At 35.4% G+C, this 72089-nt stretch overlaps 1 non-coding gene across 1 annotated transcript; it reads right to left on the reverse strand.

Annotated features, from left to right (window-relative positions):
• Positions 1-39173: 39173 nt before the first annotated feature.
• On the reverse strand, positions 39174-39247 carry Trnay-aua. Its single transcript has one exon. It is a non-coding gene; the product is annotated as a tRNA-Tyr (tRNA).
• Positions 39248-72089: the final 32842 nt, after the last annotated feature.

Genomic DNA, 72089 nt, shown 5'->3' on the forward strand with positions numbered 1-72089 from the left:
AATTTTCTGGTTGAAGAAGCGGCAAACATACCGGAGACCATGGGGCAATTTGGATCGCCATATGTTTCATCAACTGTTGTCTCGCCGGTAGGAGGCTGCAACAACATCAGATGGTAGATCACAGGCACATGATGATATTTTGCTCTTGTACAAATAGGCTGCCATCATGCCGTGTCCGGTTGGGATTGGTGTTGTCAGCGCTTCAGGTTTGAAGTGGTCCAAACTAAGGTGGTCTTCAATAGGGAAGAATTCTTTTATTCGCCTCCCTTTTAGGGACATGTGTATTAAGGAAATAGATAGATAGACAGATTTAGAGAGAGAGAGAGAGAGAGAGAGAGATAGAGGGAGGGAGGGAGTGAGAGGGGAGAGAGAAAGAGAGAGAGAGAGACAGAGAGAGAGAGAGAGAGAGAGAGAGAGAGAGAGAGAGAGATAGAGGTCTTTACTTTGATTATCCTAACATGAAATGTATCATTCAGTATGAAAGTAGAGGGAGCATTTTTTTGAAGACATCCGAATGAAATGAACGGCACAAGTGCTTAAAAAGTCATAAAGATAAATAGATAGATAGATAGATAAATATAAGAGTAAAATATAATAAAAAAAATAAATTTAAAATTATATTATTAGCAATTAAGAAAAACAGATAGCCAGATGGATGGAGATAGAATGAAAGCTAGAGGTAGAACGAGAGAGCAAAAGAAAGAGCGAGGGAGAGACAGACATCCAGAGAGGATGAGAGAGAATAAGAAAGTGAGAGAAAGAGAGATAGTACGATGGAGAAAGAGAGAGAGACAGACAGTCAGAGAATGATAGGAAATGAGAGAGAGAGAGAGAGAGAGAGAGAGAAAGAAATTGAAGGGAAATGAGAGAGAATGAGAAAGAGAAAGATAGTGAGAGACAGACAGTCAGAGAATGATAGGAAATGAGAGAGAGAGAGAGAGAAATTGAAGGGAAATGAGAGAGAATGAGAAAGAGAAAGATAGTGAGAGAAAAGGAGATAAGGAAAGAAAGAGAAAGAAATAGAGGGAGATAAGGAGCGAATGCAAGAAAGAAAATAGAAAGAAAGAGAAAGTGAGTGAGTGAGAAAGAGATGGATAGATACATAGATAGATAGATAGATAGATAGATAGATAGATAGATAGATAGAGAGAGAGAGAGAGAGAGAGAGAGAGAGAGAGAGTGAGTGAGTGAGAAAGAGATGGATGGATAGATAGATAGATAGTGAGAGAGAGGGGGGAGAGGGAGATAGATAGATAAATAGATAAATAAATAGATTGATAGATAGATAGATAGATAGATAGATAGATAGATAGAGAGAGAGAGAGAGAGAGAGAGAGAGAGAGAGAGAGAGAGAGAGAGAGAGAGTGAGCGAGGGAGAAAATAAACGGGCTATAGATCTTTTTTCATAATCAACTCGGAAACTAAATATGAAACAATAAGTTTCCAAACTTCGATTGATGTTTATTTATTAGCCTTGTGAGTATTAACAATAGTTTCAAAGTCCTGATGAAGGAAATGCATTCATGAAAAATTTGATGAAAGAACGGAGTGTTTTCTTCCCTTTCAAATTAGCGTTATCCAAGATCTTTTTAATACAGAATTGTAACATTGAAAGCCGATATCAATCATATCGAGACAATTTTTTCCGTGTTATTACATTTGACTCGTTCTCCAAGTAGTGGTTATGCCGGAGGTTTTAATAGCAATAACCTCATTCCTACAATCATTTATGCTTTAACATACGAATTGGTAAAACGTATGAAATTTGACCAAACACCAGATAATGCGCAGTAAATTTCATTATATTTATATTTTACCAAGGGTTAACTAAATTTAAAAAAAACTAAAACTTTATTTATTTCCAAACAGGAAAAACCGAGGGTGTAAAGGGTTTGAAAGGTCTTAGGACAAAAAAAAACCCCTTGAGGTGAAACTTATTCGATGACGGACGCTGACTAGATAGTACAGCCCGGAAACGAGCCACGGGGAGAAGCTGTTAGGGTTGATTGTTGATGATGATGAACACGATAAGAAGTAAAATACGTCTGATGCCGTTTCACCAAATAGCAAATGGAACCTTGACGACCAGAATACTAAAACGAACCACACTTCAATACCCTTTCAAAACGGACGGAAATATTTTAAAAATGTGTGTGATTTTGTAAAATTGGACGTACGTTGAATGGCAGTTCAATTCAGTATAGAAGATTGTAACAATGTTGTGTGAGATGGCCTGTAAATAAAACTTAAAATGTTTAGATTATTTAAACTGCGCGTTTTTATATTTCTTTAAATTATTTTTGTAATGCGCCTGTATATGATAATGTGAATCAAGAAAAGTGGAAAGCGACTTGAAGAACTTTTTCTTCGTACTTTTCAATAAAAATTTATTGACCGTCAACTTTTGTGGTAAAGACGCCAGAAATCAACTTTGAACGGCCATCCAGCGTGGGTTGAACTATAATTTTTTTATATGCCTGTATATGTTAAAGTAAATAGAAAAAAATTTTACGAAAACCAAGGGTTTAGACGGGGGACCGCGGTAGCCGAGTGGTCAGGATGAGAGACTCTCACGCCGCGGTCGTGGGTTCGATTCCCACCGTCGCCTCTGGCCCTTTTTTCCCGATAACCCCCAATTTGAACAACATATATACGAGATTCGTCATGGCTAATATGCAAAGATCATAAGGCCAATTTAAAAAAAAAAAAAAAAAAAAAAAAAAAAAAAAAAAAAAAAAGATTTAAAAATTATTATTTTTTCAATAAATAAGTGATATTAATTTTGATAATCTTGCGTTTTATGTGACAATATTAATAACTTTTCAGAAGCTGGATTGTATATTAAACTTCAACCACTGAAGATGGCGTAGTGTCGAAATGCGACTAACCTAAATAGTGAGGAAAGGCGGACGAAGAATGGTTTTCGTTGACGATGACACACAATTTAGCAAAGTTCATTTCCCCTTGGAATTCAGTCAGTTTTGCTTAATTGAACTCGGACGTAATGACGAAAATAAATTTTATTACAAGAAGGGGCATTCGCTCGCTTTCATAAATTAATTAGCTAGAAAGGAAATCCTCTGATAGCTTATACAAAACCCAGATGTAATCCAGGACGGGGGAATAAAATATGGTAACTAAGTGGCCGTCCCAAATTGTACCTGTTGAATCTCCCCCGCTCTTTGTCACGACTCGGCAGAAAAGAGAGAAAAGAGGGCAATGAACAAATAACTTCTAACAAAGAAATAAAAATATGAAAACATGGAAAAGGCTTTTTACACCTTTTTATTTTTTCCTTGAAAATGATGAACGCCTGTTGGAAAAATTTAGTAACAAAGCTATCGGCAGACTGGATAATCTTTTAATGGTAAGAATTAAATTTTTTTTCTCGAGAGAAATACACTGTTACATAATAGAGCGAGGATTTTATCAGAATTCAACGTTCATGAAGCTTTTATTTTAATTTTTTAAAGCCAAAATAGGACTGACCTTGAAAGATTGTGTTAAGTAGCAGATCGCTTTACGGCATAAGCGTTCAAAACGTGCGTAACAGGTTGATAATTATTGTCTTCAAGCAATCATCGCTCTGAGAGAGTCACTTCAACATCGAATGGGTTGATTGTCAGTCTGGGGGGTTCTGATTTGTGCATGCGCCCTGCACACACCCACTCTCTATTCCTGCTACCCCACCATGCATAAAAGAGAATTTATTCCAATCGGGCAAAATTGAACCTCCCCCTGACCTAAAAAGTAGTTCTGTTTTTTATTGAATCGGCCCTTTTAATTAATCCTGGAAAAAAAGCCTGTCTATTATGGCAGGACCTCTTAGCCGAATAAGAACGGACGGGGTGGGAAACAATCAAGAATTGCAAACATCTCGCTTCTGTGTTGTCGCCATCGTTCAACCTAAATTTTTGAGATGATGACGTGTCCACGGGGAGAAAAACCCAATAGCATGCAGTTTAAGTGGGAACGTACTTTGCACGTAGCGGTCGCCGTTCACGGAAGAACGGCTATATGGACGATTAGAAAAATTAGAAGAACATATTAAATCAGTGAAACCAAATATTTAGTTAATTAATCTTTATGTAAGGTATTGGTGAAGATAAAAAAATCAGTGCCAAGAGCGGGATTCGAACCCACGACCTTCGGCTAAATATGCCGCTGCTCTAACCAGTTGAGCTATTGTGGCTTCGATCCTCTCGGACACCAACTCTCCATCTCAACCCAACCTTTTGAATGTTTATTGCTTTTTGCCATTTTTCAAATGTCGTGTAATCAGGATTGGATTCTCAGCGACAAATGAAATGGCCACGGAGAGCTTTAGTGAAGATATACTTCATTTAACTTATTAAATCCATTAGATTTGGTGGTCCGATTGGCCAAATAACATCTTTCAATTAATTAATCTTTATGTAAGGTACTGGTTGAGATAAAGATGTTAGGCCACGAAATCTAGTGGATTTAATAAGTTAATGAAGTATATCTTCACTAAAGCTCTCCGTGGCCATTTCATTTGTCGCTGGGAATCAAATAGATTACACGACATTTGAAAAATGACAAAAAGGAGGGAAAATTCGAAAGGTTGTAGGTTGGGATGGACGTTGTGTCCGAGTGGATCGAAGTCACATAGCTCAAGTGGTTCGAGCAGCTGTGTAAGGTCGTGGGTTCGAATCCCGCTCGTGACACTAGCTTTTTCATTTCAACCAAGACCTTACCCAAAGATTAATTAATTGAAAGATTATTTGGTCAATCGGACCAAGAAATCTAATGCAATTATTTAGTTTTTACTCATCCGAAAAAGTCTTACTTTTGCAAATGATCCTATTGGACAACAACTAAACTGCCTATACTAAAATAGTTCAATTGGTCGGTTCATAGCATTGTGTTGCATTTTAAGCATTTATGAGTACCCAATTAAATTAATGTAAAAAAATAACCACTGAGAAAGTCAAAAACGTACAAATACAGACCAAACAAAGGAGGATTGGCAGACCGAAAATAAATAACACCAATCGTAACTTTTTTTTCCTATTGACTTATTTAGGGACCATCACACCAGCTTGGCATAAACTCTCTATAGTTTCTATAAAAAGATGGGCTTTAACTCAGTTCAGTCCTGAAACAAATTGAACTCAAAGTTGGCGTTGTTTTATTTATCTTAAACCGAGTTCAATCGATGATCCCAGTTCAACTTGAAACGGCCATCGAGCGTTGGTTAAACCGAGTTCAGATTTGAACTATGTTCATTTCATAATATAATATGTATGTTTTTAAAAACGCGTTATACGATTTAACTTTTGATCAACAAAAGTGGTACGCGACTTGAATCAGTTTATGTTTGTCGCATGTTCAGTAAAAATTGAGTGATAGAACTATGATCTATGAAAACATAAAAACTCACTTCATCAACTAAAAAAAATATATGTTTTGTTGTAATTAGTTTTTTTCAATAAAAAAGTGGTATTTATTTTGATTTAATTTTGATAATCTTGTATTTTACGTGACTATTGCACGATATTAATATTTTTTCAGCAGCTGGATTGTATAATAAATCTCAACCAGTGAAGATGGCGTAGTGTCGAAATGCGACTAACCTAAATAGTGATGACGTTCATTTCATAATATAATATGTACGTTTTTAAAAACGCGTTCTCGTTCTCACGATTCAACTTTTGATCAACAAAAGTGGAACGCGACTTGAATCACATTATGTTTGTCACACTTTCAATAAAAATTGAATGATAATTCAAGCAACTTTGAACGGCCGTCTTGCTTAAACTAAGTTCATTTCATAAACTAACCTGTATATTGTTAAAAGCGCATTCTCACGATTCAACTTTTGATGTTTACCTAAACGATGCGAAATCTGAACGTGCCTGATAAAACTGCCGTTAAAATAATAGTTCGTAAGAGGTGATACACGTGGGTACACTTTTCGTCTCTGGCCATCCAGGTCTCCCAATTTTTACTTGTTTTCTCCACCCGACGGTTTGCAACAGTTCAGCTTCGTTATAAACGGACATACATAGACATTAGATACAGGCCGGGGTCTCAGAAGGAAGGGTTGTATACAATTTACACTGCTGACTTCCTATACATCCCGATACTATAATCACCTGGATGATACTTCAATTTCATCTTTGAACCCGATTCCTATCCGAACGAACTCAAACATCCTGGAAAACTGTGAGCTTACTCGTAGAAGAAAGTGAAGGACAAGACTACTATGACAAAAATGTACGCAGTGAATCACAGTCAGACACTAAGGACTACTTAGACAGCAGTCTTCCTCAACAAAACTTAAGAGACGATTTAACGGACTTGGGCAAATAAGTAAACTTTTAGAACCGAAATCTGTTTTGACCGTCCAACCTCAAATAAATTTGTGCAACATATTACTCAGACCATTTTGGACATTCGGATGGAACTGTTGAGTTTCGCCGTCATACAGTATCCAGCGGATCCAATTTTTCAATTCGAAGGCCTTCAGAAAGAATGTCAAAGCTCCTTACTCTCACTATCAACAATATTAGTTTTCTCTACAGACTGGTCTTTTTCAGCTTATAAAAACTATAAAAATTTATTGATCAACAACTTTTGTGCCAAACACGCCACAGAACGGCAGCCGAGCGTTGGTTAAACTGAGTTCAGATTTGAACGACGTTCATTTCATATTATGGCCTGTATGTTGCTAAAACTGCGTTATCACGATTCAGTTTTGGATCACGAAAACTTACAAGCTGCTTGAATGGTTTTTATTGACGCTTTTCAATGAAAATCGATAGATCAACAACTTTTGTGCCAAAGACGCCACAGGGTAACTTTGAACGGCCGTCGGGCGTTGGTAACAATATTAGTTTTCTCTACAGACTGGTCTTTTTCAGCTTATAAAAAACTATATTATCTCTTGGCCAACTCTATTCCACAGACGGAGACAACCAAAAAGCTTTTTCAGCTTAAGTACATATATTACGAGGTTTGTGCGAAACAAGCAAGAATGGGCAAACCAAGATCTTGTGATGGACCTGTAGTTAAAATCAAGTGTGTGGCAGACTTTGATGATTGGGAAAGCGAATAATATTAACAAAATTATATAAAAAAACATTATCACCAAAGTTATTTTAATATTCTGCGAAGGGGCGTCAGTGGCCGCAACGGTTTAAGCCGGGAACACACTTACTCAATGCAACGCTATGCGACACTACCCGACGCCTTACCACGTTTTGGTTGGGTGTGCATATCTATGCGACGTCAAGCGCACGCCATCACAATCACACAGCGTGTATCACAAATCAGTATCGCAATCGCAACGCCTCTTTTTTTCTTAATGCATTATTTTAAGCAACACCTTATAATCAATTGTTAGTTACATTTTATAAACACAACCATGTAATAAATGTCAGTTAAATTTAATTGTTTTAAACAATGTTATTCCGGTGTTTTGATAAATTTTCTGCCTAACCATAATAATTAAATATTTTTTATAAAGACTCATGACTTTTTGATCTCGTTTAATTTGGTTAATATTAAAAGAAGTATGTTGTAATTAATATAACGACAACAGTACACGTAGTTTGAGTAAAAACATAAGTGTCCGGTTCTTTTGTCTTCGACTGTACTCGAAGCTACCCGACGAAAATCTGGAAGTGGGGATCGCAGAGAGTAGAGTAGGGTAGTGTTGGATAGCTTCGGGCAGATGTGCACGGGGTAATACAACCTTATGGAAAATTGGTCTTTGGTTTTGCGTTGAGTAGCATCGGGTAGCGTTGCATCGAGTAAATGTGTTCCCGGCTTTAAGCCAGAAAGACACTTACCCGATGCTACGCCATGCGACGCTACCCGATGCTACCCGACGCCTTGCCACGTTTTGGTGGGGTGTGCACATCTATCCGACGCAAGTACACGTCGCGTACAGTCCACAGCGTTTGTCACAATAATCACGACCACAATCGCAACGCATCTTTTGTTCTTAATGCACTATTTTGAGCAAAACCTTGTAATAAATTGTTAGTTAAATTTTATGAGCACAACCATCTAATAAATTGTTTGTTAAACTTAATTGTTTTAAATAAAGTTACTCCTAACCATCATAATTAAACAATGTTTATAAAAACTTATGCATTTTTGATCTCGTTTAATTTGGTTTACATTAAAATAACATGTTGTAATTAATATAACGACAAAATTACATGTACTTAGTTTGAAATAAACTACAAAAAATATGAGTGTCCTGTTCTGATGCTACCCGACATTACAAAATGGTGTAATTTTACGAGCAAAACTATGAAATAAATTGTTAATTAAATTTTATGAGCAAAACCGTGTAATAAATTGTTCCAATTTTAGTATATGTACCGCCGAAGCGAGTACAATAAATTGTTAGTTAAATTCATTATATCAAAAAATCGTATTCCGGTGTTTTGATTAATTTTCTACCAAACCATTAAAATTAATTTTTTAAATAAAAACTAATTAATTTTTAATCACAGTTAATTTGGTTTATATTAAAATAAGTATGTTGTAATTAATATAACGACAATAATACATGTAGTTTGAATAAAAATATGAGCGTCCGGTTCTTTTGTTTTCGACTGTACTCGATGCGACCCGACGAAAATCTGGACAGTGGGGATCGCAGGGCGTCGGGTAGGTTAGCGTGGCATAGCATCGGGTAAGTGTGTTTCTGGCTTTAGGCGGTGACGCAGCACTCATCACTGTAAGGTGAAGGTCCCCGGTTCAAATCTGGCGGCCCTGCATCCGAACCCGACATACTTACAAATGGGCTTCTTATTTAAAAACACCGGCACCTCGAGGGTCTACAAAACCTCGTAGTTGAAGTACTCTCGTTAATATAAAAAAAAAATCTGCGTAAAATTGTAGTTCTAACTTTCTGTTTTCAATGAAAAAATGCTCTTTTTTAACCCTAATTTGAGATCTAATTTAATGCAATTTTTAGTTCGTAAAACATTTTTTTCTTAGTGGATTATTACTTTAATGAATAAATTCAATATTATTTTTTTAATAATGACATTATCACTATTGCCAAGGGGGCGTAAAAGAATCAAAGAATACTTATAAAATTAGTTTTTCAACAAAATTTGGTATAAATCAAATAAAGTACTTAATGTATTAAACATTTCTTTATATTTCATCGTTGTTATAAAAGATAATAATAATTTTTATTATAGTGAATACTTCAATAGAGGTTTTTCTCAAAAGCATTCGTGTAGACTTCCAGGCAGATATTTGACTTTTGTCACAACTTTGTTTATCTTTGCATAGCAATGATTCTGGTTGTGTTGATCTCGTCCACACTGTTATTCTTTTTTTCATAAACAAAACTCAACCTTTACCGATTGAAGTTGTATATGATGTGAAGTTGAAGATATTTTTTCTCCTGTCAAATTTCTTGGTAATCAAGTGAAATGAGTTGTTTCAGCTTGTTATTTTTCCCTGCTTGTCTTGTTATTTGCCCAAATATCATTCTGTTAATACGGTGGAATAAAAAATACAAAAATATCTGATAACCCTCTATCGCGTTTGAAAGTTCCAAAACCAGAATTTCGCACTCAAAAAATTAACAAATAAATTAAAATGAAATTTTACAGGTAATTGAAAAACTTTATACAGTTATACAGTTCAAAACTTTACATTTTTCTAGTTAATTATAAAATTACTTGTAATTTTTCTAACGTTTATAATTTAAAAAAAATGTCATTCGCTGTGATCTTTTTGTGTACTTATTTATAAAGCAGATGTGTAAAAAAATTATTTAAAAATTTTGGTCCATTTTAGGCTTACAAGCTTTATTTGTTAGTTAGTTGTTTATTCCAATGCTTTATTTGTTTAATTATTTTATTATAAAATAGAAGTTTTCCCTATAAATTTAATCAAGAAACACCTTTATCTTAAAACAAAATTTTAAATTTTGTAATTTTGACATGTTCCAACGGATATTGGCTAACATTTTATGTCATTCAGATTATTGCAAATAGAAGTATCTTACAGCAAATTTAGCGTTCTTTCAAATCGTGTAATTGGATTGGTTGTAGTCTCCACATTTTGGAAGTTGTAAGCGTTTTTATGTGGTAAGGTAGTGAAAAGTTGAAAAAACCTAAATTGACGAATATTTTCAAAATAGAGAACTTTCCGAAAATTTTCTCCTGGGAATTTTTTGCTCGAAGCGAAGAGTAGAATTTGAAAATCAGACATTGGACAATAGAAATTTTTTTTACCTAATTTGAAATGTAGAATGTCCTGAAATACGGAAATTTGTTCACAAGATACGCTGTATAAACGTAGTTCTGCGATTCTTCAGGAAATCTTGTCCTGATTTTTATTTATAAAGATATAAAAATAAACGGTCGAATGGGATTCAACTACTGAAGAGGTACGTGATACATCATGATTTTCTTTCATAACTGAATTTTTTCCTTTGAACTAATGCCATGGGAATGAATAAAAGATAAACCTTGACACCTGCGTAAAGGTCGTCGTTTAGATTTATTGAAAATTAATGCAAGGGCAGGTCTGCTTGTGAAAATATCTTAGACTCAGCCATGGATGCATATTGCAAAAGGATACTTTAAAGCATTTTAATTATTAAATTTTCATTGCACTCTGCAAAACCGACGCAAGACGGAAGGAATGAAACTTCCCCTTCATCGGAAGGTTTCACAAGAGACCTCGAATATTTTATTCAAAAAATAATTGCACTAATAATTTAAGTCTTTTTATTGACAGTAATTAAAATTTTATATTCGTGTAATTACTGATTTGCATAAGGTCAAATCTGCAAAGCACATACACCCATGCGCCCGGGTACAGAGTTGAGCCTATCACATCTTGCAGTCCAACGTCAATTCTAGCTTTTGTAATTTACAATAAATTAACCCGCTGGCATAGAGAATCATCCACTTATGTGGCAGTTCGGGGTCAGGCCTCGGTCATGTCAGTCCTGCCACCGAGGTTGAGTTCCATGGACTATCAACAGCTAGGTCCTTTCAGCCTCACCCGCAAACAGTTTCAGTCCAAACACTTTACTATTTACAGGGTGGTGGAGTACTTGTTATGCCTTCATCACCACACATATTGCATAAGAAATCTAATGAAAAATCGATGAAGTATACCATATTCCGCCTCTCACGCTAATAAATACATTCCGTCTCAATATACACAAAGAAACACAAGAGTTATCTATAAAGTAGGGAACCCAGATACTCGCTGCCGTGCTCAAGCCGATTCTCATATTGGGTCATTCTTACACGCTCTCTATATGGAGCCAAGGAATTGCACTTTTCGGTTACGCGGGAGACATCAAGCAACCTTTCTCTGCCGGAAACAAACGTGGGCTTTGGCCCAAAAGTCTGTGTGTCAACCACGCATGGCCTATCCTTAATCGGGTGAGAGTCAGATCCTCTGTGGGCCATCTATGTTTTACATTTGGTTGATCTATTACTTAATACGATTTATTCTAGCCGATGCTGAAATTTAATTCCAATAAACTTTTGAAAATAATTAATTTCAATATTTGTTAATTTTTTCAAAGTGAACTTTACAAGTAAAACATTCAAATGAATAACTGATTAATATATTTGAACTGCTCATAATTCCTCTATCGCATTATTTGACTTTATTAATATATCATATTTCGTGGTCCGATTGACCAAATAACCTATTTAAATTAATTAATCTTTATGTAAGGTATTGGTTGAAATGAAAAAGTCATTGTCACGAGCGGGATTCGAACCCACGACTTTACGGTAAATACGCCACTGCTCTACCACTTGAGCTATCATGACTTCGATCCACTCGGACACCGACTCCCCATCCCCATCTCAACCTACCTTTCGAATTTTCCCTCCTTTTTTATTTTTATTAATTTATTTTCACTGTTCAACTAGAACAAAATATTAGAACAATGTGAAAACAGTAAACATCTTCAATGAGCTATCCTGAGGATCACCCTAGTGTCGTCAGGAAAAAGCAGGAGAAAAACTCTGTGAATAATTTCACATACGAAGTAAATAATTTTAATTAACTAAAAATTAATCTTGATTTACTCAATTTTTGATATATCCCTGCTGATTAAAAGTTACAGTTAGCAAGAACGAAGTTTATATTTGGACTTAATCCAGCCAGAGTACTTAAGGTCGATTCTCTTTAGGAAATAAGTAGGCCTTATTTCATTCCTTAATTTTCGCTCAAAGACCGTCTATTTACTAACAGATTAAACGGAAATATGAATCAAAGTATAATATTCTTAATTTAATCCACACAAAGGATATAACCGTTTCTTCTTTATAGCCTTTACTGTAACAAATCACACCTCACTCCATCTATAGCTTTAACACCGTTCTTTTTACTGTTATTGCTGTTTGCACTTGGCGTTTTGTTTCAGTCGTTTGTAAAGTAGTCATAAACGAACTCTAAATTGAAGTTCACAAAATTATGTCTTATGTCAAACACCAATATGTTGTAAATTGCAAATTAAAACTTACCTCAACGATTTAAATAAAAAATTTAATTCTAATCTAAAGTTATTTTGCTTTTAATGATTAGATGAAGTTAAACAGAATATCCCCAATGTCACGCTATTTCGTCTGTCATAGATAACGTGTATTTCAATGTAGATTGTCCCGGCCAGTTAGAATTCCTGCCCAACTACCAGCGGTATACTGAACATTTGGTTTGCCCATTCACAATTTTCAGTGATCAAATGCGCATTGTCATGACGAATTAAGCCAAGAACACACTTACCCGATGCTACGCCGTGCGACGCTACCCGATGCTACCCGACGCCTTGTCACGTTTTGGTGGGGTGTGCACATCTATCCGACGCAAGCACACGTCGCGTACAGTCCACAGCGTTTATCACAATAATCACTATCACAATCGCAATGCATCTTTTGTTCTTAATGCACTATTTTGAGCAAAACCTTGTAATAAATTGTTAGTTAAATTTTATGAGCACAACCATCTAATAAATTGTTTGTTAAACTTAATTGTTTTAAATAAAGTTACTCCTAACCATCATAATTAAACAACGTTTATAAAAACTCATGAATTTTTGATCTCGTTTGATTTGGTTTATATTAAAATAAAAATGTTATAATTAATATAACGACAAAATTACATGTACTTAGTTTGAAATAAACTACAAAAAATATGAGTGTCCTGTTCTGATGCTACCCGACATTACAAAATGGTGTAATTTTACGAGCAAAACTATGAAATAAATTGTTAATTAAATTTTATGAGCAAAACCATGTAATAAATTGTTCCAATTTTAGTATATTACGCCAATAAATTGTTAGTTAAATTCATTATATCAAAAAATAGTATTCCGGTGTTTTGATTAATTTTCTACCAAACCATTAAAATTAATTTTTTAAATAAAAACTAATTAATTTTTAATCACAGTTAATTTGGTTTATATTAAAATAAGTATGTTGTAATTAATATAACGACAATAATACATGTAGTTTGCGGTTCTTTTGTTTTCGACTGTACTCGATGCGACCCGACGAAAATCTAGACAGTGGGGATCGCAGGGCGTCGGGTAGGTTAGCGTGGCATAGCATCGGGTAGATGTGCACGGGGGTAATGCAACCTTATGGAAAATAGAAGTTTTGATTTGCGTCAGGTAGCATCGGGTAGCGTCGCATGGCGTAGCATCGGGTAAGTGTGTTTCTGGCTTAAAGCTTGTTTTGGCTTTCAAACAGTTCAGATTCCAAATGCCTTCCATTACCTTTGATGAGGTTTATGAGGTTCGTGAGGTACGGTAGATGGCCTCAAATCCACAGCCTAACCGACACATTGTGAACTTAACCAGCGCCGAGCGTAAAGGGATACTTAAAAGGTGGACGAAATGCATCGGCCAAGTCTCCCACGCACTCCCAGATAGAGTCGACAACTCTATCTACCTGGGTATAGGGGCTCCGCTAGCGTCGAAACCTCCGGATGCGCTCCGGCCGCGGTTTCGATTTTAGTGGAATCTCTAGCAACCCCCTAGAGGAGACTTTGCCTACGGTAAAGGCAGCCCAGACCACCGATAAACATCCGCCCCCGTCCACCATTCCTCACGCATTCGAGGGACACCGTCAGCGTAGTCATAGGTCCTCGACGGCTATACGCTATTGGCAGTCCGTAGTTGCTACCCTTAGTTCTGTCGGTTATGCTCCATCCCAAGTTTTTCAGACACTATCTGGTTCACTGACCAACCAGTGAGACTGATCGCGTACCCGCCGTCCTTTCGGGATATATGTATATGATAGAATATGATTTCTTCGGGATAGAATATAATTTCTCTCACCATTACACAAAGACGTCATGAGCTTTAGCGGCTTTGCCGCGCCCTCTGGACTGTATTATTTTTCTCCTTATAACAAAAGGTTAGGCAAGTGGGGTACTGTAAGTATTGCGGACTAACCATAGGCTGCAAAAGATTGAGAAGGGATTGTATGAATATGAAGCTCACCTTTATCAGGTTGCGCCCCATACCACGAATTCCTGTTTATTCTCCAGTGGTCTACATTATTCTTTGTGTAAGGCTTGGGTTGAGATAAAAAGTGAGCGTCACGAGCGGGATTCGAACCCACGACCTTCGGCTAAATGCGCCGCTGCTCTAACCACTTGAGTTATTGTTTTAAGTTGTTCGATCCTCTCGGACACCAACTTCCCACCTCAACCCAACCATTCGGATTGTCCTTCCTTTTTGCCATTTTTCAATTGAGGTAGAAGTTGGTGTCCGAGTGCATCGAAGTCACGGTAGCTCAGTGGTATAGCAGCGGCGTATGTAGCCGGAGGTGGTGGGTTCGAATCCCGCTCGTGTCGCTGACTTTTTTATCTCAACCCATACCTTACATAAAGATTAATTAATTGAAAGATGTTATTTAGTCAATCGGACCACGAAATCTAATGGATTATTCTTTAAGGGACGAGGCTTTCGACCATGTCTGGCTTCAAGCCTCCCTCTTCCTTAGAGACGAATGGTTCGAAGGATGACTCTTTCGGGCTGGGCCCACTCACCAGCAGATGTTCCAGACGTTGCAGACTGTATTTGCTACTCTTCATGGGATAAATATCTGCGTTGTCCCTTTTGGTTTGGTCCCCCGAGGGAAACCTTATCGGCGGCTGCCACGGGAGGTCAATTAAGAACGGGAGAGGTTATGCAAGTGACCCTCACCACTGGCCAATGTGCAACTTAATGAGACGCAGTTGGCATGATCTTTCCATCCTCGCATGCTGTACACTTTCTGATCTTATTCACACCATACGCTTGCGACGGGCTTACAATGATCTCTCGGTGACGATTGGTAAGTCACTGTAAAGGAGAAACTAGCACGTGAAGACTCATTTGGATGTAAGAGTTTTAAATACGAAAAAAAAGCGAGACCTTAAGGTAAGACATGAGGAGGAAGTTACATTAATTAATTACTCCAATTGTCCTGAAAACAAAATTTTAGTAAATTGGCGCGGTCTGCCGGTATAGGGTCTTTCTAAGGTATGGCGGGACGGTGGATGGGCAAAAAAACGGATTTTCGTTTTGTATACTATCGACAACACGCATTTAATTCGTTTTTCATTTTCCATTCATTTAAGACCCTAGACTTAAATATTAATTAAATATGGCGTCATGTTTTCGGAAGGAAACAAACAGCATAATTTTATAATTGCCCTTTTATTAATTAGTTGGTTGGAATAACCTTTTAACTGTTATTATTTGTTCAAGAAGAATTAATTATAATTTTAAGAGAAATTGATTATTGAAAGGATCATAAAAATATAACTAATAATTGAAACGAGTTTAAAAAGGTCACTGTAATTGTTATTATCTACCCGTCCAAGATTTTGTTATCTGTAGAATAACTGATATCGATAATTCTTTACAACCAAACACATATCGGATTCAAACTTATTCTGGAATCTAGTGCAAGAGTACGTAGTAATAATTCGTTCCTGGTAGAAAGGCGATGGCATTCGATAAAGTCATAGCTCTGTTGATATTAGCCCGTTATGCAGCCTATGGCGCCGGGGATGTGGATGTGACAGCTTTTGCGGAGTTGGCGTTGTCTTCTTCAAATATGAAATTGTTAAGAAGTGAAAATTCTGAGTTCTACATCGGCAGTCTTAACACGACAATTCAGGACGGGAAAGTCTTGGACGGCATCTCATTGGAATTGATGACAGTGAGGAACTACGGCCCCGCCAAACATTCGATGGATGGACATACGGCCAATTTCACTGCCGTCCTCACGTTCGACAATTGCACTTTCCACTTTTCCAAAGGTGACCCAAAGCAGGACAAACAGACTTCTCAACACAACGTCCTGCGGTTTTTCTCGTCTGCCTACGTTCAGGGTGACACCTGTTTGCGTTTTAAAACACCACAAGGAGCCGTTTGGCTCGAACTCGGTTCAAAGGAGAACACATTGCCTCAGGATATCATCAGTGTTGTGAACAACAGACCGGAAATGCATCTTTTGGCCGAACTCTTGAACGACAATTTTAAAATCTGCGGAAAAAGATTTTTCCCCGGTGAGGTACATGTTGATGTAATATATTAGTACATATAAATTATTCAAACATATAATTTCACTAATCAACCAACTAATGAAATAATTATTTTTCTGTAAAATAATTTATTAAATTAATGGCATTTATTTGGTGTAAATATATTTTTGGCAAGTGTGCACACCAAACATATTTATCACAGACTGATATCCTTTGAGTGTTCATTTTATTTGATTTAAAAAATTGAATGTCTCACTTATTGCCACATTTGTAATAAGCTTACTAAGTCCGACCCACAAAATGTTCTCTTTTAGCATTAAAAAAAGTCAAATTCTCCCATTCTTTTGTGTGATATGACGGAATACGGAATAAGGGTAATACAGCATTACACATTTCTTTTAAATAATCTAAAACTAAGATCACAGTTCAATAAGATAAGTTTTCACAGCTATATCGTATATTTTATCTTCATTTTAAGACGAAAATTATAATCTATGTTTATAGAAATTTTTTTTCAAATGTTTGTTACAATTCTCGTTTCAATTCAGGCAATAAACCTCTCTGATTTTATGCCTTAATCCTTAATGCATTAATGAATTCATAACTTCTTAAATAAAATTAATAAATAAGCCAAAAATACAGTTATACAATTTTTTTCTTATTATAATAGAAAATCAAAAAGAGTTTGTAACAATTATTTATAATAAATACAAAATTTAACAATTTGATACATTACCAGTCTAACTTCTTTAATTATTCATTTTTCATCATTTTAATAGTTATACCCCATAAAATATCTATGACATCAGAACTACTCTAAAACTTTAATATAAACAAGAATAATCTGCATCTCGGAATAGATTTGAAGAAGAAAAGAAATTTAATTGTTACTACCAAGCTTTTGGTGAGCTTAAGGTCATCATCAGATTGTAATAGGCTACAGTCGTAGGAAATGTTAGGACTTAATCGGTCTTTGAAGCACTTTGAAAACCAACTATTAAATCTTAATTATGTCAATTTGTAGACATCTTGAACATTGCTTTGCCCTGACGATGACCTTAAAATAGGTTGAATTTCTTGTCGTTTCAGTCGTTTGTGAGGATTACACGTCAGATGGTTGTCTGTACAATCTATCACGTCCTAGATGCCGCACCTTGTCCGCAGTTGGTAGGGGTATTTGATTGAAGTAGACTGGGGGAGGGATCTTTTTGCGGAGAGGGAAGGTTACGTGAGTAGATTCTGGGCTAACTTTTAAACTTTTTTCACACCATGATTCCAGTAATCTGTTCCTGTTTCGAGTGGAAATGACTGGAAATAGCAGGTCAGATAAGTAAACCTGGTACAGTACGGAGGCCAGAACACTGCCCTGATGTACCCCAGCAAGGAGAAGGTGAATTGGGGAAGACGCCGACCCTTCAATTACTCGGAAGTACCGCGGCCATTGAGGTAGCTTCGAAAGATAATATAGAGGGAAGAATGCCATCGAGCAAGAACAGCAAGCCCGGTTGCCAAACTCGATCCAAAGCCAGAGCCACGTCAAGAAAGGTCCATGAACAATACTGTCCCAACTCAAGGGAGGCAGAAAGAACTCCTAAAACTATGTGACACTGCTGCACTGCTGAGTGACGGTTGCGAAATCAAAACTGACAGTCGGGGATAACTTTTTCAGAATAAAGGATTGGGAGGATTAGTTTTAAAATAAGCAGTTCTAGGACTTTTCCTAGAATCGGAAGAAGACTGATGGGACTTTAGTAAGTATGATAATGAGTGTTTTTTGGGTTTGGAAATCATACGGATGCCGAAATGTTGGAACGAGAATAGTATGGATTTTCTGGGACGGTATTTGTGGATCCGAGAGGTTAAAAGATCAAGATTAGGTTTGAGATGGCGGTTAGCATATTGAACATCTGACGGAGATGAACGGTTCACGAATGAACGATAAGGGGAGAAGGGAAGATTAGGAGGAATCCTTCGATCAATAGGAAATAATCCGTATCTATGATGTTATCGTGTGGGGTATAGACAGTGGACAGGCAAGCAGCAAAGTCATGTTGAACCGGCACAGGGGGCAAGAATCAAAGTGATTAGCTTCTGACTAAAATTCGTCCTCTTGGCGAAGAGGGAAAGATACCCATAGGTAAGACAGGATTTTCCGAGTAGCAACTCAGAATGACTTACATTCTATCGCTAACTTCACTAGTTTCGTGGTCCGCTTGACCAATTAATATCTTTCAATTAATTAAGGTTTTTAGTTAAGTTAAAAAAGTCAATGTCACGAGCGGGATTCGAACACATGATCTTCGGCTAGATACGCCGCTACTCTACCAATTGAGCTATCGTGACCTCGATCCTCTCGGACACTAACTTCCTATCTCAACCCCACCTCCTATTTCAAAAAATTCAAAAAGGTGGGATTGAGGTAGGAAGTTAGTGTCCGAGTGGATCGAGGTCACGATAGCTCAAGTGGTAGAGCCTAGCTGCGAAAAATCGTCAAAAATGAAATTTTCGGCCGATCAGGGTGGTTTTGACCTCATTCGACGCAGAAATTAATCCTCGTAATATTTCGAGCTGTTTTACGGTCAAGCTAACGGTTTACTAACAATTTCACTAAGGTAAAAAACGTGGTTTTTCATGGTTTTTTGCCTGTAGCTCGGAACTGAAGGATTTGCGGACACAGGTTCATAGGACCTTTTCTACTCAACGTTCGATTTCCTATAAGATGTGGAAGTGTGGCTGAATCGATTGGGGACACCCTGTATAGTGGGGTCAAATCAGGGCTCTTCCCTGGCCATGCCACGAGAAGAATGTATCTAATTTTTATTACCAACTAATAAAATGTTTCCATTAAGAATACGGCGTGTACAATGACGCTGCTCTCTTTGGGTTCAATATCATGTTTTTCAACCTTGCAATGGAGGTTTCATTTAGACGAAAAGTTTAAAAAAAGGAAAACTGCGTATATCCTTGGAATATTTATAAAATAAGGCAACTTTAGTGAAATCTTCAAAAGTTTTGATGAAAAAGTCATTGCACGAGCCACAATTGAGTATTTCCAAAAATACATGAATTTTGGTTTTTGTTATTCTTTGAGCGGCTATTGTGTATTCGAAAGCGCTAATTTTTCAACGGAAATGTTGTTATCTTGGTGAAAATTTATTGTAGTTAGCGAAATTAAATCAGATTTATCTTTTAATTTCAATAAAATTGAGAAATTACGTTTTTAAGTGAATAAAACCGATTTTAGTCTAGAATCACAAAAACTCTTTTACTTACACTAACTAACTAGACACATACTTTAATAGAACTATTGTATTGAATGTGTAAAAGTTTGTAAGTTTATATTAAATAAATGTGTTTTTAAAAACTTAGTTTCTCGCATCGAAACTATAACTTGTATATACAATTGGTTTTTAAAATTCTGCGTATTTATTTCTATTTTTTATCACTCTCTTTCACTTTCAATTTCTATTCCCCCTCTCTCTCACTCTCTCTCTTTTTTCTCTTCCTTCTCTCTCTCTCTCTACCAACCTTCCTATCTGTTTGTATATTATCTATCATTCCATCTATTATGTATCTTTCTTTCTATCTATCTTATTAAGAACCGAACAGAACCAAACAGAATAAAAGGAGGGGAAATTCAAAAGGTGGGGTTGAGATGGGAAGTTAGTGTCCGAATGGATCGAAGTCACGATAGCTCAAGTGGTAGAGCAGCGGCGTATCTAGCCGAAGATCATGGGTTCGAATCCCGCTCGTGACACTGACTTTTTTAACTCAACTAAAAACCTTAATTAATTGAAATCCTATTGTTAGTTGTTCAGTATACTGTCTGCATTTCTCGGAGCGATAAGCTCTTAGTTGATGGGTGTCCGTGGAATGTTTGCTTATCCCAAGCGTCGCGATGCCACTTTTGGCGAGCATGACATTTTGTGTTGATGAGTTATCGTATTAGAGTGGTACGTTAATGTGATGGCTAGAAGGGTGTTCGTATGTGTGCAGCGTCGAACCATTGATGGCGTCTGTTATCGAAAATGTTAACTATTCTATGATTAAGGTAACAACGCGCAGACACTTTTGGTGAATTTAAATTAAACTAAATAAAAATAATTATTACAGTTTTATTGTCCGGTCACCAATTGTGTTTCTTTCTAATTTATTGATTTTTTACAATTGTAAAATAATTACAATTATTAAAAAAGCGATACCTTGAACAAACAGGCCTCCTAAAGGACCTAAAAAATTTCACTTTCCCTTTTATCAGATGTGTGGAAAGAGATGGATGGAATTTTTATAATTGGCTTTTCCAAATTGAAGAACATTAGGAATGTTAATGTTGCGTGACTTTTGATAGATAAAAGAAAAGATTAACAGTTTTTTCTAAGAGCTTTTAATTGGAATCTTTGGACGCGTTGGGAGTTAATTAATGCTTTGTTGAGCCTCCAAAGTTAGATACCAGCTTTTGTAGTTTAGTGGAAGTTTGTGACGTCTGTTCGTTCCGTGTTAGTCTTTTGTCTGGATACAAAGTAAGTCGTTTGTGAAGTTGCGAAGTCCCGAGAAAAGTACGTGTTGGACAGGGTGTAGTGAAATTTCCTTAATGTAAACGGCAGTGTAATCCGTCTAAATGTAATGTTAATATAACTTTGTCTATTTTAATATTTTGGAATGTGTGCCGAGGCTCGGAGAATGTTTTTGAAGGTTTCTTAACGCGGTGAAGGGATCATTATGCGGGGAAAGGAGGGGTCTGAGAATACTCCCATGTGGAACGCCAGCTTGGATAGCTGTTCCCAGTCAAGCTCTGAATTAAACGGGCAAAATTCAGACAGGTAAAATTTTAGGATTAGTTTGATGGCCCAGGTGCCGAACCTTGCCGAAGGGACCGTGCCAAGGGTACACCCGGACAATACTGCTTCTTTTCAAGGGAATAGCATTGACGGATGGTGGTGCTTGCAGACCTAAATCTAAACTGGTGACTCGGAATAGTTTCTTGAGATTCAATGATGAGAATTTTACTTAATACACGAATTAGACTGATATGGTGGAATAAGATTTGGTTGGTTTATAGAATGGTAACTGATAGAACTATAGTGAAAAATGTCCAAAGAACGTGGAAGTAACAAAATTAAAGATGTAGGACAACTAGAGTTTTCCTTGGTAGATAACAAAGACACATAATCAAATCCAAGACATTTTTCAAAGGGATAAAAATGGATACGTAATTGACTAGGATTTTGGAAAAAATAAATATTCTTATTATTATGTAAGATTAATATGAGCCATATTTCAAATGATTGATTGAAAAATGGCAAAAAGGAGGGAAAATTCAAAAGGTGCAGTTGAGATGGGAAGCTCAAGTGGTAGAGCAGCGGCGTATCTAGCCGAAGATCGTGGGTTCGAATCCCGCTCGTGCCATTGACTTTTTAGCTCGACTAAAAACCTTAATTAATTGTAATATATTAATTGGTCAAGCGGACCACGAAATTAGTGAATTTCAAATTATTGTTGAAATTCTTTCATCATATTTACATAGCCATCCATCAATATGGTGAAACAAAAATTTTATGGTAAAAGTTATGCAGGTATTGCGTTAATAATCGATTACTCATTTAAAAGCTGTTTTCTTGTTGAATTCAACCTTAATATGCTAACAAATTCCATCGATTAAGAATGTCATTGTCAGCTTTTGCCAACTAACTTTTACTTCAACTAAGCGATGGCTATTTATCTAAGCATATGGCTATCCAACTAGTCCTAATGTGTTAGGAGTTAACTATTCAACTACTATACATAATTTTTCAAATATTCCTGCAGGTTCAAGAAAAAAATTTTAGACCTAACCCCATCAATATCCAAGAGGACAGCTATGAAATTGAGCTCTGAGCACAGGAAATCATAAAAATATCGAAAAACCGCAGATATAGTTTCAGACAGACACAATAATAACATTAAATACCTCCAAGGTTGTCTGGAGTTGCAAAAGCATTTATGTAGATGAAACACTTGACATTAAGAGCAAAGAAAGACCAAAACCACACCATTCCATAGTATCTAGTAGTAGAAAAATAATAACTATTCCAAATAGGAAGAAATACTTGTCGTTCAACAAGCAGAATTAAAATTATCGTGGACAATGCCAATTGAAGAAACACTTCATAAAATGAAGCTCGGACATATACTTGCCAATTCTGACAAGATGTGGCATAGAGTGCTTTTGTTTAGAAATCCTATTGCATTTTCGTAGGGTTTGACTTTAAAAATAAATCACCAAGAACTGTAATACTTTTAATTTGATTTAAAATTTTAAAGCTAAATTTTATACGTTTCATGAATGAATGACTTTCATACAGCATAACAGGGTTTAAAATCAATAACTGAATTCAGCTTTTTGTGTCATTTTGTGACATTCATGAAAATAACACTGCTTTCAATGGTATAGGATTGAAACAGTTTATCTTCTAGGCTGCAGTTCTTGCCAGAACTTTCACAGCATAACTTAGTTAAGTGGTTAAAGTTAAATTAAGTGGTTTAATTTAAATCTTTGTAAATGTAACAGAAAACCGACAAATCAACCAAAAAGGATGATGAACAGAATAAAGATGTAATATAGTTGTAGTATATGGTTAAAAAATATTAACATAAATTTTGATGATTTTAACATAAATTTTAATGGTTATAGTTTGTGCTTCTAACGTTAACTTTTTTAAAAAAAAGAGGAAATGCTCAAATTTTAAATCAAGCTGAATGCCCTGTGCTGTTGAAGTGCAAAAGTCCCGCTACTTTTGTGTCCATATAAATAACGTAATCTCAAATCCTTTCCTCATTGCCACTGGAGTCCCCCCAGGGTTCTATCCTGGGACCAACACTTTTCCTCCTATTCATGAATATTCTCCCTCAGTTAAGAAATTGCCAAATTGCACTTTATGCAGATCATATAGCAATATACAGCTCTGCTCGGAGGTGTGAAAAAATTGTCAGGAGACTAAACGAGGCTGCAAACAGGGTATCTAGTTTCTGGACTCGATGGAAGCTCAAAATAAATGCCGCTAAATTAGTAATATAAAAGCTGTATTTTTTCACTAGACTACGCCCACTTTTCAGGGGGGAAAGTGTCAAGTAACGGTTTTCCGATTGCTTGGGTCGAAAAAATTATTAAATTATGCAGTTCCCCCAATTGATAGTTTAAAGAACTTGAACTACAGACAAATTTGACCAAAAAATTTCTAAGATCATTAAACAATGTATTCACGTTAAAAATATGTATGAGATCAATACATTATGCTGAAATTTCTATGTAGAATTTATTATCTTGTTATTAATAGCTTTGTTTGTCGGGATTCCAAAAACACAAAAACCACTCTGTAGAGCTGGTGTGCTAGTGACTCTCCAAGCTTCCAGAACGAAATTTTCCAGCACAAAGAACGTATAAGGGATCCTGACCCAGATGCTTCAACGAAAATAATCCAGCTGATGAATTCGAAGTTCAGTTTTCTTTTTTCAGAGGGATATTCCTTGGCAAATAACTGTTCCCTGAGAAGCAATTGGCCCTTTTTCCCATTTTCCCAACTGGACCAGCTGCAATGCGTAAATGATGGAATTGCACCTTGCATTAACACTTAGAAAAGCGGATAAAAAAGATTCCAGTCCAAAGTTATTCCAAATAAAAGTTTAGATCAATGAAATATTGTACAAATACAAAAATAAAATGAAGACAGTTTCGGTCAAAATGCCAATAATTTTGATCAGCTGAAGGGACTAAGTAGGATGGCATTGCATAACAGCATTATGCCATTTCGTAATGGAATTTCCACAAGCCAGCTGAAGAATAGGAATTCAGAAAAGACAATAAATAATAATTTCTTTATTGTCCATTTTCTCCAAATAACCGATAAATTATAAAAACAATGTAAATTAATTTAGTAATAAACTGATTTTTGGCAGTTGGCTACCACTCACACACACCACTCACATACAGAGAGAGAGAGAGAGAGAGAGAGAGAGAGAGAGAGAGAGAGTGAGAGAGAGAGAGAGCGAGAGACGGACAGACAGAAAATACGAATTTGTCCGTTTTTCGTCGTTTGACTTTTGTAATACAAGTCGATTGTCAAAGTTTCTTGGGAAACTAAAAAGCAATAAACATAAAAATGAAAGAGGGAGGCAGAGAGGGTGGCAGAGAAAGAAAAAGAGAAAGAAGGAGTAACGGAGAGAAAAAGATAGGGAGCGAAGGATGAGAGAACAAGATAAAGAGAAAGGGAGTGAGAGAAGGGAGAGAGGGAGTAAGAGAGAGAGAGAGAGAGGGAGTGAGAGAGACGGACAGATAATACATAATTTTAACAATGACAGAATAGTTTAAGATTCAATCTGCATTACCATTCAATCATCGAATCTAACATGGCCATATTTCGATCATGTTTTTGAGTTGGACGTGTGAACCATTTACAAGTTTTCATTTATTTTTTAATTCGGCTTGTTTTACCTTTTTCCCTAGCTTTTGAATAACCATTTAAAGTGACTACTTTTCTGGCAAGGAGGAACCGATAATCTGAGATTGTCGAGACCCTTTTATGGTTTGCACTGTCATTATGTACTTCAACTTACCACTCTCAATCTAATGGCCTCAGATTTCTCTCATAATACAAATAAGGCAAAAACAACATGATAATTTGATACAAATTAAAGATTTAGGAAAATTCGTGTTTAAACATGAAGAACTGAGATGATCATATTGAAAAATATAATTTAATTGCCTGCTATCTCAAAATATGTATGCTGTTTCATTTTTATTATTGTTCAATGTGTATGTATTATAATTTCACCGACCCATTTGAATTGTTAAAAAATGGATCGTCATTAAACCAGAAACCAGTCGATGTATGACACCCCTTACATTGAAAGTGACCCCACATTTCCTCACACAAAAAAAACATATTCATACTCGCTACAAGATTTTTACTTGATTAAATTAGAAATTGGAAGGGCAATTTATCACGGCAACCCATTAATCTATGCGTCGACCTCGAGTAGTTAAGCCCAAATGCGTGGTTACATCCGCTTTTCAACTGACCGATGAAAGATTACTGGTTTAAAAAACTCAAAAAAATCCAAAATAATTTTTGTTTTTTATGGCCTTATCCGTTATTTGACAACTTCCATGTAGTATGTATATATCACATTTTTGGGGAAAGGGGAGCGTGAAAGAAAATTCCAGGGTCGACGGTGGGAATCGAACCAACGACCGCGAGATCGAGGTCTAAAACAATATTCTAATTTTAATATTTTCTTTTAAGATTTCAAAGAAAAGAAATAGTTAAGTTTCTTTATCTATAACGTTAACAAATATAGACAAATAAAAATACAAACTGAAATTGATTCGTTAAGTTGCTTTTTTCTGACAATTTCGACCAATCTTTCGATTGGAGAGCTAAACTTGAAAACTCCCATATACCGAGACTCCATGAAAATAACAATTTCAAGGTCATCAAACTGTCAGCTAAATCTAATAAAAATAATATTGTAGTTCGATTTAATGAAATACAAAAAAACTGCCATTGCAACTTATCGATTTGATGAGCTGGCTAGTGGGACTTGAAACGTTGATCCAGCCCGACATACGGTAAACTTGGTCCTGATTTCCCCAACATACAAATGGCATATCAGTAAGTAGCTGAAAGTAATGAAATAAAACAAAATCCTCAAATAACGAAAGTTTCCCATTAAATGACAGAAAGAAATAGTAACTTATGCCTTTATGAACGTCTGAATAAAGAAAGAACTGTATTTACAAAAAAGAAAACCGAACATAATAATAAATAAAAAGTTCTTATGCAGCAATGATTGAAAAACCGTCTGCTGGAACGGAAGAGGTGACGGAATTTACTTGAAAACAAGGATATACAGGGTGTTCGGCTACTCGTGTTACAAACTTTGCCAGTACATTCCACGTTCAAAATGAAACCAAAAGGTCTTAATTAACTTTGGCCGGAATCTCAACAGTTTCGGAGTTATTCACCTATTTCTTATTTTTTAAGATTTCACAACCTTGCCTCAAATAAACAACGATAACCCCAAAACTAAAAGGTTTTGGATCAATACGTTGATAAGATTGAAAACTACGTTAAATTTCCAATAAGATGTGATAAATAGGAAACTTGTAAACGATGGTGAAATAAGAGTTTTACTTGCCAGAACTTTGAAAAATAATTTTTTTAAAAATAACTAATAATAACTTTTCACCTCAAAGAAGCCGACGCCTTATACAAAAATGTCTTTTCTACACCGACTTCCTTCCCCACCCTTTCAAAATCCAACATATATAAACATAAAACAGCAAAATCTCACTGGCACTCTCAACACGACACGCAAGAATGGCCCAATTACACAGAAGACAAACACTTTGAGTGAGTAGAAATACTTTGATTGAATATAAAAAATATATTTTGCATTGTATAAATTCACTTTCCCACATCCTAAATGTATTTGTTAAATGTAAACAATGTTTGTAAATCCTAGGCCCTGAAGATGATCTCAATAAAGATCGAAACGTTGGCACGATAAAGAAAATGTTTTTCTGAAACCTATTCACCGCATCTCACGATTTCTGAATAATTTTTGAAAAATATATTTTTTTTCAAAGTTAAAAAACTTACTATGGTGATTCTAAACTTATTTCCAAACCTAGAGACCAGCAAATTTCAGAAGAATTCAAAAGAATAATTAATTGTGTACTCCATAATGTCCTTTTTACTTGTGTAATTGCTTTTACATATTAATTTTGTATTATTTTAATTACTAAATTAAATATTAATTAATTTAATTGCTCAAATATGAAAAAATTGATGAAGGAAAAGAAAAAAACCGTGGTTGAAAGATTGGTAAGGTGGAAAGATTAAAAAAAATAACTTAAAGAAATTTTGAATGAATCTATTAAACGTTTTTTAATATGGGTTTGAAATCAAAATAGTGCGAGTGTTTACTTATTTAACATCACGAATTCAACTTTGATTAAAGGATTATTGTATTATTGTATTACTATTCCCCGGAATAAAAGAGTTTTATGATTCAAAGCGTTTTTAGTTCGTTCATTCAAAATTTCCTTAAGATTTTTGATTATTATTAATCTTTACTCCTTACTAATCCGTCAACCACGGTTTTTTCCTTTCCTTCATCAATTTCTTCTTATATGAAAAATGTAATTAAAAAATTAATTGCACCACTAAAAAGGAAATTAAATGGAGTACGTTTTCTGAAATTTGATGATCTCTAGGTTTGGAAATAGTAGTTTACAATCACCATAGTAAGTTTTTCAACTTTGAAAAAAAAAATTTCAACCCATTATATTTCGTGGTCCGATTGACCAAATAACGTCTTTCAATTAATTAATCTATTTATGTAAGGTTTTGGTTGAAATGAAAAAGTTAGTGTCACGAGCCGGATTTGAACCACGTTAGCTCAAGTGGTTAGAGCAGCGGAGTATTGAGTCGAAGGTCATGGGTTCAAATCCCGCTCGTCACACTAACTTTTTCTAGCTACTGAAACGCTTATTTCACCACCGTTTACAAGTTTAGTATTGGTTACATCTTATTGGAAATTTAACGTAGTTTTAAATGGTATCAACGTATTTGTCCAAAGTCTTTTACTTTTGGAGTTGTCGTTGTTCATTTGAAGCAAGGTCGTGAAATCTTAAAAAATCAGAAAGAGGGAAATAACTCGGAAACTGTTGAGATTCGGACCATAGTTAATTAGAAGTCTTTGGTTCATTTTGAATGTAGAATCTAGCGGCAAAGTTTGTAACACGAGTTGACGAACTCCCAGTATACAGACCAAAATGCAAAATAATACTAATCACAAAAAACATAATTGAAAATTAAATCTTGGTGACTGCTCTTCGCAGAATGAAAACAAACACTCATAAGGCTTCTCAATATAAAACCAAAATTATAATAAATTAATGACTGAATTGTTTCACGAGCTCTCTGCTCTACTCATGTGTGGCAAAGCCATTCAGGTTAGTATGAAGAGTTGAGTATTCGAAACTAGGTTATTACCCAAAAAGAGAATCCGGAACTCACAAAAGATGGAACACTCATGGAACACACAACCAGAAAATTAATAAGGTCTTCCCTTGCGCAGGAGTTGCACATTGAACAGCTATCAACAGAGCCATCTCTCAATGGGGAGGAATAAGGTAGATCATCTCGCACCTAAGTTCGAAGAACCACTTTATTTTACATAGGGACAACATTAGTTTTCATTGTTTAAGTTACAAAAAGCTTTTGAATGATCAGGTTTCTTGTACAGTACACATTGTGTGGAACTACTAGCAAATTCGGAAGAACCTTCGACATGTCTGGAACGAGTAAATGTTCAATTACAGGGAATTTAGAAAACCATCTTCATAGTTATTAAAAATAAAAACCAACTCCAGAATCGTGGGAAAGAGAATTGAGCGTTTTGAATCCGGGTAAGTTGGCATTAGCCACTTCAACCGCAATAATTTTAGGTAGCATCTGTTTAGGTCATGCCTAAATAGGAGAGGTGAAGTAATTTTCTAATAAAGAAGCGTTGAATGGATTCGACTAAATCAAAACGTCGTTTCTGGGGGCGTCGGTGGCCGCTCATCACTGTAATGTAAAGGTCCCGGGTTCGAATCCAGCAGCCCTGCATTCGAACCTGACATTCTTACAAATGGGATTTTTTTCAAAAACATCGTCATACTGCCTTAAATACCTTAAACTTCGAATTGGTTGGGATAGAGGGTTTGAGAGCAGGCTGGACCAAACCAATTGATCGCGAATTTGAACGTGTGAGATTTCTTTTTTAGATGAGAAATTAGAAAGAGTTTTGACGTGAAGATGACACCAAGATATTTGTATCCCTTCAAATTTTCAATTCGTTTACCCTGGAAGGAACAGTGAACCCTACGTGCTAGCCTTTCTCCACTACGAAAAATCATAATTTTTGATTTGTTTAAATTTGCAGAAAGTTTGAAAACAATAATTTTCCAATGGAACAATGTTTCTTTGAAAAGCACCGGGAGAACTAACGGGGATGACTACATCGCCAGCATAGAAAATACATAAATAAATTAGAGTAGCGAATACCAAAATCTAGAACAATAATAAGGTCGTTTATAAAGATGGAGAATAATATCGGGCCGAGGACGCATCCCTGTCGCCACACTTAACAGGGAAATAGGGCGTATTATTAATTTGAACAGCGGATCCTGGGGGCCGCAACAGTTTAGGCGTTCACACGGTGCCCATCACTGTAATGTAAAGGTCCCGGGTTCGAATCCAGCGACCCTGCATACTTACAATTTTTTTTTTTGTTTCAAAAACACCGGCACCCTGAAAGTTGATATGACCTTTGCTGCTGCGGAAAAAAGCGGATCCTGATCGGAAAGGGCAAACAAGGCTGCTAGTTTGTCCACCATTGCCGATGAGAAATCGAGTTTTGCAAGCTCTACCGAGCCAAAGGCCACTTTAAAGTCAACCAAAAACGCAAGTATTTTATTCCCCATTTTTGAGGTTTCTAGGTTAATAATATTCGTAAGCCCTTACCTTTTAGTAGAAATGTTTTATTGGGTTGTCCGGAAAATAATGCAGGATTTTGGTATTAAACAAAAAAAAAGAAACTAGTTACTTTAAAGCAATGTTCTTTAATCAAAATAATTTCCCATACTCTCAATACATTTCTCCCAACGTGTTGGTAACTTATTAATTCCGTCTGANCAAACAATATCATTTGGAAGAGGATTAATAAGTGTTGACATTCATACAAATGAGTAATCCTGTAAACGTAAACAGAATATTTTATATAGATTTTTTTTAATGAAAACTTAAAATCCTGCATTATTTTCCGGACAACCCGATATATTTTTTTCAGCAAAAAAAGGCGAGAAGAAAGAGAAAAAGGTGTAACATTGATTGCGTTCTCTTTCGCTTAAAAAAAACTATATTACTAGCGACTACCAAATTGTGTGAATGTATTTATTTGCGTGAGTGTTTGTGTGAATGAACACGGTCTGAGTGGAATATTGAGTACTCGCAGACCTGTCGAACCGATGGGTTACCCATAGGTCAACTTTGGATAATGAATGTGTGATTTTCACTGTGTGTGAATGTGTTTATTGGCGGGAATGAAGGGACGTGGAAATCTCCGTGACGGGCTCACAACCGTAGGTTTAGGCTGTACATAATTTTAGTATGGGGGGTCTCAGCAGTGTATCGAGTACTCTTGGGACCCACCAAATTTCGGTTAGTTTAGGTTAGATCATCTTTTAAATAGCCTTAATGTGTATTTTAATACGCTTTGGATGTTTTAATCACGTGGAGGGGTTAATGATCGAAGATAATGGTAATAAAACAAATGCGACATAGACATAAAGTGAGAAGAAATTTTAAGCATAATATAAAGAAAAAAAAAGAAAATATAAGCGATAGTTTCAATTTAATTATCACTTATATGATCGTATTGGGGACCGCGGTAGCCGAGTGGTTAGCATGAGAGACTCTCACGCCGCGGCCGTGGGTTCGATTCCCACCGTCGCCTCTGGCCCTTTTTTCCCGATAACCCCCAATTTGAACACATAAGAATTCGTACCATGGCTAATATGCAAGATCATAAGGCCAATAAAAAAAAAAAAAAAAAATCGTATTATCTTGTTCCTCTGAGCTTGATGAGAAATTTTTATTGCGTAGGGCCCTGTGCGCTGTAAGATTGATTAAATTTTATCACTAATTGGGATAAAGTGAACACAGTTTTATCTCTATCGCTCTAACTGCTAGGCGGTCGAAAAAAGTTATTAATGTTGTACGTTTCAAGTCAACTATTATTCTTCATACTAATCATTAAGTAAAATAAACGAATAAATTCAAGTGTCCTGAATTTTGTGACTTTGAGTGTATTTTTATGTAAATATACAGAGATTATATAAAAATAGTAAGAGCTATTAGTATATTTAAAGCATATTTTGTTAAAACGTGTGTCAGTTCGAAGAGAATGCTGTAGTTTTATTTTTGTTTAGAAGCTGTAATTATTAAACAAATTGTTTTGGATTCTGCTTGGAAAGGTGGAAGAAATATTTGTCATTCATTGGTTGAAAGGGACAGTATTTTATAATTAACAAGTCAAAAAAAGAAGAAGATAAAATTAGCAGCTTAAAAAAATTGTCTCACCATACAGTCTTTAAGTAGTTGAGCTCTCAAAAGATTTACCTGCAACAAATCATAAATCAAATAAACTAGCTATAAATACGTAATAAATACAAAAATACATAAAAATCTATAGATATGGAGTTAATGAAAACATACTGTTTAAAATAAAAACTATGTCTGACCGACATATTATGTTCCTTTTGAATTAATTATAGCAACTTTTTTTTTAATGGCTTCACGCTTTCCTTTCTAGTCAAGCCACAGTTGTAGGTTTGTATCTTTTTTTTCTTTTCTTTTTTTGAGGGGAAGAAAAACGTGGGAACGGTGGGAATCGAACTCAAGACCGCGGATCTACTACGAGCCGTGAGCTGGTACGCTGGCCGCTACCGCGGTCCCCAATTAAATTTTTTCAATAACAATTTTTGTTTTTTTCCGTTCTTTCCTCAGAGACCAGAGTTAACATCCAGGTGGCGATAATTTCAATTTTATTATCACTTATATGATAGTATCATCTGGTTCCTCTGAGCTTGATGAGAAATCTTTATTGCGTAAGACCATGTGAGCTGTAAGATTGATTAAGTTTTATCACTAATCGGGATAAAGTGAACTTTTATCACGATGTTATTCGGTGAGCTTTTGGAAGGATGGAACAAAGTAGGATCGTTTTTCTCTGTTTAATACCGGGGAAACACGGGGAAAATGTGTACTGTGCTGCTTTGGGCCGTATTTGGCTTGCCAAGGTTGAAGAATACAAAGGAATAACACAAAAATAATCCGAGGCCACCACTTGAAATAAAACACATCAGAGACGGTTGGTCCCAGCTCAGTTAGTTTCCCTTGTAATTAAATGAACATTTATTAACTACTTCACAGAACAAATATATTCAAAAGAACATCAAATTTGGTGGGATTGAAGGAAAATCCCAATATTATTATCAACTGTTCTGGACGCGAACAAATCCGATCAAATATTTTTCTCAACCTGCAAGGTTATATGCACAATGATTTGAACTGGTTTGGGTGAATAGTATAGAATAGATTCTTAATTCAAAAATACGTCCGATAATTTACACATGCTTAATCTTTTTTTAATATGTTTTTGGTTGAAATGAAAAACTTAGTGTCACGAGCGGGATTCGAACCCACGACCTTCGGCTAAAAGCCGCTGCTCTAACCACTTGAGCTATAGTGGCTTGGATCCACTCGGACACCAACTACCCATCTCAACCTACAACTTTTCGAATTTTCCCTCTTTTTACCATTTTTCAAACCTTGTTGTTCAAGAGATAGCTCAAGTTGTTAGAGTTTGACCATTGAATTTATTAAAAAAATTTTCGCTGATAATAGTCCGACTTATATTACAAAAATGTACATGTGTGATCCTGCCTGCAGACCATATTAGACATGATAAAAAAGTAATTTATTAAATAATTGTTTAATGTATTTTTCTGCCATTGTTATGTATTTCAAGGTTATATCGGTTGATACATTTTTGGACGTAGAATAAAATAAAGGAATCTTCAAATTTTAAAATTTCTTTAATGTCAATCTAAGTAAAACCTACGATCAAGAGCTCATTAGTAAGAATAACATGACAAGAAGGTTTTATGGATATTGGATACCATAGGTTGGTAGAAAGATGTCAAATAAAATGGACAATCTATCATGAATCAATCATTTACAGATTTAAAAAACTGATCTAAAAATTGGCATAAATTACTATCTCGTCAAATATACTCATAAATATTTCGATGGACACATCGTCTGGTTGTTTGTATGTTTGATAGTTAGATTCTTGTGAAGCTGTGCATGTTAGTGTGCGTTTTTAACAATGTAGCTCCGTTCTGCACGGAAATGGGACTTTACAAAAGTTAAACTTTTAATTAACCAATTTTTTTGTGTACTAGCGTTGTTTTCTCTGGCCGATGTTTCTTTTCATACAGTTGGAACTTTTTCCAACTTTAAAGAAGCCCCGTCGGATGCGGGTGTCGCTCGCTTTGAGGCATGAGGGCTTTAAACCGTTCCCAATGGAAATTTCCCTCTTGGATTTTGAGAGATACAGATGAAAGTCGTTTAAGTATGCCTTTCATCAAGCGAAGTTACATTATTTATTTAATATAAAAAAATAACTTCCACCTCTCCATTTAGTAAAGGGTTCTTAGTTTTTCTAATTTTTTAAGCCAACTCCTTCGATGTAATATAGGCAGAGAGAATTTTCATGGACAAAATGATAAAACTTGACACGGATTTTTTCTTATGAAGCAGCTTACCGTGTTGGGCCAGATGTTTGCGGATGGTTCTGGAGAATACATAAAACCCACCTTGCTGTTTGACAACAAAAACATACAAATCATACTAAATGCAACGCAACAAGCAATTCAAAAATATTTAAATCTACGTTTTCGTTGTTTATTGTAAATTATTGTTAGTTATTGTCGTTTTTTAACTATGTAGAATTAATTAATTACCAGGCCTTAATACTAGCGAATTGTTTTCTTTGATGAGTAAAAAAGTATGAGAGAAGCACAAGAACCGTCATAAAAGGAGTTCACAGAGTTATTAAATCCTGAGCTGTTTGTTTAGAGTTTACTGTTAAAAGGTAAGAAGAATAAGACTGCAGGCAGGAGAACAAAGGCAATTTCTTTAAAATGTTTGATTACTTTAGCAAACACGCGGTTTTGTAAAATTCGTAAAATTTTCCTCGTCTGGCCAATTCAAGAAGAGGATAGATGTTTCGTATTCGTATATACATAATGTATCGAGGGCCATTTTCAACTCGCGAGATCGAGAAAAAAATGTGATATAGGAGATTAAGGTTTGAGCTTTAACGACGTAACGAGGCTTAGAAACCTCTTAAGCTTTCAGCCGTATAGACATTGATCCTAAATCTCCTCAAAGCTCGTGACAATAATAAAACCACCCTCTTACTCTATCCGGTTTCGTTGATTGGTTAGACGGTCGTGAAAGAATTGTTTAACAGTCGGTTAACCAACTAACTAAAGAAAATATGCATTTGTATAATTAATAGATTATTATGTGAATATACAATTAAATAAATATACACACTTTTACAACGTTAAGTTTACAAATACGACGAACAAAAAGTGTGAGTAACTATAAAACGACGGTTTTTATTTTGATCACTTGAATAATTTCGTTCACATAACAATTACCAACCCTGTAACTTTACCACCTTTTTCTTGTGATCGAGCGAATAAAACAAAACTCCAAATATACAAACAAATAAAAGTTCGTATTTAATTGAAATAAATATTTTAAGATCATTGAACTGGATCGATCTAATTTAACTGTTCAAATAAAAGGAAAGTTGTGGTACCAATAATCGACCTAACCAGAGGCGGCATTTTCCAAATTTCTTGAGTAACGTTTGATAGATCCATTAGAGACATCTGTTCCATACAATTTTGATGCTGGAGTTTCCAAGGTGTGACGGGATCTTCTATGCATTATTAAACAAACTCTATAAACTTTCGACTCCGCGAATGGAAACACTAGGGGGACACATTCATCATTGACAAGAATTCCAACGATCCTTAGAAGTACAAATAGTGGAGTTTTGTACCACTGTGGAACCATTCACGCAAACCGTTGTATTATGTCATATGTGTTTTTCGGATATTAAGAATCTAATAATAACGAATAAACCTGAACAACCATTTAGATTTATATTTGCTCATGTATTCAGAAAGGTTATTGATTTCAAGTGTTGTGAGTACTTGCTCATGGAGAGAATGACGTTGGGAATAGTTAGGTAGAGTTCGAGACGGGCCAAGTTAGGTTATTGTTAGTATTATGCTTAAAGGCAGGTAGGGTTAGTTCTGGAATGGTTATGCTAAAGGAAGGTTAGGCTAGATAGGGGTTCTTAAACATATTTAACTGAAGATCTGCAGATTACAAAATATCTAAGTGATGTAGTTGTATAACATCCCGTCTTTAATTTAAATGGATTTGATCTTGGGCTGGATACACAGATGATTTTGTGTGGAAATTTTCCTGTCGTAGATTTCGCGTTACATGGTGTGTTGGGTTGGGTAAGAAAAGGTTAGGAATGATTAGGTTGCGTTAGGTTAGGTTGGGTATTAGGGTTAGGGACAGGTTAGATTAGATAGGGTTAATGTTAAGTTAGTTTTGGAATGGTTACGTTTAGGGGGGTTAGGATAGGTTGGGTTTTTTAAAAATCTGAAGATCTACAGATTACAACAAATATCTAAGTGATGTATTGGTGTAACATCCCGTCTTTAATTTAAATATATATGATCTTGGGCTGGATACACACATGATTTTGTGTGGAAATTTTCCTGTCGTAGATTTCGTGTTACATGGTGTGTTGGGTTAAGTTAGAAAAGGTTAATGATTAGGTAGAGTTAGGTTAGGTTGAGTGTTGGGATTAGGGACAGTTTAGATTAGGTAGGGTTAAAGTTAAGTTAGTTTTGGAATGGTACCTTTAGGAAGGTTAGGTTAGGTTTCTTAAAAATCAGAAGATCTACAGATTACAACAAATATCTAAGTGATGTATTTGTGTAACATCCCGTCTTTAATTTAAATATATATGATCTTGGGCTGGATACACAAATGATTTTCTGTGGAAATTTTCCTGTTGTAGATTTCGCGTTACATGGTGTGTTGGGTTAGGTTAGAAAAGGTTAGGAATGATTAGGTAGAGTTAGGTTAGGTTGAGTGTTGGGATTAGGGACAGGTTAGATTAGGTAGGGTTAAAGTTAAGTTAGTTTGGAATGTTTACGTTTAGGAGGGTTAGGTTAGGTTTCTTAAAAATCTGTAGATCTGTAGACATTAAGATCTAATTTGGTGGATCTAGTTGTAGAACATTTCGTAGATATATTTTTGGGCTAAATACTTAAATGTTTTTGCATTCTGCAAATATAGTTAATGACAATTATTATTATTATTTTTTTTTTATTAGATTATCTAAACCGTTCAAGCAGCAATGTTGGGCTAGGTATAAACCAAATATATGCCTTTCTTTTAACTACTATTGATGGATGTTAACTTATGAGAAGTTCTTTTTATTTTAATGAACTAAAATCCATTAAAACGGAAACAGTTTGAGAAATGAAATTTTATCCTTTTTAGATCCCCCTTCTCTCAACGTGCTTCTTCTTTTCTGTTTCTTTTAATAACAGTTTTGTTAATAAGCATCTCAGACGTACTCAATATATCAAAGTCTAACGTTATAAGGGTATACGAAATAGCACACTAACACCTCGGTTAACACACTACCGCGTAATTAAAGCGTCTAGATTTGAAATAGCACACTTAGATCATAAAACTTAACATGATTAGTATAGTTTGCATGAATACCTCTCATTTAATTAGATTCTTAAATGTAATAATTAATGCGAAGAATCTTTCATCCTTAAGAAATAAATAATAACTGATGAATAGCAAAAAAAAAGTTGAAGCAATATTGGCAGGATCAATGCAATCTTTTAAAATAAACTTTTTATTTAGTACTGTAGTTGACTAAAATTTGAAAATAATATTTAATTCAGTGGTCTTAACAATGAACATTTAGGATTTTCAATACGAGAGGCATTTCCCTCGCTGTAAATTCAAGGCCGGTGTTTTTAAACCTGAGATTTTACATGGCCGATTAACTTTAAGAAAAAGAAGATAATGCGGATAATAAAAATCCCTCAGCCTGGCTAAAATCTCCCCTCGATTCGAAAAATTCTTCCATGGAAAACCATGCTTAATCTCCTTTTCATTTTAGCTGCCACCTTAATCCGTCCTGCCATAGAGTTGCCATCTTAAACCCGTTTACATCTTTTTTTTTTCACTATTTACTGAAATCCTGTGTTACGTTAAAGCATAAAATCGTACAGCCTAGTTTTTAACAAATCGTCTTCACTGATCATTAAACCAGGGTGACCCGGGAGGCTTAGTGGCTAAGGCAACCTACTCGTAGCACATCCCATGGAATCTTAATTGGAAATAATATGTGAAAGGTATATTGTAAAGTGGTTGTTCTCTATGCCGGTGTTCTTGTAAACGGAAATAAAAATCCGTGTCGAGCTGTTTAAGTTATTCATTTGCTTTAACAACGGCTGCCTGGAACCAAATCACCCAGGGAATACAGCACAGTTCATTCTCTGTAAAAAAATTTGTTTTTCACGACAATGTTTGGTTTTTCCAGCTTAAAAAACTTACCCGAACTTTGATAATTGCCCGCTTCTTTATGCGGATTATACCTTTTTCGCTTAACTCGAAAAGTATTTAAGTATTGTTCTTTTATTGTAACTGAACTGAATTGTTATCATTGTTATATCAATTAAGAGAATAGATGATGGAGAGAGGGAGAGGGAGAGAGAAATACAAAGGTAAAGAAAGTGAGAGAGAGAGAGAGAGTGAGAGAGAGAGAGAGAGAGAGAGAGAGAGAGAGAGAGAGAGACAGACAGACAGACTGACAGACAGAAAGTGAGAAAAAGGAAGAGCTACAATAGGACGTAGAAAGAAAGAGAAAAAGAAGATAGATAGAAAAAAGAGAATGCGAGAAAGAGGGAGAGAGAGAGAATGAGAAAGTTGGAGAAAGAAAGAAAAAAAGGGTAAGGGAGAGGAGCAAAAAAAGAGAAAGAAAGAGAGAGAGAAAAAATAAAGAGATTTTATGTTAATTTTATTTTATAAGGTGTTAAATGCTTATTACTAATCACTTATATTATTTTAATTATTAGTGTCCTCAATAATAATCCATTTAATTTATCTTCCCACCTTTGCAAGGTTATCATCGTTCTTTTTATCAATTTTTATATTTGTACATTATAATTACATTATTACATTATTAAATTTTATATTTGTACCTACCTAAAGGTCTACTTTTTATATTCTTCATGGATCAGATTTTGCGAATTTTGTGTAATTTATTTGAGTATTTTGACTAATAACTTAGTTAAAAATATGAAAGAAAACTCGTTCGGTTTTCACAAATTTGGTCGCTAAATAACTACTCTATAATATGAGTTATTACGGCTTTTAAAATATAAATATAAAATTTAATAATGTAATTATAATGTACAAATATAAAAATTGATAAAAAGAACGATGATAACCTTTTTATTATATAAATGTACTGTAGACCTTTAGTTTTATTAAATTTCTGATATAAAATAAGCCTTTCTTCTTACACTTTTATTTTGTATGTATTGAAAAGTACTATTATTAAAAGAATAATAAGTATAAGAAAAGTATATCTAATTTTTTTCATATATTTTATTATGTACTAAATTGTGTCATTTTTCATTGTATTTAATTTTCAAACAAAAGTGTCCTTTAATTTCTTTTTTTATCCAGAATAGTGTCCTTTAATTTCCATTGCTTTCTATAAAAGAGTATTTTCTTTCCTTATACAAAAATAGGGTTAGGGTTTGAATAAATATCTACTAAATTCATTAAATTTCGTGATCCGATTGACCAAATAGCATCTTTCAATTAATTAATCTTTATGCAAGGTATTGGTTGAGATAAAAAAGTCAGTGTCACGAGCGGGATTCGAACCCACGACCTTCGGCTCTATACGCCGCTGGTCTAACCACTTGAGCTATCGTGACTTTGATCCACTCGGACACCAACTCGCCATTTCAACTTACAGCTTTTCGAATTTTCCCTCTTTTTTTTCCTTTTTTCAATTTTTGAATAAGTCACGATAGCTCAAATGGTAGAGCAGGGGCGTATTGAGCCGAAGGTTTCAACTTTTTCATTTCAACCATGACCTTACATAAAAAAATAATTAATTGAAATAAGTAATTTGGTAAATTAGTCTAATAATCATAAATTGGTTATTACAACCGTTTAAAACCTTAATTTCTCTATTTTTACACTGTAAGTTTGGATCTCAACAAAAACGTTTCAAAATTTTTATTTTTTATCTTAAGTTCTTATTTATTTACAGAACCCAAATTTATGACACTACGTGCAGTTCATTGGATTCCAAACCCCTATAAAAATTTATGTAGATCAAAGCGGAGGCTTTTCGATGTTAACAATACTGCTGTGGTTTTAAAAAAATCATTAGCCTGTTTAGTTTTGGAAAAAATTCGAAAAATTTTTTTTTTATATTTTATTTTAGCTAAAATTTGTACTCAAGCCGGTTTTTCGTGACTGATTTACTATGATTCTTCTTTTTTTTAAATATTTTAATCTACGTCCAAAAATGTATCAATCGATATAATCTTGAAATACATAACAAAGGCAGAAAAATACATTAAAAAATTATTTAATAAATTACTTTTTTATCATGGCTAATATGGTCTGCAGGCAGGATCACACACGTACATTTTTGTAATATAAGTCGGACTATTATTAGAGAAAATTTTTTTAATAAATTCAATGGTCAAACGTCCGTAGATTTCCTTTGTGAGTGCACTTTCGTACGAAATAAATAATTACATTTGCTAAAATGTAAAACTAGTTAAAACTGTATTGAACTAGGTTGAACAGATTTATTTCGCAAAGAAAATTCGTGGTACGATTGACCAAATAACAACTTTCAATTAATTAATCTTTATTCAAGGTCTTGGTGGAGATAACAAAGTCAGTGTCACGAGCGGGATTCGAACCCACGACCTTCGGCTAAATACGCCGCTGCTATACCGAGCTCAATTGGTAGAGCAGCGGCGTATTTAGCCGAAGGTCGTGGGTTCACACCCCGCGCGTGACACTGACTTGTTTATCTCAACCAATATCTTGCATAAAGATTAATAAATATCTACATTTATTAGCTGTATAACATCCCGTTTTTGATTCAGCATGACTATGTTTTGGACTCGATACACAAACGGCTTTTGTTTGTCAATTTTCGCGTCGTGGGTACGCGTTTCAGGACGAGCCCATCCATGGGTTGGGTTAAGTAAGATTAGGTTGGTTTAGGAATGGTTATGGTTAAGGTGAGTTAGGACAGGTCATCTTTTTAATACATATTTAATTGAAGATTATATTAAATCTATAAGTGTATGAGCTGTGTAACATACCATTTTTAATTTAGCATGAATATGATTTTGGAATGGATGCATAAAAGTTTTTATGTGCCAATTTTCGCGTCGTTTTCGTGTTACATGAAGTGTGAAGTTAGGCTAGGTAAGGTGAGGAATAATTATTTAGATTCGGATGGTTTAGATTAAGGGTAGTGTTCGGTTTAAGGACAGGTGAACGTAGATAGGGTTAATGGAGGGTTAGGTTAAGAAAGGTTTTTTAAACATATTAACTGAAGATCTATAGATTACATTAAACATATATGTGTAGAGCTGTGTCGCATCTCGTTTTTAATTAAAATGGATAAGATTTTGGACTTGTGTGGCAACATTCGCGTCCTAGATTTCCCGTTACATGGAGAGTTGGGTTAGGTTAGGAAGAGTTTAGAAGAGGCAGGTTAGAATAGGTAGGATTAAGGTTAGGTTACATTAAGAATGGTTATGGAAGGAGGTTGCTTAAACATATTTAACTGAAGATCTACATTCCATTAAATAACTACGTTTATTAGTTGTGGAACATTAATTTTTACGTTAACAAAAAGAACCCATGGGTTGGGTTTTGTTAGGTTAGGAATAGTTAAGTGGGATTAAGGACGGGTTAGGTTAGGTAGGGTTAAGGTTAGGTTAGTTTAGGATTGGTTATGGTTATAAAGAGTTAGGGTAGGTATGGTTTATTAAAACTATAACCCCGTTTTTATTTTAACATGGAACTTTTTTTAGGATATACGTTGTGTGCACATGGGTTGGGTTGTGAAGTTTAAGAATAGTTAGCTAGAGGGTTAAAGACGGGTAAGGTCAGGGTTAGGCATAAGAACAGGTTAGGTTAGGTAAGTTTTCTTAAATTAACATCCCTTTGATTTAACGTAGATATGTTTTTAGCCAGGATACACAAAAATTTGCAAAGTTTTTGGCAATACTCGTGTTGATGTGTTGGGTTAGGTTAGGTCATGTTGGGTTCGGTTCTATTAATAATGGTTAGGTAGGATAGGGACCGGTGAGATTAGGGTTAGTGTTTATGGTTTCTTGACAGATTAAGTTAAACAGACTTAGGATTAGGCTAGATTTGGTAAGATTACATATAACGTTAATATTTATTAAGTGTTTTTAATAATAATACGTATATACATTTTCTTTTTTTATAATTGTTCCTTTCGTAATTTTTTGACCTTTGATTTCTTTCGACAATATAGACAATATTTTAAGTTATTAAGTATGGTTTTACTTTACCGTAAAGTGATCTATAGTGCGGTTTTAGTACTTTTCTTTAAAACATTTTAAAACAAATCATTAGGATTTTTCAAGAGAGTTTCACAAATTTCCTCCCTAGTGAGGCATAATTCGGAAAAGAAGCTGAGAACTTAATGGCAATGTTTCACAAGCGACGGTTCAACTTCAAAGTAGCGTTTGAAACTTGAAAATTTCGACGCAAGCTTCTTGTTCGCATATCAGCAGTAACAGGCAACAGCTGCTTCCAAAACATCGTGGACGGTCTGTCATAACTTTACTTTCTAAGTTCATGACCCCTTCCTGATTTTTAAACATGGTTGCGCAACCCTCTTCTTCAGTATAAGGAAATTAATTTTCTATTTGTTTAATTATACCTTAAAATAACTCTAATTCCATGATTTGGACGGCTTAGATAAGAAGAAAAGATAAAGGAGAAAAAAGGGCTGTATATTTACAATAGTAAACACCAACATGCTGCAAATATCAATCACACCGGTACAAAGCTATTTGTCTAAAACTTTTAATTTTTATAATTTCATAAAGTAGAAAATTTGGTCAACCAACGTTGGGCTAAATTGTGTCACAAACAAGATCAAAATAGCATAAGCTGACAAAAAATGATCGATATCGACTAGGCTGCAAAGTTGGGCGAGTTATAAACAAAACATGTGTTTTTTTTAAATCCTATGGATAGATGTTTATGGTATAGTAGTTTGTAGCTTAATAAAAGCTCTTTCTATTTTAATGAACAAAACATGCATTAAACCTAGTGATAGGAATGTACTTTTTGGCAGGAATGGTGTCCTGTTAGTTTTGAATTATTCTCCTCTTATTTTTAAAATTAATTATTGTTTGAATTATTAATGTGTTATACTTCAAAATTTTTGTTCACTTTTTACTTTTTATAGCATCTTTCATAGTAAGATTTTTCATGGCCTGATTGTGAGTCTGACAGACGAAAACTGCAAGGATGCACAGAATTCGCGAACCCGACTAAGGTACAACGTGGCAGTATCATTGTCAAAAAAAACATTGACTGACGTTTTTAGTAATATCTTAACATAAACCCGTCATATTATAAAAGAAATTCCATTAAACTACGGTGTTAGCAGAAAGGGCGCCCTGCTCGTTTTTTTCCTTTCGGGAAATGTTTTCAGAAAGATTGGCCGAGAAGATCCCCTGGCCTGGCTCACTCGATCAACTCCACTTTTTTCCCCCTTGGGGAACTTTAAAGGAAAAGTTTAATGGCACGAAACGTTTTTAAAGGAAAATCTTAAGAATAAAATAATTAAAACTTGCACAAGACCCACAGTAATCGAGTACTGTACCCAGAATAAATAATTACTTCCTGTACTTACGTAATATGTATAATATTTAAAATTTATGTTATAAAAATTTAACATTATGTGCTAGTAATTAAGCAATGATCCCCACAGGATTCTTTTTACCCTCTCTATGAGATTGGGACATATTCCAATCCTCCTCAGCATCGGCTACGTTCTATTTACATTTATTTAAATAAATTGGCAATGTCAGTTAATACAAGCGTAACAAAATAACAATTATTTGTAGGCAGTGAGATGCGGTCTGGTGTGACGTAGGTTTTAGAAAAAAATATTATTTATCGTGTCAACGTTTCGATCTTTATTGAAATCATCATCAGAGCTCAAAGTGTTTGTTTTCTGTGTAGATGTCTTATTATTGTGTGTCGTGTTCAGACAGCCCGTTTTATGGTGTCTGCAGGTATTATGTTGGCGGCACTGAGTTTTAATTGGTGTAATTTTTGTGTAGTGTCTTAATGTTTTTAATGTTGGTACTGATTTCTATATTTAAAATGTGTCTTTTGAAAAGAAGCACTCTCAACTCGACGCACAATAATGACACAGAAAACAAACACTTTGAGCCCTCATGATGATCTCAATAAAGAGGTTAGGTTTTAGAAAAACATTTTCTTTATCGTGACAACGTTTCGATCTTTATTGAGATCATCTTCAGGGCTCAAAGTGTTTGTTTTCTGTGTACATGTGTTACTATTGTGAGTCGTGTTGAGAGTGCCACGTTAAAACCTACGTCACACCAGACCGTATTTCACGACCTCCAAATAATAATTAATCACCGGTCACTAAACACCACACAAAATAAAAACTTAAAAGTAATTAAATATTTTGTATATTTGGCTTCTGAACACTAATAAACAAGGAAATGTAGAAGTGGTATAAGGTAGTGTTAACTGTCCTCTTTATCATACTCATTTTAAGTAATTAAATTTATATATGATTCATCGAACCTATTAACCAAAGTAATTATTTTAATTGATTTATGCAAAATATGGTTGAGTTTAAAAAGTCAATGGCACGAGCGGGATTCGAACCCACGACCTTCGTCTTGATACGCCGCTGCTCTACCACTTGAGCTATCGTGACCTCGATCCACTCGGACACCATCTCAACCGCACCTTTTGAATTTTCCCTCCTTTATGCCATTTTTCATCTCTTTTTTATCTCAACTAAAAACCTTAATTAATTGTAATATATTAATTGGTCAAGCGGACCAAGAAATTGGTGAAATTAATTAAATAATTAAATTCCTACTGGTCGTAGGAATATATTATTGGACTGTTGATTAAATTATGTTTTTAAGAATAAAAAATATTGGTTTTGGTGATATTGGTTCCCTTCTAGATGGGTCCTGTAGGCTTCATTGCCGTCTGTAATAATTGACCCTTCAACACGTGGCTAAATTGCCCTAATTCGATTTTGCGTACTAATTCATTCATCCTATTACAAACATTAACCTAAGTTTAGTGAGTTAAAATACCACTGATATAGATAATAATAACCACTTACAAACTACAGTTAGGAGGCCGGAAAGGTGTTCGTAACTTATCACATGTACAACTATAAAAAGTTGAAGAGCCAGGGGAACTGATAGTTAAGCTGGCAATTTCCAAACCTCTGTTTAAGGCAGAATCAGAAGTTAAAAAGAATACGAATTTGAAATATAGTTCTGAAATAGAAATGATGATGCGACTGGTTTAATGTCGGACGAAAATATTTCGCAGTTAGACAAAATTGGGAGAATTCACTATTAGTCGGACGAAGCCGCTTGTCTCGGAATTCCAGAAGCATAATTGAAATGAAAAATTTATTAATTCAGACGGCTTCTCGACTGACTTGGACGCGAAAAATTTGAATTTCAAGGAGGTGAGAAATTGAATCCTCCGGTGAATTTCAACCGGACGGTGAAGCCGTGAAGCACCTCCCTAATTCTCGGAAACGTAAAAATTAAAAATCAAATGTATGTAGATATCCTTGACCGTGTTTCATATGTGTTACATCGTTTGTATATAGGAACGAAATATCAGAGAAATATAGATACAAACTGAAATTTTCACAGATCAACAAAAAGATTCACCATTTATTTAAACAAAAAAATGAATTTGTATTACATTTTTTATTTTCTCGAATTATAAGAAATACAGACATATTTTTATTATTGTGTTGGTGATTATCTAATAAAATTACAAATTACACACAGAAAAATGTGTTTTTCTAATCAGAAAATTATTATTAATTTATTCGTGTTTGAACCTCCCTCTAGTTCCATCTTTCTTATCTCTTTTTTCTCTTTCTCTCTTATTACAATAAACAATTTATGCCTAATTAAATAAATAAATAAAGGGAAATAATCAAATTTAAAATAGTATTGTTTTTTTAAATATCTTACCCAGAAAACATGAAAAACTTAATAATTATTTTTTGATTGGTAAAACACATTTTTCTATGTGTAATTTGTAATTTTATTTTTGGGTAAGATATTTTAGAAAAAACAACGATACGATGTTAAATTTGATTATTTCCCTTTATTTAATTATTCAATTATGCTTCAATTGTTTATTATAATAAGAGAGAAAGAGAAAAATGATATAAGAAAGGTGGAACTAGAGAGAGGAGGGAGGGAGAGAGAGAAAGAAAGAGAGAGAGAGAGAGTGAATGAGAGGCAGGAGAGGGAAAAAGAACGAAAGAGAATTTTTGAAAATAATAAAAAAATTTTAACATACCTTTTTAAAAAATCTAAAAATCTATCTGGTAAATTGAGAGAGAGAGAGAGAGAGAGAGAGAGAGAGAGAGAGAGAGAGAGAGAGAGAGAGAGAGAGAGAGTGAGAGAGAGAAAAGATATAAGAAAGGCGGAACTTGAGAGAGAGGGGGAGGGAGGGAGAGAAAGAAAGAGAGAGTGAGGAGTGAAAAGAAGGAGAGAGAAAAAGAATAAGAACGAAAGAGAATTTTAGAAAATAATACAAAATTTTAACAAACTTTCTTAAAAAATTTAAAAATAAATCTAAAAATCTATCTAGTAAATTAAGAGAGAGAGAGAGAGAGAGAGAGAGAGAGAGAGAGAGAGAGAGAGAGAGAGAGAAATAGGGATAAGAAAGGTAGAACTAGAAAGAGAGGGGGAGGGAGGAAGATAAAGAAAGAGAGATTGAGTGAGAGGAAGGGGAGAGAAAAAGAATAAGAACGAAAGAGAATTTTAGAATAATACGAAATTGTAACATACTATCTTAAAAAATCTAAAAATCTATCTAGTAATTTAAGTGAGTGAGAGAGAGAGCGAGAGAGAGAGAAAAGAGATAAGAAAGGTGGAACTTGATAAAGAGGGGGAGGGAGAGAGAGAAAGGAAGAGAGAGTGAGTGAAAAGAAGGAGAGGGAAAAAGAATAAGAACGAAAGAGAATTTTAAAAAATAATACGAAATTTTAACATATTTTCTTAAAAAATTTAAAAATAAATCTATCTATCTATCTAGAGAGAAATAGGGATAAGAAAGGTGGAACTAGAGAGAGGGAGGGTGGGAGAAAGAGATTGAGTGAGAGGAAGGAGAGAGAAAAAGAATAAGAACGAAAGAGAATTTTAAAAATAATACGAAATTGTAACATACTATCTTAAAAAATCTAAAAATAAATCTAAAAATCTATCTAGTAAGTTAAGTGAGTGGGAGAGAGAGCGAGAGAGAGAGAGAGAGAGAGAGAGAGAGAGAGAGAGAGAGAGAGAGAGAGAGAGAAATAGGGATAAAAAAGGTGGAACTAGAGAGAGGGAGGGTGGGAGAAAGAGAGATTGAGTGAGAGGAAGGAGAGAGAAAAAGAATAAGAACGAAAGAGAATTTTTAAAAATAATACGAAATTGTAACATATTTTCTTAAAAAATTTAAAAATAAATCTATCTAGTAAATGAAGAGAGAGGGAGAAAGAGAGGGAGAGAGAGAGAGAAAGAGAAAGAGAGAGAGAGAGAGAGAGAGAAAAGGATAAGAAAGGTGGAACTAGAGAGAGGGAGTGTGGGAGAAAGAGAGATTGAGTGAGAGGAAGGAGAGAGAAAAAGAATAAGAGCGAAAGAGAATTTTAGAAAATAATACGAATTTTTTAACATACTTTCTTAAAAAATCCATTGTCCATCTATTTGATACTACCTATATATTATAAGTAAGGGCTTGAATAAAAGTCTAAGCACACAGAAAACTAATAACTACATCGACAGTCAATTAGATGAGTTATATAATATCTATAAAACTATGATGTGAAAATCAAGTACCCCACCATCCTAACTGATTGAATAGTATGTAAATAAAAAAAATATATCTAACAGTGTGTGAATGGTTTGGTCTTAGGAACTGAGCGTTGGGAGCAGCCCCTTGAGCCCAACCTCGGGGCTGGACGGAGAAGCCCGAAGTCTACCCCTGGACTGCCAAAACCCGGGGTAAGTGATTCTCCAGTCTACCGGCAATTTACTATAATTGGAACAGCTGGACTTACCAGTGGTCTACGAGAAGCGAATAGACTCAACTTGGCACACGTGTGTCTATGTATTGTACGTACATGTGCGGAGTCTAGCCTATATAAATCCAAATCCATATTGTGTTTTGCCTCAAGGAACGTGTAAATAAATTATGCTTATTGGCAAAGTATTGCAAAATTTAAACGTCCAATAATTTAGATAGTTACATGAATTATTCAATATCCTCCTAGGGAATTTAAAAAAGTATCCTTTCCTAGTATTGCAGTTTTTATCATCCTTTACTTTACGCAATTTGGTGTAATTATAATAAACGTATCTAATATAATTAAAACTATATAAACGTGATGTGAGTATTTCTGGAATTTTAAATGCATTTCTGCAATCGACATCATAATGATTCTTTAGCTGGAGAAAATCATTTTAGATGAAGCTGAGTGACCCCGTACGAATATTGCATAACTAATAATAATGCGCATGAACACAGCAATAGTATGCATTGATTAAAGTTTTCTTTGATTCTTGATTATATCGTAATAAATATGAACTATAATTTAATTATTTTTTTATAGTGAGAGACAGATTTTAATTTATAATTAATCTGGACATCGGAAATTGAAACGAACTCCAGATATTCAGGACCTGGAAGCATGTCCTTTAGTCCGAGACCTAGAATTTTTGTCTTTTTATTATTAAGTTTCAGGCCGTTATTGTTAAAATAAATTTTCTAATTTAAGGCGTTTTTTATTTGCATTTAGACCGGTTGTCAAATTATCACAACTGAGCGAAAAAGAGGTATCATCAGCCAAATGGTATTGTGTACCAACGAGATTTCTGACGGCCCGTACTTGTCAAGTACACGGTCAAACGATTTAGGCGTAGTTTAAGACAAAAATGAATTTATTTGCTATTCACTAAATACATTATTTTAAGAAATAAAAATGAAATTAGAATGGAGGACAAAAAATTATGAAAATAATTAAAACAAACAGCCTGTTCTCAGTAACGTAGGTAGTAAGTTTAATTTGAGCTTGAAGCACGCGTTGCGAGCTCACAAATAGTTGTTTGCATCACAAAAATAAACAAAAACAGAATAAAACGAATTAGCGGGAGAAGTGTAAAATTTATTTGATTATTGTGTAATTTAAAAAAAATATGTTATTAATATGTTACTTATAATAATTTATCTTCTTAAATTGCATATATTTAAAAAAAAATTAAATTTATCATAGAGGAAAAAAATTTATATCAATTTGGTTATAATGAATCTTAATGCTACATTACATGCATTGTTATAATGCATTGAAGTGTTTACTTTAGGAACAATAAATTTTATGAGCGCATTTGTTCATGTAGTGTACTTGAAGTCCAAAGTAAGTAAAATTTTAGGCTTACAAATACGAAGACATGAATACATCATAAATAATTGTTTCACTTTTAACAATGTAAAATCAATTTAGTTTTTCTGTATTTCTATGTTTAATTAGTAATACTTTTATTATAGAATTTTGCGCAGTAATTACTGTAGAAATTGTAGATTTTGCGATACCTCCCTAAACTATATTGATCATCTAGGATCCAATATTGTATCAAGGAATGTGCTAATGCAAAATAAACTAACATAATTTTATCTGACTGAAGAATATTTTATAAAATTTTAAATATATTAAATAATTTTCTAAACTTTCTTACCAAACCGTCAATATGAAAACTAAATTTAAATTTATTATCAAAAATTATTTCCAAACGTTTAACTTGTTTTAAAAAGGCTCCTTAGAAGAAATTGGGTTTTTTATTGTATATAGTATGTCTTATGTGTTGTGTCTATATGTTTTGTCTGAGTGCATGTATTTATTAGCGTGAATGGTGAGGGGTGAGGCCGTCATCGCCCCTCGAACGAAGAAAGCGAGTGAGTGTGTGTTCGGGGTCGATGGCGGAATATTTATAAAAGTACCCCAACAACCCAAATCTAGTTTAGTTTAAATATACCGAAGTATATTTCGGTGGAGGAATATCAAGTACTCCACCGACCAAACGGAATGAGTGTACTGTAGTAAGTGTATGAATGTAGTGTTTGAACGGGTATACGATATAGACTTAGTTGGGGGCTGAAATGACCTAGATGTCGGAAGACCCAGCCAAAAAAAAAGACTATAATCAAGCAATTACTGAAATTACACAAAAAAGGAACGCTATATTTTTAATTAAACTGTTTTGATTTTAGACACTAAAATAATGATTTTAGTTTCAAGTGTTTTGAAAGTAAAAAATTACTACCTAATAATTTTTGAATTATTGTTATTTTATCATAGATGTTTTTAGCATAACATCGTAATTCTTACCAGAAAAAAACTATAACTATATCATCTTCGAATGCCAGTATTTTGTCACAGAAGTTTTAGTTTAACGTGTTATCCTTTAAAGTTTTAGCTTAAGAAAATTATTCCACTCCCTAAAACACTTCCCAGTGGAACGCCATTGATACAAGTGGGATAGCTAAAAGTTTGGCTCTTTTTTTTTTTTTAGTTTTATTTTACAAATGTGATTTAATGAAATTATGAACTGGTACTTTGATACCAATATTGAAACGTTTTTCCAGGAATATTGCCTCGTATACAGAATCAAATGGCATTGAGATATCCAAAACAATCGTACGATTTTATTTTTATTGTTAAGAGGTTTTGACATGAAATCGAAAGGCTCAAAATGTGCATCTTCTGAAGATTTCCATGATTTAATTCCAAATAGGTAATAATTTGGTTATTTGAAAGAAAATCAACAATTCTTCTTTAAAAACATTTTTCTAAAATATAGTTATGCATAGAGGACATTATTCAAAATTACATTATAAGAAAAAAAAATCCCATTGTATTGATTGTATTTAAAGTAATCCATGGGGAAATTTTAAAAATGTCTATTTTCATTCTTAGATAAATGTTTATAAAATTTATTTAATAAATTTCGACATTTCCATTAGATCTCAACTCCTAATGAATGTTTATAAAGTGACATAAATGCCATTATGCTAAAAGCGAAAAAGCGTTTTGTAATAAAGTACGCCGTCATGATCATACTTCAGACAATATTCGAGAATATTTTTCCCAGAAGGCAGAACTGTTTAGCCGTGTAATTTATGATTATATGATAAAATCTGTACAATACTTACAAACAAATTTATATACGTCTATCATATTTATGTTCTTCATATATGACATCCTTTAATAAGTATTGACCTCAATGATTGATTACTAGTGCATAAAAAAAAATTCTTCATAAAAAATCTCCACTCCCCCGTACACATTATTCCACATCTCACATTTCCACTAATTCATTCGCGGCCTCACCAACACTCTCGCACACCCCATCATTAACACCACCACCACCTTCCCCAACACTATACAGGGTGTTACAGGGTTAAATGTCAATTCTGCCATGGTGGATTCACTAAAACAAATAAATCAGATCCATTTCCCTTCTTTCTTTCCCTCATGTCATTATAAGTGATTTCAATTTTCTCTATGAACTGTTGCCTCATTTCGATGGGTGTGCTATACACCGCACTTTTCAGGGTACCCCACATGTAAAAATACAAGATGGCCCCAATCGATTCAGCCACACTTCCAGATCTTATAGGAAATTGAACGCTGAGTAAAAAAGGTCCTACGAACCTGTGTCCTCAAACCCTTCAGTTCCGAGCTACAGGCAAAAACTATGAAAAACCACGTTTTTTAACCTTATTCGTGAAATTGTTTGTAAACCTTTGGCCTGACCGTAAAACAGCTCGAAACAACATCTGTCGAGGATTAATTTCTGCGTCAATAAGATTAAAACCAGCCTGATCGGCCGAAAATTTCATTTTTGTCGATTTTTCGAAGTTAGGAGGTGAAGGGCTACATAAAATTCACCATTTCTGACATTATTATCGAAAGTTCACAACTTGAACACCCTATCAAAAAATTCTCCGTCACAAACCTCGTTTGTTGGTGATCGAATTCTCCCTCACATTAGAAAAGCAGTAAATAAGCCAAAATTCGAATGTTTCATGAATCGGACTGGGGTTCGTCTAATGTGACGGAGAATTCGCTAAATAACTTTAAACTCGAACCTAGCTTCGAAAAATCGCCAAAAATGAAATTTTCGGCCGATCAGGTTGGTTTTGACCTCATTCGACGCAGAAATTAATCCTCTACAGATGTTTCGAGCTGTTTTACGGTCAGGCTAACGGTTTACTAACAATTTCACGAATAAGGTCAAAAAACGTGTTTTTTTGCCTGTAGCTCGGAGCTGAAGGATTTCGGACACAGGTAAATAGGACCTTTTCTACTCAACGTTCGATTTCCTATAAGATGTGGAAGTGTGGCTGAATCGATTGGGGACACCCTGTATAGTGGGGTCAAATCAGGGCTCTTCCCTGGCCATGCCACGAGAAGAATGTATCTAATTTTTGTTACCAACTAATAAAATGTTTCCATTAAGAATACGGCGTGTACAATGTTGTGACGCTGCTCTCTTTGGGTTCGATATCACGTTTTTCAACCTTGCAATGGAGGTTTCATTTACACGAAAAGTTTTTAAAAAAAGGAAAACTGCGTATATCCTTGGAATACTTATAAAATAAGGCAACTTTGGTGAAATCTCCAAAAGTTTTGATGAAAAAGTCATTGCACGAGCCACAATTGAGTATTTCCAAAAAAACATGGATTTTGGTTTTTGTTATTCTTTGAGCGGCTATTGTGTATTCGAAAGCCTAATTTTTCAACGGAAATGTTATCTTGGGGAAGATTTATTGTAGTTTGCGAAATAAAGTCAGATTTATCTTTTAATGCCAATAAAATTGAGAAATTACGTTTTTAAGTGAATAAAACCGATTTTAGTCTAAAATCACAAAAATGTTAATATCTCAGGAAAGAGCCGAGATAGAAATCTCGTCCTGGTGGCATTGAACTACGTTTCATTTACTGAATCCACCATGGCAGTATTGATACTTAACCCTGTAACACCCTGTATATTACATCGTCCTTATGCCTGGGGTCGACTTAATAAATGCTGATGTAAACTATCAAGCTAAGCATCAAGACCCCTCTTTTACTTACACTAACCAACTAGACACATACATTAATAGAACTATTGTATTGAATGTTTAAAAGTTTGTAAGTTTATATTAAATAAATGTGTTTTTAAAGACTTATTTTCTCGCAGCGAAACTTGTATATACAATTGTGTTTTTAAAAATTCTGCATATTTATTTCTTTTTATCACTCTCTTTCACTTTCAATTTCTATTCCCCCTCTCTCACACTCTCTCTTTTTTCTCTCCCTTCTCTCTCTACCAACCTTCCTATCTATCTGTATATTATCTATCATTCCATTTATTATGTATCTTTCTTTCTATCTATCTTATTCAGAACCGAACAGAACCAAACATAATTGAAAAATGGCAAAAAGGAGGGGAAATTCAAAAGGTGGGGTTGAGATGAGAAGTTAGTGTCCGAATGGATCGAAGACACGATAGCTCAAGTGGTAGAGCAGCGGCGTATCTAGCCGAAGATAATGGGTTCGAATCCCGCTCGTGACATTGACTTTTTTATCTCAACTAAAAACTTTAGTTAATTGAAAGATGTTAATTGGTCAAGCGGACCACGAAAACTAGTGAACTTATTCAGAACGTTTTCGACTCCTTGACAATAGTGTTGTTCAGTGTTATGTGAACGAAATTAAGAACTGTTCAACTTTCGTTGATTTTGAAAATTTATTATTGGCAATAATAGAAAAAGGTCAAACATTTCGTCATTTCTTTCATTTAGCAACCCGACAATCCAGACAATCAACCTTTGCGTCTGGCCCTGGAGCGGGCATACCGAAATTCGAAAAACCCGCCAATGTTTACGCATGGTATTACGGGTAAGATAATTCGTTGAACTCGAGTAGTGAGCCGGGAAAAACAGCTGATTCATTTTACTGAGTTTTGATCAGATCCTTAAAAAGAGCTGTTTTCCCATCTCCACTACTAACCGACGCCATGAACTGAATGATAAGGATAATAATCTGGTCTCCAAGTAGTGACCCCGAAATAAACTATCCCCTTCGCTCCAACACGCATTATAAATTTAGATCCAATAGAAGTTTCTAAATGAATCTTTTTTCGAAAGGGATTGAGTTTGGAACGTAAATACACTAATTGACGGCCAGAGAGACGTAGTACGTAAGAGCGGAGTCGTAGTTTGCATTACTGTTTTGCATAATTGATTCGGCTAGGTCGAAGACAAGTCGATGTTTGTATTTCGTGGGGCGGGGCACTGATAGCTTATTGTTTTGCCTAGATTGACATGCCAGTCAGGGTGTGCTCGTGAAGAAATTCACCTTCGTTTACCAGCTGTCATCCCGTTCTCCTTCCTAGCAATGTTTGTACTTCACATCGTTGCCAGGGCGTTTGTGACATTTTCGAAAAGTCGGTTTTTTTTTTTTACTAAGAGTCCGATACTTCTGCTTTCATGTGGCTCTAATCAGTGCGTGAGAGATTTATCATGCAAAATATAAATCGTGAAGTGATTTCATGTCGTTCGAACGCTGTATTTCGTGTTTGGGCACACAGTCAAACATAGATGAACCCCATTTAAAAAAATAATAGTCTCAGCACTATTAAAAATAAATAGCAAAATCTATGTAAATAATTTTAAAATATATATATCGTTAATAATTTAATTTTCTTTTTAAATTCTAAGCCTATTCTTAATATTTTTGTAACCATCGGTTAGTTTGTCCCAGCTCACTTTCTGTTTTTCTTCACTTTAAGTCATAGTATCTGTGCAACATGATGATTTTTATACTTTCCAATTTTATTTCTTTTACTCTGTCTCACTTTCTTAGTTTTATCTGTTTTCTGTGGAACGTTTTTGTTTCTCTTAATTGTACAATATTCTACCTGCCTATATTTCACGTTTGGCTTTATTGCATCCTCATCCTTTCTCTCTCACTCTCTCTCTCTCTCCCTCTCTCTCTCTCTCTCCCTCTTTCCCTCTCCCCTTCACTCTATCACTCTCTCTCACCCTCTCCTTCTCTCTCTCTCTCCTTCTCTCTCTCTCTCTCCTTCTCTCTCTCTCTCCTCTCTCCCTCCCTCTCTCTCTCCTTCTCTCTCTCTCTCTCTCCTCTCTCCCTCCCTCTCCCTCTTTCTCTTTTCAACCATTCCAATCTATACATATAACTCTAATTGTATCGCTTCCTATCTAATTATCTGTATATTATTTATCCATCTTTCTTTCTAACTATCTTATTTATAATGTTTTCGACCCCTTGACAAAAGCCCTTTTCAGTGTTTTTACATTATATCTATAATTATTCAGGAATCGTGAGAGGCGGTCTGGTGTGACGTAGGTTTCAGAAAAACATCTTTATCGTGCCAACGTTTCAATCTTTATTGAGATCATCTTCAGGGCCCAAAGTGTTTATCTTCTGTGTAATTGTGCCATTCTTGCGTGTCGTGGTGAGAGTGCCCACTCACTAATCACCGCACATTATATCTATACTTTTTTTTTAATTAGAAAGGTTTTATTTATTAAACACGCAACTTTTAAATGTATATATANTCTCTTTCTCTCTCTCTCTCTCTCTCTCTTTCTCTCTCTCTATGTCAGATAAGTAAGATAACTAGTGTATAATAATGCCATAAAATATTATATTCCGGTCCGATATTAAATAATAGAACAATTATTAAAGTTTAATTGTGTCACGCAATGTCACGCAATTCCATCTGTTTTTTTCGTACTTGGTCGATTATCTGGCCCAAAAAAATTTGCTTGCCATCCGTTCTATCATTGTTTTAATAGACTTTCAAATTTAGTAGGGCCCTATTGATTTGGAGCTTGGGTGGAAATCTGTGTAACTGAATGTGAAAAAGAGCCGAAGTAAATATCGAACGCTTGCCGTGCAATAAATCACGAATCTGCGGTAACAAGTTCCGGCAAACTCGGTAATAAATGGACTGAATCGTACATTTATGTACACATAATTAACAATTGATAATAAGCATAAAGCCTTTCATGTTTAACAGTATAAGCATGAATAATGAATGAAAAACAAATTTATAAAAAGGAGTAGTCTTACGTTCCTGAAATCCACGGTCCTAAAACTAGGAGAGCAATAAATCTAAAAGGGACCTCTTGAACATGACCACAACTAGAAAAACAAAATCCACAGCATTTTGTTTCATTGTATTACTATTCCGGGAATTGTTAACAAACCTTAGACTCAATTCGTTATAAGCAGAGATGATTGTGATTTGCGCAATAAATAATTATTTATTAACTTTTATGATCAAGCAAGAATCGAAAAACGTGATCAATTTATTAAGTTTAAACACGGTTCTTAAATTGCTTTCGTTTTTAAACTAGGAAAATCATCAACCAACGGTACTTCTGTAAGCTTAACCTAGGCAGCTTACTGAATAAAAAATGGTTAAGTATTGTATGCCGCTGGCGTATATGTGCTATAATTTAACCCGGCCATTTAAAAAAGTCATCACGTTATAACTTACACAGGGGGAAAAATGTTATAGGAAATGTTTTAATAAGAGTGAAAAAAAATTCTGAACCAACAGTAATAATACGTAAAATTATTTTACAATAAATCAACACTGGCGCCTCGTCCGCTAAGTCCACATCGCTCCAACATCCGGATTTACCACGAAAAATGAAATTTAAAAAAATAAAAAGAAGGTGGCAGCGTCTGTGGTCCCATTCGGCTGAGAACTCTCGCGTATCAAGAGCACTGTCGACGAGATCTGACACGTAGATGAGGGGGTCATTATCACCCGATTAAGAATAGGCCATGCGAGATTGACACTCGGACACTTACTTTTGAGCCAAACCCCCAGTGTATGTGTCCGGCATATAGAGAAAGGTTGCTCGTTGTGTCCTGATTGAAGGATACAATTTCTTGGCTCCAAATAAAGAGCGTGTAGGAATGCCACCCGATATGAGAATCGTGTTTACCAAGGCAGCGGCGTCCTCTGTTCCTATTCTTCGAGGAAACAGTGTTGGTTTATTGTATACTGTAATGAAGTTTTGTGTACATAACGTGTGTCATCATCAGTAATAAACTAAATTCGAATTCATGATGATGTTGAAAACAGAATAGGAAGTTGGGGTGACCCGAAGCACCGCAGATTTCTGGCGTATTGTACTTTCCTAGTTCCTTTTCCGTCTGTCGATTACATCTTTCTATTAAGAGTACTAACTAGGTCATTGACTGTCATTACATTATCTTAACTTCGTAACATCAACCAGCGAAACAGAGATTTTCTTTTTAATTTAACATTTCCCTAAGCAAAAATTGATTATCGAAGTAAAAAATGTATCACAGTAACTTCACAGCACTACAAGGGTTTGTTTGATAAAAGATAACATATCAGGTTTAATTAAGTTTATTAAGAGGGAAAACATATTCGATACCGAAATCCCGAGTGCAATTTTCTGCTCGTTTTTACGAAGCGGAGGAAATGTTGTAAACTTTAAAACTTAAACCTCTCTCTCTATCCTCGCGCTCTCTCTCTCTCTCTCTCTCCCTCCCTCCCTCTCTCCCACTCCCTCCCTTTCCTCTCACTCTCTCTCCCTCCCTTTCACCCTCTCTCACCCTCGTACTCGCTCGCTCGCTCGCTCTCTCTCTCTCGCTCTCTCTCTCTCTCTCTCTCACTCCCTCTCTCTATCTCTCTCACTCCCTCTCTCTATTTCTCTCTCGCACCCTCTCTCTCTGACCCTATCTCTCTCCCTCTCTCCCTCCCTCTCTCTCTCTCTCTCTCTCTTTCTCTCTCTCTCTCTCTCTCTCTCTCTCTCTCTCTCTCTATCTATCTATCTATCTATCTATCTATCTCTATCTCTATCTATCTGTCTACATATCCATCTATCTATCTATTTATCCATCAATTTATCTATCTATCTCTCACTCTCTGTTACGGTCAATATAATATTACCAAGTTATATTATATAGTATTAGCTAAGAGTTCAATTATCAGTTTCAAAATTTTATTAATTTTTTTGGGGGGAGAGGTTTTTTTATTTATAAATTTATATTAATAAATAATATTGTTTGCATCGTTATTTGAAATATCGAACCAAATAAAAAGACTTAACAGACTCGTTAAGACCGCAATGGACAAAAATATTGAACGGCCGGATTGCGTGTTTTAGAACGTTGTATCCATAGTCTGTTAATTTAAGGCAATAAATTGTCATACTGTAAAGCAGGCTGGCCCTTTGCCGAACAACAAACTGCCCGCAGAGCAGGCTCGCGTATAACAAATATATCAACGTTGATAAATAACATTGTATTGTTTAAATTTGTTACGTCTGGGTTTATCTTAACTGGCGCAAAAGAAAGGATATTTTTTCTTTTCTTTTTTAATCAATCTTTCCTTGCAGAAGAAACATTCTACTACACTATATGAGTTTTTTATTATAACTATACTGTAATGTATTGAATAACTATACTATAATGCATGGAATACAATATAATCTGTTTTTTCTGACAGGGACGCCCTTCCTTCTTCCACGCTAATAAATACATTTACACAAAGTAAAAAAACATGCATTCACTATCCTATGTTAACCTCATTGGTTCGACATGTCTGTGGGTACTCGATATTCCACACAGACCGTGTCCATATACACTTAATCATTCACACATATATAAATACAGTCACACAACTGTGAAGTCACTAGCATATTTGATATTACGCAAGTGACCACCTCTCTTTGACATTGCAAATATATAGAACCAAATAACTTAACTTCGGTGTGTTTGGTTGTGAGTACTGGATGTATAGTTACCAGAGTTTTTGATATTACGCAAGTGACTACCCTCGTATTACACTGAAAATGTATATGAAACTAAATAACCAAGACTACTACGATGTGTTTGTGAGTACTCGATATTCCACAAATATCATGTTCATACACACTTAACCTCTCACGCAAATAAATACATTCACACAACTGGGTTGTCCCCAAGGTTTTTGAAATTATGCCAATGACTTTCCTCCCTACCACACTGCAAATATACATAAAACTAAATGACGTAGACTATTTTGGTATATTTATCGGTATTCGATATTCCATACTGACCTTGTCCATACACCTTAACTACTCACGCAAATAAATACATTCACACAAAAGATTAGTCCCCAGGGTTTTGATATACGCNAAAGATGTTTTTGAGGTTACTCGTTATTCCATCATAAATACATCCCAACATAGTATGAAGTTCACGCTAATAAATACATTAACTCAAATTTAGGTTATTATTTCTACCTACTTATGAAAGGGCACTCTACATGCAACCATATACGTTTATGTGATTCAGGTATCAAATCAATTTCTTATTATAACCACTATTGTGCCTTAGAAATTCTTCAAAATCTGTAGGCAGACCACACCTTATTCTATGCGGCGCTAATACCTCGCATTCTGTTAATATGACATCTCCGTGGTCTTTATTTGGCCAGGAGATACCCATGTGTCAGCCTGGTGTGGCTTATCCTCAGACGAGTCAATATGTAAGGATCTAGACGCTGGAGGAAGAAACAGGTCAATTTTCAGCAAGACGTCGTAAAAAGAGTGAGTCACTCCCTGGCTTTCGACCTGCACGCACGAACGTACATCAGATTTCTTCAGTCAGTCGCTCTCTGGTTTTCGACGAGTACGAACGAACGCACCTTTGACTTCATCCGGCGAGTGGGTTCCAGACTCCAATCAAGATAAGCATCAATTTATCGTTTGATCTTCACTGTCGTGACGCCATTTTTTGTATTAACTTATCTCTCTCTATATATCAATATTTCTATATATTCGTTAAATTTGTTTTGTTTCTGGCCAAATTTTAATTTACGTATTTATGTCATAAATTGTGAATTAATAAATTTAATTATCAAACGAATTATTAAACTATTTTTTATCCATCAAATCCTTTACGCAACAGCCGGCAACTATCCCTGGTACCGCCGGACTTGGAGGGTAGATATCCAATACTTACTCCCGCCGGCGTCTACGAAACATTAGTCGCTCCCTGGGTTTCAACCAAACCCAGGGAGCGACTCACTGAAGAAAGCTGTTGTACGTTCGTACGTACAGGTCGAAACCCAGGGAGCGACTTTCGTGCGTACAGGTCGAAACCCAGGGAGCGACTGACTGAAGACAGCTGTTGTACGCTCGTACGTACAGGTCGAAAACGAGGGAGCGACTGACTGAAGACAGCTGTTGTACGTTCGTACGTACAGATCGAAGACCAGGGAGAGACTCACTATTTTTACGACGTCTTGCTGAAAATTGACCTGTTTCTCCCTCCAACGTTCATGTAATTATTCGCGGTCGCGGTGCAGCGGTTCTTCCATTCTTGCCAGCATTGGTTTTTTTTAGAAAATTTTTCACATCCGCTAGACTCGACTGTGTTTCCGGTTCATGTTGTGTCCTTGCTAGTCGTTTTTCTCGATATTCTGTTATTTTGCCAAAATATTTTTTTATATTGGAAATGTGGAAATAATTGAAATAATGAAACAATCAACCATACATTTTTTGTACATGTTTAACAGTGAAATGTAAATTCGTAAATATAGGGGATGTCCTGGTGAACAGAGGTCAATACTTCAAAAGCTTATCCTACATGTCAAATTGGTCCAAAAAGTTCCTATTGTCCGAAGTCTGGTTCTCAATTGAATTCGGGATATTTCAATTTTCAGATTACTTCAACGTTTTACAACTTGATTCCATTCCATGTACCTCATATCTCATAACATTTTAATCCTATTGTAAATTTCTCTAAAGTTTAAGTAAGATTTCCATGAATGAATACTGAAAGATATGGCAATTACAGAAACGTTTCCATTAGTAATGTGCTGTAAACACATATACTTAATTTCGCGAAGGGCAGTTATCAGCAATATAAAAAAATCAGTATAATCGCTAAAATTTTGATTTTTCTGTTAAAAATGGTTTAAAGAAATTAGCCATTATGATATTTAGACTTCCATTGAAATATAATGAAATTACAATTATTAAAATAGCTCATAAAAAGTAGAGATATTCACAATTTCCAACTTTTTGAAGAATGCAAGACTGGCATCGTTTCTGGACATATTTTACAGCAATATTTTGTATTTTTACTCAAGTTACAATAAAAGAATGAATCTCATAGCGTTTTAATCCTCTTTTTATTGGTGTAATCAAATTTACACAAGGATTAACTTGTTAAGAGATACAGGGGAGTTTATGTAAAAAAGTTGTGAAAGGATCTAGGCTGAAAATTTAGAAACTTAAGTTGGTTGTGGAGTAAGGCATGGATGCGAGTTAAGTCCGATTCTGGTCGCCCTGTTCCTCGACGATCTTGAGGGTGATTTAAGTATAGGTAACGTTACAATAAAAATTCTACTTTACACGCACGACATAATGGCGTACACTGCGCGCGGTCTACAGAAGCATAAAATTATTTGAAACATTCTATGACCAATAAAATTTAAAAAAGCAAACGGAAAAAGCTCTTTGGTACAAAAATAAACGTAACAAAAATTAGAAGCTTAAGAACAGTAAAATCTGTCAGGAAACTAGGTCATGTTTGCATTCTTCAAGAAGACAGACAATTTTAATTTTCAATTTAATTTTTTTAATGTTTTATTTATGTAGAATTTTCAACCAAACAGTCCTTTTTGTTTACTTAGATAACAAAATTAGGACATATTCAAATAAAACATTTGAGGAAACTTATGAATAAAAAATCAAGCAATAAAACAACATAATTTTTTCAATTCGTAAGATGACCCAATAACAAAAAACAAAATTACGATCATAATAAATCAATCGGAACAGCCAAAATGATCAGATTTAATCAGAAAAATAAAGAAATAACATGCAAACGCACCAAGTCAAAATGAATATGACAGACCAAATCAGCGAAGTCAAAATCGACAAAATATTTTAAATATTCAATTTCATTTGTTCTTGCTTTTCAATGTCGAATTTTGATCCAAACAGACTTTTTCGTTTACTGAGATAACAAAATCTAGAAATGTTCAAATAAACATTTGAGGAAACTTATGAACAAACACATCGATCAATAAAACAGCGTAATTTTTTTAATTCCATAGATGACACAATAATAAAAAATAGAATTACGATTATAATTAACCAATCGGAAAAGCGAAAATGATCAGTTTTAATCAGAAAAAAATCAAGAAATAACATGCAAACCCACCAAGTCAAAATGAATATGACAGACCAAATCAGCGAAGTCAAAATCGACAAAATATTTTAAATATTCAATTTCATTTGTTCTTGCTTTTCAATGTCGAATTTTGATCCAAACAGACTTTTTCGTTTACTGAGATAACAAAATCTAGAAATGTTCAAATAAACATTTGAGGAAACTTATGAACAAACACATCGATCAATAAAACAGCGTAATTTTTTTAATTCCATAGATGACACAATAATAAAAAATAGAATTACGATTATAATTAACCAATCGGAAAAGCGAAAATGATCAGTTTTAATCAGAAAAAAATCAAGAAATAACATGCAAACCCACCAAGTCAAAATGGGTCTGTCAGACCAAACTAGCGAAGTCAAAATCGACAAAACAATTTTAATATTCAATTTCATTTTTTGATGCTTTTTAATGTCGAATTTTGAACCAAACAGACTTTTTCGTTTACTCAGATAACAAAATCTAGAAATGTTCAAATAAAAATTTGAGGAAACTTATGAACAAACACATCAATCAATAAAACAGCGTAATTTTTTCAATTCGAAAGATGGCACAATAATAAAAAATAGAATTACGATTATAATTAACCAATCAGAAGAGCGAAAATGATCAGATTTAATCAGAAAAAAATACATAACATACAAAACCATAAAGTCAAAATGAGTCTGTCAGACCAAACCAGCCAAGTCAAAATCGACAAAACAATATCACCTGTCAGACATCAACGACCTTAAAATTTTTCGTATCGACACAAAGAACTAAATACATGTTTAAAGATTCATCGAAAAATAAACTATTGAATACCACCATAAGAGAATTGGAAGACAAATAATTTCTCAGGTAGATAAAATTTCTTTATATATAACAATGCTTATAAATTCCCCATCCTAAGAATGGAATCAAGTAAAATTCGAAGATGAATTACAGTTTTCAAGCGGTCACTTCCGACAAATACATTTCCCCAATCGGTCGACAAAATTCAGCTATCACAGAAAACGGCCGGCCTGCCTTAGTGAATATAAATGGGGTCGCATGCCCTCCATGACAACCCAAGGCCTCATAATTCGTCGGTGACGCGGCAGAAATGGGTTGCATTAGGCCTGGAACGTGCCAACCCAAACCACCTTGCCGGACAGCACCTTCGAATTACATTTTTTTTATCAATGCAAAAAAAAATTAAGGTAAAAACTTTGAAAGTTACTACAATCAGAGATGATTTTTTTAATAAATCGGACGAGAGAAAATTATTGTAAGTATAATTAGAAGAAAATTATTCAGAAATCGTGAGATGCGGTCTGGTGTGATGTAGGTTTCAGAAAAACATTTTCTTTATCGTGTCGACGTTTCGATCTTTATCGAGATCATCTTCAGCTCAAAGTGTTTGTCTTCTGTGTAATTGTGCCATTCTTGCGTGTCGTGATGAGAGTGCCCGACACGCAAGAATGGCACAATTACACAGAAGACAAACACTTTGAGCCCTGAAGATTATCTCGATAAAGATCGAAACGTCGGCACGATAAAGAAAATGTTTTTCTGAAAACTACATCACACCAGACCGCATCTCACGATTTCTGAATAATTATCGATTAACGGTCACTAATCACCACACATATAATTAGAAGCATAATTTTCTGTGGTCGTTGTTTTTCAAACAAGCATAAATTGGACAATAAACGGACCAACGTTTGCGCAGATGCTGATAATAACAAAAAGTCCAAATTCCAGCTTGATTTAAGAGCTTTACGCTATTAAGGATCAATTTAATTGATTAACTGCAAGCCTTTCAATGGTGATAAACTGATCTTAAATGAAAAGACAGACTGGTAAAAAAACAACATTGCTTCCCTAATTCACCTGTAGATTGTATATTTTACTTATTTTTTTAAATTATTATGATTATTATTTAAAAATATGATAATGTTATTGATATTTTATTGTATAAATGGCTATATAAAGTATTTGAGCGAATAATAAAAATTACCATAAATAAACAAAAAAAATTATACCCACTAATGTCACCACCTCTTAAAAAAATGTATATTCATGAAATAGAGCGACTGGTGGAGGTATCAGTAATAAGAAATAAAAACAATTTTAAAAAACAAATATTCTTTAGTCTATTTCTATATTTTGACGCATATAAACTTAACAGTGATTGATTATTTGGAGATCGTGAGATGCGGTCTTGTAAGACGTAGGTTTCAGAAAAATATTTTCTTTATCGTTCCGACGTTTCGATCTTTATCGAGATCATCTTCAGGGCTCAAAGTATTTGTTTTCTGTGTAGATGTGTTGATTATTGTTTGTCGTGTTGAGGAATATTAATGTAATTGTGTAAATAATGATGTATAAAGTGTATATTAGTATTATAATATTATAAGACGTAAAAATGATGGCTGTATAAGTACACTGACAAGCAAAAAATTCCGCCCAATTGATTTTTATCATTTTTTTCGAGAAAAGAAAATTCTGCTCTTAATTTGTCTCATTGTTTTTACCAATAAATATTTGTTTATACTATGTTTTAAATTTGGCATATCAATTAGAGGTAAATACGCTTAATCCTTTGTCCAAAATAAGGATAAAATTTTTTTGAGTGTTTACTTTTTACTGAATTTAAAATGTTTATTCAGTCTCATTTCTAAGCTGAAGCAATAAATTGTTTAGTTTTCAGTTTTGTTTTCTTAATTTCAATTTTTAAACTTAAAAATGCCACTTAGTGCTGAGGATGTTGCGCGTGGTGTGGCACTTATTGATGATGGTTCCGTCAGATCCATCATGACTATTGCCATCAGAGTTCCCTACGAAACTCTGCGAGACACCACAGGATGACCGTTTTTTTTACTTTGAGAATTTTGCGAAACCGGCACCTTACTGTTGTTCAAGCGATTCATCAGCTCCAAGAATTTCGAGTTGTGCATATTTCTAAACACACTGCTCGAAGAATATTTGATCAGTATGGACTGATGGCTTTTCGCCCCGTAAGAGGACCAGAATTGGCCAGAACACACAGAGTTGCACAGCTCGCATTTGCTGAGAACATAGCAATTGGTCTTTGGACGATTGGTCTGCTGTAATTTTTACAGACGAGTGTAGATTTGTTCTAAGATCTTCAGATGGGCGTGAAAGAGTGTGGAGAAGGCGAAATGAAAGGTACGAAACCTGTAATATTTCCCAGATCCTTTTCAACGTAGCTCAGTGATGGACTGGGTGGAAATTTCAATGGATAGTCACAAGGAGTTGGTTGTTATTAGTTAAGGGTCTTTGATAGTCACTCGCTATGTGGATGAAATTTTGAACCATCATGCGTTGCCTATCCTCGATTAAATCAGCGACAATTCTGTGGTACTGCACGATAATGCCTGTCCACATGTCGCTCGCATAAAACAAACGTACCTTCAACAGCATAACATCAGGGTCTTAGCCAAGGCAGCCCGTTCTCCAGACTTGAACCCATCGAACCCCAGATAACCTCAAAAGACGAATAAGAGCACGTCCATCACTTCCTGATACAATCCACGAAACAAAGTGATATTTCCAGACTGGTAGAAAGTATCCCGAGGCGTCTTCGAGATGTAATTAAGGCAAGAGAAGGAAATACGCGATATTGAAATGTTAATTAAAAATCTAAAACAAAATTTTAAAAAAATTATTTGTCCATCTTTTTTTTTATTTTTCATTTTCCTTAGCAATTTTTTTTTCGACAAACACTCAATTACTAAACGTTAAAAATATATACAAATCAAGTTATATTACAAGTGGGTAGAATTTTTTTTTACTACATCTGGGTACCAAAAAGATATGGGAAAGAAAGAGAAATAACTCCTTTAAAAATGGCACTATCCTCTGGTACACAGATGGATCTAGAACACAAGAAGATACGGGAGCAGGAGTATTTGGACCCGGAACCAAATACTCAGAACCCATGGGAAAACACACCAGTATCTTCCAAGCTGAGATTCACGCAATTGAAAGATGCATCCAATTCAATCTAAGTAAAGGATACAAAAACAAGAATATAGCTATCATGTCAGATAGTCAAGCAGCCATCAAAGCACTAAGCTCAAGCATCATTAGTTCAAGGATGGTGCTGAACTGCAAAAACAAATTAAACACACTAGGTATGGAGAATAAAGTCAGCCTCTGCTTGGTCCCAGGCCACATGGGAGTAGAAGGCAACGAGAAAGCGGACACCCTTGCAAGGAAAGGGGCTGCCACCCCGCTGATGGGACCCGAACCCTTCTGTGGCATAGGAATCCACACTATTAACGAATATCTCAGACAGAAGGACAAAAAGAAAATGAACTTTGGAATTCACATATTGGACATAGACAATCCAAGAATCTTCTAACCAATTTTGGCAAGAAACAAATCACAGAATGTGTCAAAGGAAGCAGGAACAGACTGCGAATCCTAACAGGATTCCTAACAGGACACTGTAGATTAAATAGACACCTAAAGAAAATTGGAACAATCCAAGATGGCACATGTAGATTCTGCAAGAAGGCAGAAGAGACACCAACACATTTACTAACAAACTGCGGAGCTACATTAGCCCGCAGGAGGAAATGTTTTGGGATGTATAATGTGACCATAGAAGAGCTTCAACCACTAAAACCGGGCCTATTAATCAAGTTTCTTGATGAGATAGGACTCACCGATGTGCTTTAGGCAGAGAACGGGGGATACTATAGCTCTTAAAGGGTGCAGTATACCATACCCTAAAAAAATTCTATCTACAAGGATTTAAAGCATCCTCTATAAAAGATGAAGCTTTAACTTTCTCCAAAGAAACAATGTACCTAGGTAAAGCCATTGACCAAAGGCGCAAATGGAGAAAACACATAAGCTGCAATAAAGCCAAGGCTCTACTAAGCATTAGTCAGAGATTAACCCCAGGATGGCGTATTGATTTTACACTACAACGGTCTCGTATTGAGCTCTAGGTGCAAGTATGAGGCAAGCTGCAGCAAGGGTGCAATATACCATACCCTGAAAAATTACATCTACAACTATACAAATCAAGTTATATTACAAGTGGGTGGAATTTTTTGCCTGTCAGTGTATTTTGGAATCAATAAGAAAAACCTTTATCTTTAAATTAACATTTTCAAGTTCAAATTAATATTTCTCTGCACGCATTAAACAAACTTAGGAGATGGTACGAAATACATGCCAACAAAATTCTTGTAAATTAGAGAACCATATAAAAATTAATTACAATTAAAAAACTAGAACTACAAATTATATAAAATTAAGTATTTTTCAGTTGCATTTGTTTTGGAACTGAGGCTTATTCTCTATTACAGATTGCAGGAATCTTAGTAAAACGATTTCGAATGTTTCCTTCAAATCGATTCAATACAAAAACCGCCGATATGAACGTAAATAAGACGGGATTGCGATCACAACGTCCAACTTTGTTTTCCTTCAAAAACCTTTGTAAGCTCGAATTGAGTTTTTGAATTCAAATCCCCAAAAGTGATACTTTTTTTATTGCGTAACATGTTCGAGTTATCCAAGTGTGTTAACTTGGGAAGAAAACTTGGTGATTCTCATAGGATAAGGCTAGGGATTATTCCACCTTTGCGACCCACAACATGACCCATATTTTCATACACCCGCATAATATCGATTGAGGGCTCTCAGCCGGCTCTGATTGAAATATTTATCATCCTCATTATTTTCAAGAACGCTGGCCCTTCGTTGTGATCGAAAAAATTATTTTGACATAAGGTGTTTATTATTTCATAACCTTGTGTTTCACATAATCATATAAATAAAAACTCAACAGATCAATTCTTGCTGCCATCTAAAATAGCCATTTAGTATTTTATTGGGTGTTACAATCTTATTTCATTCTCAAGGCTTGTACATATATATTTTTTTAATTGATCAACCCGACTAGCTAAACCGGCTTCAATTAATTTATAATTTAATTAAAAACACAAAGACAATTTTGATTGGAATCAGTTTGTTTTGTTTCATGTTTTGACGAGCAATGAAAAAAAAGGAACGAATTAGCCAACGTAGATCTACATTAAGGATCTTTTCCGCTGGGATTACTTTTTTAAAATTCATATTTATATTCCTAAACAGCGCACAGAGATTCGATGCATGTGGAACCATGAGACCTGAGAGCGTGCCAAATCGCATACAGTTCCTCCGTGTATACACTGCAATGAGGGCGAATCTCAAGGGGTCGCCTACGCGAGCGAAGCATGTCGCACACGATTCTGTGCGGGCACTCGAGGATTAAAGTAAGTTGCTCTCTCCGAAGTTCAGGAGCATAGCAGCATAGCCTGGCCAAGGGCTGGTTCTGAATACTCCCGAGATCGCTCTAAGACCCTGATAGTAGAGCCTATCAAGAATTCAAAGGTGGGTTTTTCGGGCCAAGGAATAGTCCATACATCCAAAGAAAATCGTCGAACATAGAAGCGAGCCAAACATTTACCAGGATCTTGTTCGCTCCCTACTTAAAGTGAACAACAAATCTCAACAGTGCGAGGATTTTCCTGCTTTTGACTTCGACGTCATCGATGTGTGGCTGCTATCTCAACTTCTCGTCAAATACGAGGCCAAGGGACCGCACCGTCTCCACGTACCCTCAGACATTGCTTCCCGTATACTCGGTCGTCCTAAAAAGGACAATGAGGATCTTTAACGTCCGCGCCTAGCCGATTCGGCTTTATCGGACGTTTTGATTCTCACGATGAGAGCTGATGCACCTCCGAATACGACAGAAGAGTGTTACTGCCGCAGCGTTGGTGTAGAGCCAGCTCAGCCCCGAGGGGCCAAGACAACCTCGCTCTCCCCTTGCCCATTCCGAGTGATCGGTCCGCATTTAGCATCGAACCGTATGCCGCGCTCAAAGGGCTACCTAAGCCGAAATACATCCCAGAGTAGTGGGGCTTCCCTAGCGTAGAAATTACCGGATCCGCGCCGGCCGCGGTTTTGTTTAAAGTGGAATTGCTAACCACCCCCTAGATGAGACCGCCTACGGTAAAAGCCTCCAACCGAGCTACACCTACGGGCAAAGCATACTCGAGTAGGAGCAATCGATTCACTACCCGTTCCCATCCACCACTACTCACGCATGCGAGGGACTTTTTAGCATAATCGTAGCGTCCTCAACGCTTATACGCTGCCGTCCGATCCGTCGTATGCCGTGAGGCCGGGTGTACAACGATGGTCATACGCAAGTTTCGTGCGAAGGTCACAGATAGAAGACAGCCTCTTCTCTAAGTTCCCGCCAGGGGTTTCGCCACGCCCAACTACAAGTCCATTCCCATTGTAACAGGGGCTGAAACATTGCACCCTCAGACAAAGTTGAGTGGGACTGTCTTTCTCTACTTGCGAAAGTGGTTTCTTCCATCGTCCTCGGCTATCGCAGCCACAAAGGTGATCGCTGACTGTATCCCACCAGGTACTTACCCGAATGGTAAAAGCAGAGTTCATTGACAAATTGCATTCTCCTTATGTGCGGAGGGACACCGTGTTGGCGTTCACCGCCACCAAGTAAAGCGCAACGCTCATCACTGAACGTGATTCCTAGCAAACACGGTTCCCACCCCCAATTCGGAACCTTCGGTTCTCCAGAAAACCCCTGAAAAAGGCGTGTCCTGAAGTTCGCCCTCGAGAAGAGAGATATGATCAACCGCAGAGAGATGCCTACAGAATCACGTTTAAAACAAGATGTAAGATCTCTTCGTCTCAAAGTGCCAGGTCCGTCGATCGCATTGATCAGACGGATTTCTGATTACTTATTTGTATAAACTCACATCTGCACAGTCCTGTACATACATACGCGCGTGTACAGAGTTGAGCCTATCACTTTTCGGATGTCACGGGCTCAGCCCGGACATAGGAGATAAGAGTGAGAGGAGGGGGGGGACGAACAAGCTGAGGCAGGAGTGCTCGCTTGGATCTTGCCGCGACCCTAACGTTTGACAAGCCCGTCCGTAAGTCCGATATAACATTTGTCCTGGGTACTGACTTGAAGGGACTAACCGATGTGTGTACTTAATTCTTGAATAAAAGGTGAAAGAATTTGTTTCCAATTGTTGCGTTTATTTATTTCCCTTGTAACCCACTGCGTACTCTGACTAATTTCAGGGGTAATTAAATGTACCTCAAGTTCAGAGGTGACACGAAGTACACCGGCAATTCCACCTTTTGTAATTTATAACGAACTATCGGTAGGACTTGAAAATCACCCTCGCCGGGTGTTGGCAGTCCGGGGGCAGACCTCAGTCTTATCCGTCCAGCCGCCTAGGTTGGGGTCCAGGGGCAGCCCCAAACTCATTCAGTTCCAAAACTAAACCATTTACTCACTCACTCTTAAATAATTTTTTATTTATACACCATTCACTCAGGCAGGAGCGGTGAGGTAATTGACATCCCCCACCATCGTGTGTATTATTTAACTCACCTAATTGAGGGGCGATGTGGTTATTAGTTTTCTGTGCGCTTAGACTTTTATTTAAGCCCTTACTTAGTAGATAGTATTCTAATAGACCGACAATGGACTACTCAATAATCCATCATCGGCCCCCACTCACATATTCACGTCAATAAATACATTTACTCTCAACACACGCTTGGGACACCAAACTATCAGTATTATATACAATAAAACAACCCTGTTTCCTCCATGGATTAGAACTGGGGACCTTGATATTCGCTTTCGTGCTCAAACAGAATTCTCATATATGGTGGCATTCCTACCCTCTCTCTATATGGAGCCAAGGAATTGCACCCTTTTAATAAGCTGGTGTAGTACACATTAAAAAAATTATTATGATCACCATAAAATCATTTCTTTTATTTGAAAGTGGAGGAAATTTCCATCACACCGTCCACTTACCACCCCATTTCCTCCAGAATTACTAATTACTTAATCATCAAGTTTAATTTGTAAATGTATTCGTACCGATATTGATCATTATTAATTTGTGCTAGAAGTAGTTTAGAAAAGTTTTTAAAATGAGATCTATCGATTACCTTAAAGAAGTAATTAACAAATAACCACGGCATGCAACTCGTAAGATATGAGAAGAAACTTCTCTTTTTAGAAGCACGTTTTTCAGTTTACGTTTATAAAATAAGACGATTTTCAAATGGTCATCAATCGATTAATTAATTAAGCGCTCTAAACGGTGCATTGAAATGTACACATTATTTACTCTTTCTATGTAAGATGTTGGTTGAGATAAAAAAGTCATTGTACGAGCGGCATTCGAGCTCACGACCTTCGGCTAAATACGCCGGTACTCTACCACGTGAGCGGGATCCCGGTCGTGAAACAGACGTTTTTTTATCTCAACCAAGACCTTACATAGAAAGAATAATTAATTGATCAAAAGGAGTAATTTGGTCAATTGACCACGAAAACGTAAATGGATTTAAAAAGTAAAAGAAGTATCACTTCACGAAACAGCTCCCCGTGGCCACTTCATAAGTCGCTGATAATCCAATCCGATTACACGACATTTGAAAATGGCAAAAAGAGGGAAAATTCGAACGGTTGTAGGTTGAGATGGGAATTTGGTGCCCGAGTGGATCGAAGTCAAGATAGCTCAAGTGATAGAGTAGCGGCGTATCTAGCCGAAGGTCGTCGGTTCGAATCCCGCTCGTGACACTGACTTTTTTATCTCAACTTCATTGGTCAAGCGGACCACGAAATTAGTGAATTATTTTAATGTTTCGTTTTCTTTCTAATAAAAAAGTCTAAAATTGATCAGACGATTTTACTTCATATGTTAAAAAATTGACATCGTGATGCACATTTTATTATTTGCCTCTTACATAAAACAGAATGATTTTTTTTTCACTTTTTGAATTGAGAGAATGTGAAATTGGTGTGAAAACGTAGTAAGGTAGAAAGTGCTTGAAAATGTTATTGCTTACGAAACAATTTATCTTCAATGTTCAAAGATCCCACCTAGAGAGAAGATCTGAAGAATTCTGATCCTTGTGAAAATAAGGACATTGAAAAAATAATGCCTTCGACGAAAAGGTGAGATCTTTGAACATTTCGACTCACCCTCCTTCTAAAAATCTAAGAAGAAACTAAGGGCAAAACTACTTTTGTCTTTGTGGTTTTATACAAGCAATTAAAAATAAAACACTTTTGCTACAATAAAAACTGATGTATGGCCTAAAAGATAAAA

Source organism: Cimex lectularius, unplaced genomic scaffold (assembly GCF_000648675.2).
Source record: "Cimex lectularius strain Harlan isolate CLEC.00 unplaced genomic scaffold, Clec_2.1 scaffold154, whole genome shotgun sequence".
Classification (NCBI taxonomy): Eukaryota; Metazoa; Arthropoda; class Insecta; order Hemiptera; family Cimicidae; genus Cimex; species Cimex lectularius.